Source organism: Equus asinus, chromosome 24 (assembly GCF_041296235.1).
Source record: "Equus asinus isolate D_3611 breed Donkey chromosome 24, EquAss-T2T_v2, whole genome shotgun sequence".
Lineage (NCBI taxonomy): Eukaryota > Metazoa > Chordata > Mammalia > Perissodactyla > Equidae > Equus > Equus asinus.
The window spans coordinates 36,534,051-36,606,139 of record NC_091813.1 but is presented as its reverse complement, the minus strand read 5'-3'; the positions used below and the strand labels follow the sequence as shown (position 1 = coordinate 36,606,139).

Below are 72,089 nucleotides of genomic sequence, written 5' to 3'. Positions count from 1 at the left end.
GTAGCCACACTTGCCCAAAGCCATCCAACCAGCAAGAGGTGAAGCCTGCCCTTTCCACCTCCCCATGCTTCCTCTAGAGTAATTTAAAAGGGAGGAGGTGAGAGAAGCAATGTCTCCTTTTCATCTTGGTCCTCTTGTGTCTCCTCTTGGAAGTCAAAGGGATTGACTCTGTCCCTAGCACTCCTCCAGTGCAGGCAGGAAGGCTGACCTGCATGGGTCATCCCCAGCATGGCCCCCAGCTTTCCTGCAAACAGCACTGGGACCCTTGTTAATTTGGGTGAACCAAGGTCTAAATGAGTTTTTAGATGCATTCATCTAAAGAGTTTTGATTCTGGGGTCTGAAATCAAATGAGTTTATAGTCTAGTTTGAATTGATCACCTCCTTGGGGAAACCATTATTTTTTCTCCCAAGCCTGGCTGAATTCCCGTCCTTTCATACAGCCCTACCAAATACCACCATATCCCAGTTACCAGGCAACTCCTAAAAGCCATTTGCATTGCATCTCATGAAGCCAAGTATCTCAGAACTGAAGGGACATCTAGATGCTCCAGGTACGAATCTTAAGATACTTTTTAAAAATCCAAATATATATAGGTAAGATATAACTCAAATAAAATAAATAGCACTTTTCCAGGCTCCTGAATTAAAATAAATCCTGCAGGACATCCTTTGTTGCTGTTATTGTTGAGGAAGATTTGCTCTGAGCCAACATCTGTCACCAATTATCCTCTTTTTTTGTATATGAGCAGCTGCCACAGCATGGCCACTGACGGATGAGTGGTGTAGGTCTGAGCCAGGGAATCAGGCCCAGGGCCACCAAAGCAGCGTGCAGGAAACTTAACCACTGGGCCACCAGGGCTGGCTCCAGGACATCTTAATCGGATATTACTGGTACCCAAACAGGTGACCATCTGAGTCATAGGTTCTTGTACTATTCTTTTATTCCTCTACTCTAGTCACATTTGAGCTTCCTTGGCCTTAATATTTTACAGTCCAACAAAAGAGAGCTACTTCCTCTCATTATAGCACATAAATTATACCCAAAAATGAGGGGAACATCCACAAAGTCACTGTCAAATAGCAGGCATAAATTCGGGGCAGTTTATTATTTCCAATAATGTCCCTCTACAGAAACAACAAGTGGGTAAATCCCCAAGATTTTGGTGTGTTTAAGGACAAGACAATTTAAACATTTCACTTGAGAGCAACTGAAATATTTAAAAGTTATAAAAAGCAACAAAATGTTTCTTTAATTATGAGGATATTGAAGACAGAGGCTAATTTTCTTGAATTTTAGTCCATTTTAAAGAATCCATAGCTACTCAGTCAAGACTAAATTGCCCAGACATCCAATGAAGCAATTTTTAAAATTATTGATATTGTTTAAATGCTGGATAGCGTTATCCTCAAAATTCTAACGTTGACTATTTTAGATGATAACGATGATGGTGGAGAACTAACTAGACTCTACATAATATTTACACGGAAAATAAAGCAAATTCAGTATGTGTGTTGACCACTGAAATCATTCCTACTTCTTTCATACTCTCTATGTAATGGAGAAGGAATTTTCAAGACTTCCTCTTAGTAGACTGGAAGGCCAGGGAGATAACATAAGAAAAAGAGAAGTCAATACTGTTTGGTCTCAGGAAGAAAGTTACACCCTCTTCCAAGTTAGAAAGAATTTGTGAACTAAGGATGGTTGTGATTTACTCAAAGCTCTAACCTACGGCTTTTCATTCTTGGCACCCAAGGCAGTAACCATGGAAGAAAGTTAAAATAAAGAGTATGTCCCTTTTTCATATTACCAACTAAATTCAAGAGTAAGAATATTGAGATCTGGCAAGCGGACATACATATTTTAAGAAAAGATATTGGTATAAACATGGTGATAGATGGAAGAGGCAAGAAGATCTCTTGCTCTCAGCATCATAAACTTATTCCTGCCAAAATACATTCCGAATCAGACTGTTCTTTCTACTTCGCTGGGTAGGATTGTTCCATCTGAGGAGATCAAGGAAGGTTGAGGCTGGATATAGACATGGAAAAGAACCAGTGCTTCAACTATTCAAAGGTCGTGGAAATTTTCTGCCCAACTTTTTACACCTAGGCAGTTAGACCTCCACATCAAAGAATAAAGAAATGTTGGGTGTTTATTTGAATAATTTGACAATAACTTCTGTAACCTAAATGTGAGATGTGGGTATTTTGCTTTGCTTCTCTCTCCTGCAAATTGGGGATTGAAATAGGAGGAAGAAAACTGCTAGGAGAGGATAAAGAAAGGGGGACCAATTTCCAGTAGGCGTTTTAAATTAATTTTTCTAACCACGTTTTCCTTCCTGTACTTCCTACTAATTTACCAACTAATGTTCAGCATTGCATGGTCTTTTAAAAACTCGTTAGAAGTTTGTAACCACGTTACAACTCTACCTCCTTTTTTAGAAAATCGATGCGAACAATCGGTTTTACACTCTTGAAATGCTAAATGTTACAATGAATGCTGGGATCTCAAAACGATTCCTCTTTCTGGAGCAATGCAATTAGACTGGTTTTCCAATGATTAAATGGGTCATCTCCGACAAGAAGTGATTGCTCAGTGCATAAGACTTTCTTCATTCCATCACAGTGATGCTCAGGTGCAGAAAGCTCCACACAAGGCGCCCTTTGACAAACACAGGAGAGAGAAAGGAAAGAAGAGTGAGACTACATCGGTTCCCCCTTTTGGTTCTTCGGGGCCTCTTACAAAATTGTCTGACCTCGGTCATCGGCAGAAACGCAGATGCAGAGCAAGCCCAGGCAGAGGGAGGAACGCCGGGGATGTTTGCAGATCCGGCCGAGGCCCACCGTTGCCGCCGAAGAGAGACACCCTGATCCCCGGCTGGGGACTGGGGAGGCACCACGCTGGGCCAGGGATGCCCGCAGCGGTGAGCCAAGATGCTCTGCCCGACAGCCGAACTCAGGCGCAGTCGAGCCTCTGCTGCTCCCTCCGGCGCCCCAGGGAGGAGGAGCGCGTCGGCCTCCTCCCCGGCTTGGAAAGGACGGGGTGCGAGTGTTGGACCCGCCGGCCCGGCAGGCTCTTTCCGTGCGGAGGCAGAGAGGAAAGGTTCGCCCGGACCTCCGCGGCGGCCCTGGGCCTCTTCCCTGGGGACGTCTCCCCTAACGCTTTCTTGGAGGTCAGCTTGCGTCGCCGTGGCCCTGGGACCACACGCTCCTGGAAAGCCGCTCACGGCGACTGCAACCCTCTCTGAAGTGCGCGTGGGAGCGCGCCTCGGGGTGGGGTCCCGGAGCTGCCCAGGGTGGCCGGGTGGAGCTGGGTGGTTCGTCTGCGGACCCGCCCGCTCCCCTGCCCCGGGCGCCGCTTTGCCGGAGGCAAAGCGCAGCGAGCCGGGTCTTGGGGTCCCGTGGCCCGCACAGCTCGGGAAAAGCAGGGGGCAAGGTGGACAGGGGTGCCGAAATCAGAGCTGGACAGGTGCCACCGTGACTGTTTCAGGCTGGCGTCCGACTCCCAAGCAGGAAGCCTTTTAAAATAATTTCATTAAATGTTTTTACTAATAAAGACGTAAATGGTAACAAAAGAGAATCAGGAGCTCACTTGCGTCTGTAAAAGCTTGAGTAACCGGCCTCTCGGTGTGAGCCCCCTGTATGAATTCACGCCTCATTCACGCATTCCGTAGACACGTAATGAGCACTTATTATTGGGACAGCTCTGCTCGTGCTTGACAAGCATCATTCTAGGCCCTCGCAGGCTCTTCCAAATGATCTTCCCCCACGTTGCCAGGAGCACGGCAAGGTAGCTGTTACATAGACTTGTCAAAAGGTCTGAAGAGCTTGGTGACTGTTAGAAAGAAAGGCTCGGTGGCGCTCAGGAAAAAAAATTGTTCAATTCACTTGCGTGGTCCCAGGCTCAGGTCTGGGGTCAGGCCCAGATTTTGATGGTTGGGAAAAAATGGACCAAGGTCAAGGACTTGGTGCACGGCAGTCACTGCCTCGAGGAAGATCTGGAAGACTCTAAAGATGATTTTTATCATGATTACTTCCTTTTTTTCCCAAAGGTTTGAATGTGTAAAATCAATTCTACTTAAAGAGTTACAACTACAGCTGAATAAAACTGTAGTCAACTTAAGTATTCATATCCTAAGGGAAAATACAGGAAATTGATGACTGTGATTGTAAAAGGTAGCGATTGCTTCCTGTGTACATAGTGGGCAATATGATTCTGTATATTATGAAACACAAACAAGACAGCATGCTTATTGAGAGAAAGGACTTTTTTTTCTCTTAGAAAATTTTGTAAGTGAAAATGCTGAAATTGTCAGTTGAACTATCTGGTGAAGTCTAACATTATCCTTAAATAAAACGCAAGAGACAGGAGGGTACAGATGCGATATTCCTCGTGGGAAATTAACTCTTCCCCTGCTAGTCCTCGCTCCCACCTCCACTGCCGTACTCGCCACACAACAACGGCAGGGCTGCCAGTGTTTGGGGATGTCAGGGAGAGGTAACAGGTCTTCAGGGCTCTTTGCTTAAGTAAAAGATGGTTAGTACGTTCCCCGTGCGTCCGAGGCCGGGCAGGCTGGCAAAGGCTGCGTCTGGGAGGGGAGGGAGGCTCACACGCCGGCTGCCTCTGCTGCTAACTTACTTCCCCAGCCAGCCCCAACGTGGCAGCCGCGCTCCCTTCTCCGGGTCTCTTGCAGCCGTTTGGGGTTTAAGAGACGAGAGGAATTTCCAGCTTTCTCTGGAATTCCGCCCGTGAGACTGGTCCCTGGGCATGACGGGTTTCTCTGGCTCCAACTAAACCTGAGGCTTGCGGAAGAAGCCCTACGGCGGCGATTCGACCCTGCTCTGATGGAGGTGAGGGCACCTAGTGGAGGACGCTCTAGCACGCGGGGAAAGAAACGCAGAGCCGTTCTGCGCCTCAAATGCCCTCGAGGCTGCTCTCCACGCATTTTGCCCGGAACTCGAACCCGAGTCCACGCCTCGTTAGCAGAGCGGAGTGGGTGGGGTCGTGGGGAAGAATTATAGGTTTTTTTGAGGCCCCGCTGCTGTTCTGGTCCACAGCCTGGGGACGAGGAGCGCATCGCTCCCTGGAGTCCTGCGGGCCTGAGCCGCAGCTGGGCCGACGCGGTCGACAGGTGTGTGCTGCTGAGCCCGGGGTACCGGGAGGCGTCTGGGAGCGAGAGCCCAACGCCCGGGGCGCCTCCGTCGGGAGGAATCATCTGGCGTTTAAGCTGCTCCCAGGTCTATTGCTGGCGCTGCAGATCGGTCCGCGCCGCGGGAGCCAGAGGAGCATGAACCAGGCCAGGAGAGACCCTACAGACGCGCACGCCACCCAGCGCCGCCTCGCGCTGGTCTTAGCCCCGAGTTCCCCCTGTTGGGCAGAGCAGAGTGCGTCAGTTTTAGTTCCCTAGTGTCCGCCTCCAAAGAAAGCTCAATGTAGTCGTTACCTCCCTATTCTCAGCTCCTAGAGCGGTACCCAGCTCACAGCAGCGCTCAGTAAAATAATGGTTCATTCATTGAAGTGTTTGTTGAGCGCCCAGTATGTGCCAGACACCCATACAGCCGTGAACAACAAAGACCAGGCAACTGGCCTCAGCAAGCTTACATTTCCAGTTGGTTGAATGAATGAAAAAAGAAGCAGGTATCAAGAGCAGTTGTAGAAAAGAAGATGCCACCTCTGGGCCACCTTCTCATTGGTCACCTCCGAAAGAACAGGAAGAGAAAGCAGGGCCGGGCAGATAGATCTAGAACCATTCCCTCCCACTTCCACAGGTCTCCAGGGAGAGAGCAATAAGGTCAAGGATGATGGGAGGGATCTCCTGCAGTGATCAGTTCTGTGTTCTGTGGGCATAAGGAAGTATCCCCTGCTTTCTCATGGTATTCCGTGCTGTGGTCTGAATGTTTGTGTCCTGCCAAATTCATGTGTTAAAACCTATTGCCCAGTGTGATGGTATTAGGAGGTGGGGCTTTCAGGAAGTGCCTAGGCCTTGAGGTTGGAGTCCTCCTGAATGAGATTAGTGCTTTTGTAGAAGAGACCCGGAAGAGATACCTTCCTCCCTGGCCTATGAGGGTACAGGGAAAAGACAAACCCTGTCTGTGAACCAGAAAATGGGTTCTCGCCAGACACCAAAACTACAGGAGGGGTGGGCCCGGTGGCCAAGTGGTTAAGTTCCTGGGCTCCGCTTTGGCAGCGCAGGGTTTCCCTGGTTCAGATCCTAGGCCTGGACATGGCACCACTCGTCAGGCTGCGCTGAGGCGGTGTCCCACATACCACAACTATGTACTGGGGGGATTTGGGGAGAAAAAGCAGGAAAAAAAGAGATTGGCAACAGTTGTTAGCTCAGGTGCCAATCTTTGAAAAAAAAAAAAACTACAGGAGATCTTGATCTTGGACTTCCCAGCCTCCACAACTGTGAGAAATAAATGTTTGTTATTAAGACACCCATTTTATGGTATTTTGTTACAGCAGCTCAAATGGACTGAGACATTGGGTATATTCTGTACACTAGAGAAAGACGTCTGTCTTTAAGGTCTAAACATAATCTTCCATTCTAGTGTCAAGGAAGAACATCCAAAGAAGACAAAGGCTGAATAAGTAAGGTGAAAAAAGCAGCATGAGGAGAAGGGAGCATGCAGACAGCCCAATGATTAAAAACAAACAAAAAGAATCATGGGGCTAACACTGTGTCCCATGTTCCTTTCTCATAAAGAAACATTGTGAGTTTTAGTCACATGAAGTCTTGACTGTTTTAACTTAGATGGAGGACTGCCAATTAAAGGAATTAGAATCATTAAATAAATACATTCTGACACCTTCACGGAGGATTAGAAGTCTTGGTAATAGTTCTAGCTACTCCACTTCCTCTTAAGCTACTTTAGCTTCTGGCTTTGAAAAGACCTGCTGGGCCTGTGTTCTGTGCCTAGGTCTTAATTTATAAATGTGACTGAGTGACAACACGGAGAGGTCAACACCACTGAAAGAAAAGTTTAATGTTACTCACAGTTCCCCCAAGAAACAAGAGGCACAGCTTGCTACACAGGGCCACAAGAGGGACACCAGGTTTTAGTCAAGAAGCAAAGGCAGGAGCAAGCAATACGTCTAGGCCAGAGTGTTTATTAGAGTTTCTGTGAGACGAGTAAATCTGGGAAGGGTGAACAGTGTAGGGTTGGTTAGTTTGAATAAATTCCTTGGATTTGGGGCCTTGGGAATGGTCCCTAGTTGCCTGGAACCTGGTCCTGGGATGATTGAGGCAGAGGAATACTGCCTCCTGGGGTGTGTGGGCGGATGGAGGAGTGTGGCTCTGGCTTGGCTGGTTTGCATGTCAAAGATATGCTGCAGGCTAGGCCCTTTGCAATCTCGAAGAATTGGCTAGCCCTGGAAGAGGCAGTCTCTCCCCTTCCAGCCAGAAAGAGTTTTTAAGATGTCAAAACATAATATACAGAAAATTAAAAATATGGTTAATACAGCCTGGGGTGAGAAAAATGGATATAAGTTTCCCGTGTTCTTTGAACAGAATGCCCCTGACAGTGTTAACTCTGGGCAGCCTACTTTCTTCTCTTCAGCTCCAGAAAATGACTTTGGAAAGGGATTAGTTTGGGTGGAGGGGTGATGGACTCAAATGAAAAAGTAAAAAAAAAAAGTTCAGAGAAGTAGGATACAATGAGGGAATCCTGAGTTGTTAGCCAGACGCAGGTGGGATGTTGAGCTAGGCTCACACCATAGTCAAGTCTGTGTAGTAGAGGTTGAGCTGGTTTTTCCAAAGGAGGGGTTTCCCGTTTCTGTATCCAATAGGCTTCTTTGAACTTAGAGTTTGAGACTGTAAAGGCTTTCAATGTTCAACAAATCACATTTTCCAAAGAACTTCTCCATAGATGGTCCCAACACTGGGAAGGAGGCTCAGCAGGTATTGTTATTCTGATTTTAAAACTGAGCCTCAGGTAAGGTAAGTTGTCCAAGGCCCCTGGTTAGTTAATAAAAGAGTCCCTGTTAGTTAGCATCTTGGTGTGATGCTTAGCTCTGTGCTCTGCCCACCATTGTTACAGTAGAGTTATATTTCAGCAAGGACATTTAAAAAATTTAATTAATAAGCATTTATGGAAGAACCACTAGTAACTAAGTACTCAATATTATGTAAGGGCCTGTGGGAGTGTGATATTTGCTGGTCCTTAATATGTTCAATGTTGACACATAGCTCGTTTGTTCCTTCTTGGCACTTCAGTATGAAACAGAAGTCATTCACACTCCAGGCACACAGACTGGTATTGCATCCTGGCCCCACCATACTACATATGTAGACCTGGGCTCATTACTTAACATTTCAGCATAAGTTTTCTCATCCATAAAAAGAGTATAATAATAATACCTACTTAAAAGGCTTGTTAATAGGAGTAAATAAAATATATACCTGTAACTATTATTAACTGTGATAACATTTCAGGTAGCTGATTTCAGGTAGCTGAATACAGAGAATATCAAGAATTGATTACCCAGTGGTGAAATAAGGAATTCTATATTCAAAAATATGAATTAAGAAGACTAACTCATATTGAAGTGTTTCTAATCATTATTAAATTTACAATTTGTTAGGAGACAGAGCATTAGGTCACCAAATTCAAGTGTTTTCTTTTACAACTTGACTGAACCATGGCTTTCAAATTACAGAAAACTTCTATTTATTTACTTTTTTGCTGAAGAAGATTTGCTCTGAGCTAACATCCACTGCCAATCTTCCTCTTTTTCTATGTGAGCCACGACAGCATGGCCACTGACAGAGTGGTGTAGGTCTGCACCCAGGAACCAAATCTGGGCTGCCAAAGTGGAGCACACCAAATTTAACCACTAGGGCACCAGGCTGGTCTAAAGAAAACTTGTAAATCAGTTTATCCAGAGCACTGCTCCTACTGGCCATAGATGCCTGATTCTCTTGCCTCCAGTGTTGCTACCACGCATCTCTTGTTAAATAAATGGTTCCCATAAGACCATCTAACGCTTTTCACTATGGTATGTATTCCTTGATTTTTTCCCCTCCTATCACATCAGAAAGAGAGAAAAAAAGAAAAGAAAAATACGATGTTTTTCTTTCTCCATTTTTCTCTATTCCTATTTACCCACTGTTTTAATAATTAACATAAAAATTATTTTCCAAGTTCAGTTCCAAAAATTTTTCTAAGTTATAGATTTAAAGTTATCATGCTACTTTTCCTTTTTAGTATTTTAAGTGTCTTTGAACAGAAAAGTTTTGGAGCTATTTCCTCAAAGAATATATAAAAAGTATAACATATGCTTCCTGATTTCAAATCACTTACGAATAAGTTTTATCCTAATTTCTGAGCATGACAAATAAAATCAGTGCAATTTAATGTGATGAAAGTGTCCAGTTGAGCATCCCAACAACTGGAACTAATTTCAGGGGCTTCCCAGAGGAAGTAGGATTTCAGAGAAAGTTGGTACCAGAATGGCCATTTCCTCCTACCCAGTTCTTACAGCCCCATCACATTTTTTTGTCCTACTCGTTCTCTCTCCTTCTATGTCAATTAGGATGCTTTTGTCTACGGGTATCAGAAATGGCAACTGAAAGCTGTTTAAACAATAAAGGGACTTATTATTTCCACCTAACAAGAAGTCCAGAGGCAGGTGCCCAAGAGCCGGTTAATTCAGTGGTTCCACCATATTGTCACCATGAACCACTTTTTTTCCTGTCCTTCAGTTCTGTCATCCTCAGCCTGATCTCCTTGTTCTCATAATTGTAACACACCTGCCGCACCACGTTAATCACATACAGCAGTTTCTCAACCTTGTCACTATTGGCATTTGGAGCTGGATAATTCATTGTTAGGGGGAGCTATGCTGTGTGCATTGTAGGATGTTTGGAAACGTCTCTGGCTTTGATGCGACAGATGCCCTTAGCACCTTCCCCACAGTTGTGACAAGCAAAAATGTCTCCAGACATTGCCAAATGTTCTGTGGAGGGCAAAATCACCCCCAGTTAACAACCCCTGACTTACGGACGCAACAATCAGCAGGAGCAGAAGAGAGACTGTTTTTCTTTCCTCCAAATGCTTCAGTTTAAGACCAAGGAGGACTTTGCCCAGAAGCTCTCAGTGGACTTTGCCTCTGTTGCTTGGCCAGAACTGTCACATGCCCATGCCTAAATCAACCACACACGAGGCAAATTTGAACCAGTACTGCCCCTAGACTCAGTTAAGTGAGACGCTACTCCAGCTCACGCCTCAGGGGCCCCATAAGTTGGAGTATATATATTTACAGTAAACTTTTTATTTCAAAACAATTTAAACTTACAGAGAAGTTGCAAAGATGGTAGAGAAAGTTCCTGTATATCCTTCACCCAGTTCTCCCTAGTATTAGTATCTTATATAGCTATGGTACGTTTGTCAAAATTAAGAGGTTAATATTGGTATACTACTATTAACTGAATTCCACACTTTATTTGGGCTTCATCAGTTTTTCCCACTAATGTCCTTTTCCTGTTCCAGGATCCCACCCAGGACACCACATTACATTTAGTCATCAAGACTCCTTAGCTCTCTCTGGTCTGTAACAGTTTCTCAGTCTTTCCCTGTTTTTGATAAGCTTGACCATTTTGAAGAGTACTGTTCAGGTGTTCTGTAGAATATCCCTCAATTTGGGTTTGTCTGATGTTTTTTCTCATGACTAGTTATGGGGTTATGGGCCTTTGGAGGAAGACCACATAGGTAAAATGTTCTTCTCATCACATCATGTCGGAAATCTATCAACTTGACTTATCGCTGTTATCATTGTTATTAAGCTTGATCACTTAGTTAAGGTAATGTTTGCCGGGTGTCTCCCCTATAAAGTTTCTATTTTTCCCTTCCCATAATCCCTTCTTTGGAAGCAAGCCACTAAGTTCAGCCCAAACTCAAAGGGAGAGGGATTACTTTCCATCTTATGGAGGGGAGGAATATTTACATGTATTATTTGGAATTCTTCAGTAAGGAAGATTTATCTCTTTTCACCCATTTATTTACTAAATCATATAGTTGCTTCAGTATGGATTCAGATATTTTATTATTTGGGTTATAACACTACATTATTTTGTTGTGTTGTTGTTCACATTGTTCCAGCTCAGGCCATTGGGGTCTCTTTCAGGTTGACTCCTGTGGCCTTTAGACATATTCCCATTCTTCTGTTTTTTGAGCACTTCCTTTCTTCCTTACTGGTAGCATGAGTCAGGATAATCTTGTATTTTCCCTGCCTCGTCTTAGAATTAGCCATTTCTCCAAAGATCCTGGGTTCCTTTTATTGGAGAATGATATTTGGAAACCAAGATTTGAGTGTGAGTGTGCTCATGGCAATTGGGGTGCTATTGCTTCTATTACTAATATATGTGTAGAAACATATCTATAATTATTTCTATATCTATCTGTGTATATATATTAACCCAGTTAATTCTGTAATCTCTGACTCTAACCTATTACCATAGAGTTCATTCTATCTTTCCTTCCTTGATTATTTGTACCTTCTTTCTCTAACAATGAGAAACTGGCTCCCATTATTTACTATCTATTCACTTATTTGCTCAACCTCAGCACAAATGTAAAGCAGTTTCAGAATTGTTAATCTATACTCCTCTAAGAAACAAATTTACAAACCAGAGTATAATTTTCATATACAGTTCTTTTTGTCTTTAGTCTTACAATTTCCAGTGGAGTGCATTTTTTAATCTGAATGTTTATACAGAAAGAGATTCCACAAAAAATCTTGCCCAAGATCCCACACTCTAGTAGTGGCCCTGTTCTATCCCACTAACCCCATTACCATTGTAATGTCCGTATCTTTCTCCTTGCTCATAAATAAAGCACACAGGGGCCGGCCCGGTGGCACAGTGGTTAAGTGCACATGTTTCACTTCTCAGCAGCCCGGGGTTTGCCACTTCGTATCCCGGGTGCGGACATGGCACCACTTGGCAAAAGCCATACTGTGGTAGGCGTCCCACATATAAAGTAGAGGAAGATGGGCATGGATGTTAGCTCAGGGCCAGTCTTCCTCAGCAAAAAGAGGAGGATTGACAGTAGTTAGCTCAGGGCTAATCGTCCTCAAAAACAAAACAAAACAAAACAAAACAAGCACACAGGCGTATAAATACATGTATATGTGTATTTGTTCTACAGAAGACATTTGGTCTAGGGGTAGACTTTGAGAAATAGAATGTTTTAGAAGTACCCCAAGTAACTTTAAAGTATAATCAAGGGTAAGGATCACCACTCCAAGCCAATCATAGTAATTCTAATCAGTGCTGCCACTACTACACAGAGCCCCAGAAAAATATTTTTTGTATCTGACTTCTATCTATATAAGAAAATAAGCAAAATAAAAGAAATAAGTAGATGATGAAGCAAAGTGGAAGTGAAGCTGAAAGTTCATCATGTAGAGAAAAGCTGAAGAGCATGCCAACTAAAGTTACAATGAGCTGATACTATGAAGTAGATACAGAATGGGGAGATAGTATGGGCCAATTGGGAACAGAGAAAACACACAGACAGAAGTGGGCCTCAATTCTGGACAGTTTTCTAATTAAAATTCTAGTGTCAATGCACGTTTCTTTTTACAGTGAAGCGTAAATTTGTGGAAGTAACTTTAGCAACCGAAAGAGTCTAATTAAAATACACATATGTGAAATAAGAATAAATAAAAAGAAGGAAGGGAATTTGCCAATGTTCCAAAGATAAAAGATGTAATGGAATAAGTTAGGAGAGCATAGCCAAATGGTGAGATCTGTTTTGAGTTTTGATTTGAAGAGAAAAGTATATTAAAGTCAGATTTCAATCATTTGGGAAGACCACTGAGACAGATGGACTTCCACAGGGTCTGGGGATCTGGCCTTTACTCCTGCAGACTCAGAAACCTGACCTGCCAGTTTACCAAGTCTAGATCATCTCTTACGTGCAGGCACACATAAATCAAGCACACAGAAACTAATATATTGAAAAACTAATATAAATTTACTGATTTATAAGGATAACAACAATTGCCAAATTGACCAGATACTTTTGTTCAATGCTCAGAGAACTATATTTCTACAGGAAAATCAGTGGAAAGCCAAATTATTATTGGAAGATTGCTTGGTAAGCGTATAATTAGATCAGTTAGAGTTAGTGCTATCAAGCTATAATACTCTGATGCATCTAATTCTATTCTAAGCACATGCCTGCTGTAGAGGCTAGATACTTAAGTCTGTGGACCAGAGCCACTGAAAAAGCTGAAAGCACTGTGGAACTCAGAATAATGCCTCCCCCTCAAAGATGTTCACATCCTCTTTACATGGCAAAGAGGAATTAAGGTTGCAGATGGAATGAAGGTTGCTAATCAGTTGAATTTAAAATAAAGAGAGTACCCTAGCTAATCCAGATGGGCCCAATGTAGTAATCACAAGGGTAGTTTAAATGTGGAAAAGGGAGGCAGAAGAGTCAGCGTCAGAGTGATGCTCTGTGAGAGTTAATTGGTTATTGCTGGCTTTGAAAATGAAAAGGAGCCATGAGCTAAGGAATGTGGGCAACCTCCAGAAGTTGGCAAAGGCCAAAAAAAACCCAGATTCTCCTCTAAGGCCTTTTGAGGGGCCAGCCCCATGGCCAAGTGGTTAAAATTCCGCATGCTCTGCTTTGGCGACCTTGGTTCACAGGTTCGGATCCCAGGCGAGGACCTACTCCACTCATCAGCCATGCTGTGGCAGCTTTCCACGTACAAAGTAGAGGAAGACTGGCACAGATGTTAGCTCAGGGCTAATTTTCCTCAAGCAAAAAAAAAAAAAAAAAAAGGAAGAGGATTGGCAATGGATGTTAGCTTAGGATGAATCCTTGTCGCCAAAAAAAATAAAATAAAGCCTTTAGAGCGGAACACAGTCCTGCGGACACCTTGATTTTAGCCCAGTGAGACCCACCAATTTAGGCCTTCTGATCTCTGGAACTGTAAGATAATGAGCTTGTGTTGTTTTAAGCCACTAGGTTTATGGCAATTTGTTATAGCAGCAATATGGAACTCATACAGACACCGTGACAAATTTGATCTTTCTGATCTCCTTTTATATAGTCCATAAATTTCCCTTCCTTAAATACCTTCTTTTTTTAAGTAAAATAATAGAATAACTTGGTGTCAACTTTTTGTTATAATCACAATCCAGACAGGATTCCCCAGCTGGATCACCTTGATTGAACTTATTTGGACATTTTATGTTCTGGGGAATCTTTCTGGAAATGGGCCATTTCTTGGTCCTGGGAGTCTTCCAACAATAAGAATACTGGGCTCCGGCTCTAAGATTTCTTACGGATACATTGTGTTCTCTCAAAGGCCATTCCAGACTAACTGAAACCAGAAAGTGAATTCCAGAATCCCGCAAACTGTTTGGGGATTCCAAACCCAGGAGTGTACAGGGCAGAACAAATGCCTCATGGCATAAGTAAACCAGCACATTGTAAATCAACGTATTGGATTATTGTTCCCTATGGAGGACAAATGCATTCAAGTGTCAAGGGCTAGTGTTAAGTGATAGTGTACATCTTTCTTTGTATCAAGATAGCACTATTTTCCTTATCTCTCAGAACAGACTTGTTTATAGTCCAGATTGTAGCATCTAAACTTTTTTTGGAGGGGGGGAAGATTAGCCCTGAGCTAACTGCTGCCAATCCTCCTGTTTTTGCTGAGGAAGACTGGCCCTGAGCTAACATTCATGTCCATCTTCCTCTACTTTATATGTGGGATGCCTGCCACAGCATGGCGAGCCAAGTCTGCACCTGGGATCCAAACCGGCAAATCCTGGGCCGCCAAAGTAGCACATGCACACTTAACCGCTGTGCCACCGGGCCAGCCCCTAAACTTGTTTTAAATAATAAAAGCAGAAAGCAAAAAAAAGTATAAGGTAAGAGTTACTGAGCTCTTACTGTGTACCAAGCAGTATTCTAATTTCATTTAAGGTTCATTTAAACCTCACCAGAACACTATAACTTAGGGAGTATGATTATTCTCCTTTTACAGATGAAGAAACTGAGGTTCAGAGTGGCTAAGGAGTTTGACCAACGTTACTGTTATAGACTGAACCTATGTACTTCCTCCAAATTCATATGTTGAAGCCCTAATCTCCATTGTGATGGAATGTGGAGGTGGGGCCTTTGGGAATTAATTAGTTTCAGATGAGGTCATGAAGGTGGGGCCCCCATACTGGGATAAGTGTCCTTATTCTCTCTCTCTTCCATGTGAGGACTCAGCTGGAAGGTGGCCATCTGCAAGCCAAGAAGATAGTTCTTATTAGGAGCAGCATCTGCTGGCACCTAGATGTTGGACTTCCCAGCCTCCAGAACTGTGAGAAATAAATGTCTATTGTTTAAGCCACCCAGGTTATGGTATTCTGTTACAGTAATCTGAGCTGATTAAGACAGTTATGTAAGTGAGCATAAGTGAGGCCATCTTGTTATGCTAAATGGCCCCAGCCCCTCCTCTATGTGACTACTGCTACTCTGCATACACTCTAAAAAAAATTCCCATGCTCTCCTGATTTATGGCCTCTGCTTATGTATGTACTCCCCGATAGATAAGTGAAAACTTTGTTCTATGAGTTTCTCTCCAGGAAGAGACGGACCACAAATGGGAAACACATCTACAAGGTATCCATCACGGGTGACAGAAGAATGGAACAATGTGATGCCTGGAGCCCGTCACTCCTGGAGACCAACATCCCTGGACTCCCTCCTTACTGCCCATTTTCCCGATATAACTGCCTCAAGATTCTGTAATTTTTGAAGAAGAGTTTGTGAGATATTAGTCATCCATCTTCCGATTAGCCAGTTAATCTAATTAAACTTCCTTTCTCGATCTCTAATTCGTTGTGATTACCTGGCTTACTTCTCGGCGAGCAGAGCAAGCTCATTCCTCGGTATCAGTTACACAACTGTAAGTGGTAGAGCTATTACTTGAACCCGATTAGTCTAGTTTAGAGACTGAGTTCTTAACTAGTATGTTTTACTGTAAGTTAGAGGTTTAGCCATCTTCAACAAGTACAGGTATCCACTGATTAAAATAAAGGGAGGCACAGTGAATGACTAGATAGAGGAGAAGACTTTTTTACAATAAAGACTATTGGCACCAAAGCAAATTACAATAACAATTTAATCAAAAGTGAGAAGATCTCCAATAATAGTGTTTGGGAGGAAAAACTTCAATTACAAACCTGGGATAATGTCTTTACAGTAGTTTAGTCATTATAGTTTTATTGAAACTACATAGTTGGGTGAAAAGTGCACTGGGAATCAGAACTGGATTCCAACTGCTCTTGCCACTAACTAGCTAAATAAGCTTGATAGAACCACTAAACTTTGCCCTCTAGTTTCTGAGAAATAGTATTCATGCAGCCGGAGAAAGCATTGTAAGAAAAAAGATCAATGCTTTCTTGTCACCGGAGAATCAACATTAGCATCAGGAATTTATTGAAAAATAGGTAAAGAAAAAATTAGAAGAGACAAGATTGACTGATTTCAGTAAATTTAAACTATGCGAGCAGTGAGGACTGAGAAATAATACGCCTAATATTATAAAGAAAAGTTCAAAAAACTATCATCAAAAAGAAGCAAATCTACATGGCTTATCATCTTTTGCATCCAGGTAAGCTGGGATATCTAGGCATTTTAACAGCTTTTTAAAATTACTCTGTTCCACCAGAGGTATCCTTAACCAAAGTTCATTCTGGTTCAAATCAATTCAATTCAACCTACATTAATAGGGTACCCTCAGAGATGATTTACCCTGAAACTAATGAAGCCTAAGCTCAGGCCCCTGACTTGCATGGCCACTGGAATCACTGGGAGCTGCTGGGTATTTGGAGTTCTGGGTGGGAAGCAGAAACCAGGTTGCAGACAGGAAGCATTTCTATGAAGCATTTCTGGTAAATTGCCTAAAAGAGCTCACAGAAAAAAGGGACCTAAATCTTCAAGGATCTAATAATTTTTTTGTGATTTCTTTTTGCATTCTAAATAATTCTCAATCCAATTTTGTGTCCATAATGTTACAGTCTTTTTCTTTAAGTACCCCTCCCACCTCAATTATATGGTTCAGGTTCAAATACCCTATCTGCTGTGCCTAACACATGTTGTGCCCTGAACTAATGGAGTTACAAAGATGAAGGGACTCACAGTTTTGTGGGAAGAAGAGTGCAGAATTAGGTATGAAACACAATGCCAGTCTCGTGGTAGAAACAAAGTGTAATAGGAGCACAAACAACAAAACATTTAATGACACTAATTTGTTATCTTCTGGATGGTGTCAGGCTGATAAAAAACCTCTGAGATGAAGAAATTCTGAACCTCTGTTAAGTAGCCTGTGGCCTCGTGTTTCTTAAGCTACTGTCTTTCAAACTTTTTTGACTGTGATCTGCAGAGTAGAGACAGTAGTATTTGTCAAGTATGCTACGTGCTTCCTACATTTCTCAGCCTCCCTCGCAGTTAAGTTAGAGGCATGTGCCTGTTCTGGTCAGTGGGTCCTGAGAGGAAGTGACTGTGTTCTTTCTGGTCCAAGTCTCTTAACACTGAGTAAGAGCCAACAAGAGTCCTCTGCACTCTCTCTAAAAAGATTTTAAGCCTGGAGGCAAAGAACGAAGACGGAGTAGTTGAAACATGGAAACATACTAGATCCTTGAAGATCTGGAGGACAGGCACCAAGGAGAGCAGTCTAATTCACATCAGACTTTATGGGACTTTTTGGGAGTGATATGTGACATAGAATACTTTTACGTTAAGATACCGAGATTCATTTCACATCTTGACCTAGTATATGTATGCATATACAACTAAATAAAATTTTTAAATAATACCCTTGCTATTCCTGACATACCTGATATTTTATTTCATTTAGGAAAATGCTTATCATACTCAGTTTCACCACACTCTAATTGGTCTCCACCCACAGTGTGAAAAATACGGTCTTAAGCTACTTCAGAACACTGATCTCCTATGAACAACTTTCAACTGAGTCCAATTACTTAGAAAAATAATTAGAAGTTTTACAATAAATGCAATGTCACAATGATAACAGAAAGAGGAAATACAGATTATTTCACGTCGTAAAATTAAACTATTGCATTTTGGCTGTATGTTCCTATTTAGTACATTTACGCGAACATATACGTGTGTGTATGTATACACACACATATACATGTAATAAAGAAAATGTTTCTAGCTGTTTTGCAAAACTGATGGTTCTCTGGCATTAAAAGAAAACCCTGCTGCTCTAAAAGTTTATGCTTCACTCCAAAAGAATCCCATTCAGAACGTATTCCGTTGGTGCCGGTAGGTTTTGGTAGGTCCTTGAGGCCAAAATAATCTTTATTTTTCTTTCCAATTGCAGGAGAAAGAACTGAAGTCAGAAAACCTTGTACTTTAATTCAATGCCATAGTACTGCTGTGGAGGCCTGAAAGATGGAATAACAAAACCACGAATAAAGCTGCTTCTCCCATTTCATCCCCACTCCACGAGACAGCCCTGCCCACAGGGGCCCGAAACGGGCGGCCTCTAGGCGGCCATCTGCGCGTAGCTCTCGCGAGAGCCTCCCGACCGCGGCGAGTTTTCGGGAGCACCAGTTTTCGTCTCCTAGCTCAGTGCGCCCACAAGCTGTCTCCGCCCCTCCGGCTTCCTTTCCTACCGCGGGAGGCGGGGAGGGCGCGGGGAGGGCGGAACTTTTCTCCGTAGGAACGGGTTTACGCAGTAGAGTGTTGCCGGCCGGCGTCAAGGAGAATACGGTGCCATCCTCTTCCTCTTACCGTCGCCGCGGCGGAGCGGAGCCGAGCAGATCAGATCGAGGAGCGCGGTTACCGGGCGGGCTGGGTCTATGGTCGCTCCGCGGGCCACTCCGCCGGCTGGTGCTTTTTTATCAGGGCAGGCTGTGTTCCATGGCAGGGAACTTTTGGCAGAGCTCCCATTAGTAAGTGTGATCTTCCGTCTTCTCGCCCGGGGCTGGCTCTTTGCGGGGCGGTGAGGACGGGGCCTGCGACTCCCCTTGGCCTGGATCCCGGCCCCTGTCCGAGCGCCGCGGGGTCTCTCGGGAGGCGGCGGCGGCCGGAAGCGGGATGCGCTTTTCTCTGGCAGTTTCCCTCTCAGCCCCCCTGGCCGAGTTTATGGGGGAAGGATCCGTGAGCGGGAAGGGTCAGGGCAGAGGGCTCCGTCTGCGAGGAAGGAAGGTTCGGGAGTTTAACTTCGGATTAGCTAGGCCTGGAGGGGGGTGGAGGGATGGGATGGGCACAGGTATGGGAAGGGTGCCACAGCTCCGGACTGTGAGGCTGGCTCTTCGGGACAGTTGTGGTTCTCTTTTGCCTGGGGTCTCGTCTGGATCGGCATCGTAGTCCTTTGTCATTCACCCTGTATGTTGAGTGGATTTGATGTTATTCCGAGGAGAGGAGGGAGTCAGGCTTGTTTCTGCTCACTGACCGCTGTTTGCCACTACCTTATGCCCAGATGGGGTTTTATGTTGGTAAGGTATAGGGCAGGTGCTCTCCGAGTGTATCCATTTTGTTAGTCTCTGCCTTATGTTTTATCTTAAAAGAGTATTTTCCGGTGACTTTGCCGATTTCTTGAACGTTTTTCATGAATAAGCTTTTTTGTCAGTGACCATGGAAGAGCTAGAGTGATATTAAAAACATTTTCCCCTAAATATATTTGTTTAAGCAAGCACTAGTTGAACTTTGCCTAGGCTTTCCACTGGACAGGTGAAAGATGAACAATCCGATGAAGATGATACTTTAGTGTAAATAATTTTCAGTGAGAGCATTAGTAGCTAACTTAAATTTTGGTTCTGTGAAGATGAATTTCTGTTCATCTTTTTTGTAGCCCGTTGCACGAAAAAAAAAAACCCAGTGGGCTTGGAAACCTATTTTTAGAAAAGCAGGTTTGCCTTTTACTATAAAGTGATTCTGTGGAGAGGAAATGCTATGGAAGCTTTCTGGTGATATTTTTGTTTTACACTGTGTTCACTCTGAAATATTTGCTCAGGCAAGATTAAAATACACTTTAGGTAGTGGATAAGAGATATGCTGATAAACTTTGAAAGAAGCTGAGAGAATTAACAGGTAGCTAGCTGTTCACTGTCAGAAGTTATAGCTGTTTTCAACTTTGTAAAAGAAAAATCCTGCCCGCCTTTTGATAAGCGTTCTCATTATGCTTTCATTTACTACAGGCTTAATGAAAAGGCTTATCAAAAGGGAGGCAGGATCCACTTTATAAAAACAATGGTTTTTTCACTTTTCTAGTATAAAGTTATTATAATACTAAATGTTTTTTTTGAAACTCGCCTTGCCACCCAATTCAAATAGTCCTGGAGGTAGGGACCACTTTGCCCCACTCAGATCCCTTGAGGATCATGGAATCCATGCTCTGTCAAAGGTAACAAGTATGAAAGACAAGACAATCAATTCTGGAAAAGCAAAACAAAAAGATTATGAAAGATATTGTTTTAAGTGATTTTGGTGAAAGGAGAAAATTGACATGAAACATGCTGTATTTCATGGCTTTAAGTTGCACATTTTAACATTTCTGAAGTCAGCGTGGCAATTTTTTTCTTAGTAGCACATGAAATGAATCCTACAATCAGTGTGATCTTATACTTGAAATGCAGTATTTGTGTCTTCTTGGTTTATGCTCCATACTACATGAAATTTATCTTTTTAAAAGCATAAAATGACTGTAGAGATGAAATTAATAATAATTCTGGAACAGAGTGAATCACAATATTTTCCAGATAAAGTTGAAGTAGAACACAACTCATTCTTTGACCATGATGGAGTAAAACTAGAAGGGCGTTGGTTGAGTGAATTAATGAACAGGTAACAAAAATAAAAACTACGAAACCAATTCTGGATGCTTTATTGTATCAAAGAGGTAACTGAAAATACAGTTATATAATATCTAGGAAATAACATAACGAGGTCAGTATATATCCATATCTATGGAATTGTAGCCAAAGCCAAATTTATAAGAAAATTAACATCTTAAATAAATGAGAAAGAATAAAAATAAATCAAATATTCTACTTGAATATTAAAAAGGAAACAGTGAAATAACCCTAAGAAAAACAGAAAGAGCGACAATAAAATAACACTGATATTAATGTATTAAAAGGAAAAAAATAGAAGTTATAAAGAGCTGATTCTTTGGAGGGGAAAAGCAGACAGTAGATGAAACTACTGCTAGTTGAATCAAGGTAAAAAAGAGTGATACAAAAATACAAAATTTGGAATGAGAAAAGTAAATAAACCCAGATGTACCTTTGGGTTATTTCCATGGTAATAAATTTGAAAGCCAGAACAAATTAAGAAAGTTACCATAGAGCTACTCCTTAAAAAATGCTCTAAGCCTATGTTATTTCATGGGTAAATTTTTTCCCACTTTCCAAGCGAATCTACTATTTACATTGTTACAGTTCACACAGAGGGAAAGAAAGCTTTCCAGTTCGCTTTACGAAGCCATGATAAAGCTGATAAAATCTAGCGCAGGTAGCACTAAAAACAGTCTTGCTTTTGAATATTGATGCAAACATCATAAAGTATTACCAAATGGAGTCCAGCATTATATTAAAAGTATAAAAAATGATGGTAGTTTTATTGCAGAAGTATAGTCAATATTGGGAAATCTATTAATAAACAATGAAGACACCAAAAAGACATCTAATAAAATTCAACATCTGTTGACTAAAGCTCTTACTAAAACAGAAATAGGATACTTCCTTGACATAATAAAAACAAATCAAAGCATCAACAAGAAGTATTTGCTGGTGAAACATTAGGAAAATTAGGGTGCCTCTTTAACATTGTTCTGACTATGCTGCTCAGTGCAATTGATAGGAGAATGAGACATAAAAAGAATGACAAAATTATCAATATGTGGAGATTAAATTAACTAGAAAATTCAGTTAATTGAAAAATTAGTAGAGGTAATAAAGGTTTAAAAAGGTGACCAGTTACAAAATGTAGAAATAGAAAGCTTTCTTTTAAATGATTGATAGAAAAATATAATTTACAATTGCAATAGGAAATAATACTCAAGAATAAACTTAAGAAATGTATGGAAACTAATGGAAGAAAATTTTAAATTCTGTAGTGGAAGATAGACTTTAATAAATGAAGTTTGAATTCTGGTATTGTAAAGGTAGTATTTCTTCCTATATTGATCTTTAAATTTTTTTTTTCTTTTTTGTTTGAGAAAGATTGTCCCTGAGCTAACATCTGTGCCAGTCTTCCTCTATTTTGTATGTGAGTCTCTGCCACAACATGGTTTGACTAGTGGTGTAGCTCCCCGCCCGAGATATGAACCTGCAAACCTGGGCTGCTGAAGTCGAGTTTGCTGGTCTTAACCACTACACCATGGGGCTGGCCCCTGATCTTTAAATTTAATGCAATCCCAACAAAATTTTGAATGGATTTCTTGTTTTGGGACTTGACGTAATGATTCTAAAGTTTAGGTCTTAGAATAATAATTGTAACAGAAGAGCCAGAAATTTTCTGAAGAATAGTAGCAAGTGGGTATTTTCCATACCAGATTTTAATTACTTAATTTTATATGTTTTAAAATGTCATGGCATAGGAATAAGAAAAAAAGTTAAATTATAAAGAAGATCCAAATATAATGATAGAATTATCCATCAGGAAATACTTGGGCAACATTTGGATAACCATTTGACAAAAAATTTAGCTGGATCCCTGCTTTACATCCTGTACCAAAATAAGTTCCAGATGGATCAAATTGAAAAAACAAAGCTTGAAGCGTAGGTATTAGAAAACAAGGGGATGGTTTTTTTTTTATCATTTTGTGTCAGGGAAGGCCTTCCCATGTGTGACAAGCATAAAATCAAAGTAAAATATGCGTAGATTTGAGTAAATAAGTGATTCAGATTTCTGTATTACAAATTAAATATTGAGAGATCATGCTAAACTTGGGAAATGTTTGCAGTATATTTGACAGAGAAATGATTTATAATCCATAGATACAAATTTTAGATCAGAAGAATCTCTTAATCATTAAAAGATGACCATCCCATTAGAAAAATGGTCATATTAGAATTATAGTGTACTAAAGAAGAACTGTATTTGGTCAATGAAGGCATGGAAAAATGTTTAACCTCAGAATTAAAAACACAATAGAAACACACACAGATACTACTTTGCCTTTAAGTTGTAAAGTATATAAAAGATTGGCAGTAACCCATAAAGTTAAATATTTTAAGATAGATTCATGTACTGTTAATAGGAATGGAAAGTGGTTTGACTTTTATGGAAGACAAACTGACAGTGTATATCAAAGTTATCAGCAAAACTGATCCATCAGTTCCACTTCTAGGAAATTATTCCAAATATGTTATTACTCAAATATACAAGAATGAATGCAAAAATATTCATTAAAGCATTACTTGTAATGGTGAAAAAATGATAACCTACATGCCTCTCAGTAGGGTTTAACAAATAAATAATGATCCATTCATAATGCTGTGCAGCAATTTAAAAAGATGCTGAATAAAAAGTTTGTTGACATAAAAAGACTTCCAGTACATACTGAGTGACAAAAGCATGGCGCAGAATAGTTTTTTGGGGTCATGTCAATTTCATATCTCTGGTTAAAAATAGACGAGACTAGGTAGGAGGAGGAGGCAGTGTTAGAAATTCTGAAACAGCTTTTAACATGATTGGAATTTATGAAGTAGGGAAATTAAATGCTCCAGTTATGAACAACTGGGAAAAGATATGCTTCATCAAATCTAAGGTACCATCAATTTGTGCCAAATAATTTCACTGTTATTTTATATATAACCAAGAAAGAGTAAACATACTGTCAACTAAATTGCTAAGGCAGGCCTCCCCCCACCCCGCCCCCATGGCAGAGTGCTTAAGTTCCCTTATTCTGCTTCGGTGGCCCAGAGTTTTGCTGGTTCGGATCCTGGGCACAGACATAGCACTGCTCGTCAGGCCATGCAAAGGTGGTGTCCCACATAGCACAACCAGAGGCACTCACAACTAGAATATACAACTATGTACTGGGGGACTTTGGAGAGAAGAAGGAAAAAAAGGATTGGCAACAATTGTTAAATTTTTTTAAAAAATTATTTTATTGAGGTCACATCGATCTAGGCTGTTCTGATAAGGTAATCTTTTCTTTGGGATCTGCTAAGAATTTTGTGACGCAAGGAAAGGAATAAAAATAGTAATACTAAAACCCCGAGGGTATATCAAAGCAAGCACAGAAAAACAATTACAGAAATAAGAAAGGCATTAAACCCATGATATTGATGCTTTAGAGTAGATTTAAGTGAAACTGTAGAAGTAAGTTCTGTAATTTTTGTTTTATATGTTTATAAATTAAGGTTTTGAAGTGTTGAAAGGGATCATTCAAATATATAAATGGAGTTAGTTTAAATTGTTTAAAACGATATGGTTAATAAATTTGTAGTCAATGTTTAAAGGCCCCAAGAAAAATTGGTTTTCAGTTTTGGGTATTAGATTCATGAGCTTCATAAATTGAACATTAAACAAATAAAAAAATTATTTTATTGAGGTCACATTGATTTATAACATTGTAAATTTCAGGTGTACATTATTATGTTTCAGCCTTTATATAGACTGCATCATGTTCACTACCAAAAGTCTAGTTTCCATCCATCACCATACACATGTGCCCCTTTCCCTGGCTGCCCCCCACCCCGCTGTTCCCCAGCCCCCTTTCCCTCTGGTAACCACCAATCAGTTCTCTGTAAGATGCATCATGATATTAGAGTCTTAGAATCAATGAAATATAGTATACACTAGTAAGTGAGAAAGGGAGAGACTGAGAAGGAAGAGAAAAGATTACAGCAGAATCTTTTTCAGCGCATATTTACATTTGTTAGTGAGATCAGTCTCTGTCAGAGTTTCATGAAATGTGAAAAATACTGTCTTTCAGGGTTACTTCTTGTAATTTTTACTTTTGAGGATGTTAATCTGTTCAATCTTAGGATGTTTTCTGTTACTTTGTTAGTTGATTTTCTATAGCATGTCTTAAAATCTTTGCTTCTTCTAGTTTGCAATGGATTTTGGATAAACAAGATCTGTTAAAGGAACGCCAAAAGGACTTAAAGTTTCTCTCAGAAGAAGAATATTGGAAATTACAAATATTTTTTACAAATGGTAAACCTTTTTTTTAATTGAAATGTTATGGTTGCTTACCTCTGAATTAAAAATTTTTTGTACTGATTTGTGATGAACTCTTTTAGTCCCTACTTAATATTTTCACTTAAACATGTATTCTTTTTACAACTTATATCATTTATCTTTCTGTTTTAGTGATCTAAATAAAATATTTGGTGAATCTTATGTCAGAGACACTCAAGGCAACTTTAAAGCGTTAATTATCTCCTCAAGCCTTTGTAATGCATTATTAAACCCAGTTTAAGATCGGTTAAAGCAAAGGCTTTGAGGAAAAATGATTCTTTGGGTTGACATCCTGCATTGGTCAGTCCTGTCTTACAGGTTTGCTTTGGAGGAAAGGGGATTTAGAGTCAGCAGATCCTTGCTGTCCCACATGGAGCTTTGTCACATGATCTTTCTAACCCTCGGTTCACTCTTCTGCAGTCCTGCTTCTCTCTTGCTTTGAGGATTCCTATGGATTTTTAAAATAAACTTTATAAAGCAATAATTATAACAAGTTTGATAGGTGTCTGATATTTTCTTTTTATTCTTACTCATTCTAAAGATAGTATGAAAAGCATTGAAAATACTTATAAGATACAGGGGAAATACCTATCATTCAGCCTCCTTAATGCAAGAATAATTTTTGCTATAGGGCAATTTCTCTTTGTTGTTGTTTATGTGAACCTATATATTTTTTAACAAATTTGCAAATTCTCTTACTGGACCACTGTGATCCAAGTAGAGCTTTACAGCATGTGTAAGTTTTTCTCTTTGTTAGAAATGAATATAGTCATGATTTAACCACATGGAAGTTATTGTTGAGTGTTAATATTATAATGATACCAGAAGATATATTTAAAAACTTTATTATTTTCCTTTTAGTTATCCAAGCATTAGGTGAACATCTTAAATTAAGACAACAAGTTATTGCCACTGCTACAGTCTATTTCAAGAGATTCTATGCCAGGTAGGGCTGTTTTATTTTGGGACTATGTTATACCTGTTTGAAATTCTTACCTGATGTTGATGAATTTTAGTATAAATGAATCATGTGTTTGCCATAGTTATCATGTTTTGTTCCATGTGTTTCTATATGAATGACATTTACCTTTGTTTTATCATATTTTAGATATTCTCTGAAAAGTATAGATCCTGTATTAATGGCTCCTACATGTGTGTTTTTGGCATCCAAAGTGGAGGTATGAAATAATTTTCTGTTCTTCATCAAAGTATAGTCAATGCACATTGGTTAATCTGCCCCAGTTTTGACATTACCTGTGTAAAAATAATAACAGATGATGATTTGTGCAAAATATTGAAATTTATACAAAATCAAATATATGCATATCTTTATTTTATATATTCATTTAGCAAACACTTATCTAGCACATATTGAGTACCAAGAGCTATTCTTAGTCCTTTTACAAGAAGAACTGACTTAATCCTCATAACAAACTATGGGATATACAGTAGGAACATTCTTTTTTTTTTTTGCTGGGAAAGATTTACCCTGAGCTAACATCTGTTGCTAATCTTCCTCTCTCTTTTTTTTTCCCTCCCCAAAGCCCCAGTACATAGTTGTGTATTCTAGTTGTAAGTCCTTCTAGTTCTTATATGTGAACCGCAGCCACAGCATGGCTACTGACAAACAAGTGGTATGATTCCATGCCTGGGAACCGAACCTTGGCCACCAAAGCAGAGCACGCCAAACTAAGCGCTAGGCTATCAGGGCTGGCTCAGTATTCACATTTTATAAAGGAGGAAACTAAGGCACAGAGAAATTAAGACACTTGCCTAAGATCATAGAGCTGGTAAGTGGCAGAGCCAGTATTTGAACCCCAGGTCTAACTTCTAATCCCATGTTCTCAACTGCTTTGCTCTGCTGCTTCTAAGACGTTTATTGTTTGGTACTAAGTAGTCTTCTATAAGTACCATGGCTTGTCTACTATAACCTGAGAATGTCGCTCTTCTCCTCCATATGGTTTCTATGTCCTGTTGTCGTCCCTCCCTGCCTCCTGATGATTGGCTTTCCTACCAAGCCGTAGGGAAAGCAAGGGGGAAGGCAGGGATTAGGGCTGGCTATGGCTACATAGGTTCTGAAAAGAACTATTTTGGGTAGTGAGGGAAGAAAAATTAGGTGAGGGAGAGAGAAGAGAGATGGGAACTTGCAGCTGAGACCAAATCTCTCCTAAGCTTATTTACCTTTTCAGTATTTTTGAGAGAGCTCAGTTAAAATTCAGACAATTATAGCAGATGCTGGCTGGTTTCCATAACTAATCAATGTAATCTTTAGTGTTATGAAACCTTTATGTTATGTTTCAATTTTTGGATGATGTCTTTAGAATAGTAATTATATTCTTGAATATTGAACGTATTCTTAACCTAGTAAGTTTACATTCCATTTGTTACATGTTTTGATACAGTTTTGTTTTAGCCGTTGTTTAGGATTATCCACGACATCTTTCCCAACTATTACCTAAAACGAGAGTTGACTGTAGTAGAATAATATTAAGAAAAGCTTTCTAGAGGTTTAAGGTTTTCTAATTTTAAGTGGTAGTTTAAGGAGGCAGATCCAGCTCTGTCGTTGTTTTTAAGTTCTTTAATGGAAGAGAAAGTGTTTATAAAGGGCCTATATATTGGAGTGGGTTTTCCCAAATATTATCATGTAATTTTATGTATCTTAAGCACAACCAGTATGGGAAACCAAAACAAAATCTTTGTAGTCTTCTACTCTTGATATTAACTTGGGCTTTTAATTTGTCTTGTTTGTTAAATGTCTTTTGTTATATGATTTACTGAGTAGAACCCTGTTTTGTAATTTACTGAGTGAAAGTTTTCACTTTAAGAATTTTGGATAGGGGCCGACCTGGTCTCGCATCGGTTAAGTTCGCATGTTCTGCTTTGGTGACCCAGGGTTCACTGGTTCGGATCCCTGGTGTGGACATGGCACCACTCAGCAAGCCATGTTGTGGTAGGCGTCCCACATATAAAGTAGAGGAAGATGGGCACGGATGTTAGCTCAGGGCCAGTCTTCCTCAGCAAAAAGAGGAGGATTAGCAGCAGATGTTAGCTCAGGGCTAATCTTTCTCAAAAAAAAAGAATTTTGGATAAAGAATTATTCCTGGGAAAAAAGTGTATTCTTTCATATTTAGTTATAGCATTATTTATTTTTATCTCTAACTATGACCAACTCTTTCTGTGTTTGTCCAGTTGTGTGGGAATTGTATAGAAATGGCATGTAAGATGTCTCAGGCGTTTAATTTTTAGTTTCAGTTATTATGGTTTGAGGTTTAAATATAAATATATATACACATATACTTGCCCCCCACAAACAGGATAGGGATGTAGGTTGAAGGTATTTGAATATACTAGATTTACTTTAGTTTCTTTTGTTGGATAAGGAACCAGTTCTTGATTTTTCTGTTTTAAAATGGCATGAAGGTTTTAGGAATTGTATGAGGTTAATCAAATTAAATGAGACAGTACATGCACATCACCTGATAAATTTTAGTTGTCTTTATAATGATGGTATATTAAGTTCGAAGAGGAAATGGGAACAGACATTGGAAGTCTTATACTGTATCATTTTGTCTCTCTGTTCTGAAAAGAATACTAATTTAAATGGTCTTTTGAGTTCTTTTGGTGATATTAAAGTTTATCTTCTTCAATGATTCAATTGTTTTATTACTAAATGGCATGGCGTACCTGTTTGTCAGTCCAGATTCAACTGAATAGGAAGCATACTTAATATTTATTCTTGCAAGTAAGTATAGAATCTAAAAATCTTCTTGGAAACTAATTTGAGTACAGAAAACTGGCACTGTTCCTTTAGGGCTTGGTTTCTAATTTGGTATCTTTTGATATTAAATTATAAAATTATTTAGACATTTGTCTTAAATTGTAGTAATTTTAGGGACAGGTAATGTATTTAGAGATTTCAGTACTTCATACCTCAAGTAGGTGGAGATGGACAGACTATAAACATGGGGGGAACATAGGAAATACTCTGTTTTGAATAGACCTCAGATCCCCTTAGGTTCGTTGGGGTAATACGTACCTGATCGCATCTACTTTTCTTTCTCTAGGAATTTGGAGTAGTCTCAAATACAAGATTGATTTCTGCTGCTACTTCTGTATGTAAGTGCAAAAAAGTATATCCTGCTTTAAGGTTGTACTTCTAAAGAAAGCTCCATAGGACATAGATGTTTTTCAGTTTTTGAGACCTCTGAGAGATTAGCTGGGTTTATTAAATCTCCTGAGGACACCTTTATGGCTAGTGTATTATGGCGAAAAATAAAGTTAAAATAAAAAATTTTTTTAAACCACTGAAAGTATTATCTCTAAGGCATGGTTTTTAATGTTGAAAATGGATAGTAACTGTTGATCCAAAAACAACTCAGAGACTCTTAATTTTATAATAAGGGTAAAGAAAAAAATTCATTTCCGTATTTTATTAGAATTTATTGCTTCCCAATGGCTAGACATTGTGTCATTCTTGAGGGTGGAGTAAGCTGTTTCTTTAGCAACTGTAATGTATGTCTGATGGGAATTATGTATTTTCCCTCAATACTGAAAAACACGGTGTAGAAAAAAATGCTGACTAGTTAGTAGAGCTGATTCTTAGCCCCAGTTCTGTCTTTAAGCAGCACTTTCATAACCTTGAGCAAGTTGCTTTACCTTTTGGCCTTAGTTCTTTATCTGAAAAATGGAGTTTAGCTGCCTGTGAGTCATGACATTAAAGGAAATAACATTGTAAAGTAACAGTTATAAAATACTGTACACAGGTATTAACATTATGCTGTGCTCCATCTTCATAGGTTAAGCAAAAAGCCATCAGCTAACAGAAGATAATTCAGATTAATTTTTTTACTTCTGTGATTTTACACAGAAGAGACGTTTTAAGTCTGTAAGCATGACTGATTTTCATATTTTGGGATCATTTCCCTTTCTGAGAAGAGTGTAATAATCTAATTCAATCTTTTCCATGTCATATCTTACTCTTTTAAGGATAGAAGAGTAGTAATCAGTTTTGCCATGGACTTTAATATACCAAATGTATCACATTAGTAAAGTATTGAATTGCCCTCTGAAAAATCGAATTCTTAAAAAATTGAAAAAAGACTGGAAGGAAATCTACCAGAACTTTAGCAGTGCTCATCTCTGAGTAGTAGGTTGTAGGTGCCCTGTTTTCTTCTTACATTAGTCTGTTTTCCAAATTTTTTAGAAGGTGTGTATTTTTAAATGTAAAATAGGGGGCCGGCTCTGTGGCCAAGTGGTTAAGTTCTCATGCTTTGCTTTGGAGGCCCAGGGTTTCACCAGTTCGGATCCTGGTCGCAGACAGGGCACCGCTCATCAGGCCGTGTTGAGGTGGCATCCCACATCCCACAACTAGAAGGACCCACAACTAAAAAAATATACAACTATATATTGGGGGGATTTGGAGAGAAAAAAGCAGAAAAAAAAAGTATTGGCAACAGTTGTTAGCTCAGCTACCAATCTTTAAAAAAAAAATGTAAAATAACCTATTACTAAGGTTTGTTTATTTATATCTTTCATGCAGAGGTTTAAAGTTATTTCATAAATTGTATAGTGTATTATATAGGCCCAGACAGCTTAGGTTTCAGATTTCAGCTCCAGTGCTTCCTATGTTGAGCAAAATATAACCTCTATGACTCAGTTTCCTCATCTGCAAGATGAGGCTATTAATAATATATGTCATAAGGCAGTTGTGAGGATCACATGAGTTAAAATTGATAAAGCTCTTACAACAGTGTTTGCTCAGTGTGTTAGTTTGCTAGGGCTGCTGTGACAAAATGCCAGAGACTGGGTCGTTTAAACAACAGAAATTAATTTTCTCAGTTTTGGAAGCTGGAAGTCCAAGATCAAGGTGTCAGCAAATTAGTTTCTCCTGAATCCTCTCTCCCTGGCTTGCAGATGGTTGCCTTCATGCTGTATCCTCACATGGCCCCTTCCCTGTACGTGGATACCCCTAGTGTCTCTTCCCCTTATAAGGACACCTGTCCTATAGAATTAGGGCCCTACCCTTATGACCTCGTTTAATCTTAATTACTTCTTTAAAGGCCCTGGTTCTAAATACAGTAACATTGTGGGTTAGGGCTTTAGCATATGAATTAGCCGGGGGGGGGGGTGTTGGGGGACACACACACGTTTCAGTCCATAATATTCTAAATTTTAGTGGCAGCTATCATCATCATCAACAACAGCATCATTATCACTGGAGAACACCATACTGGGTGCAGTGGTGGGTACAAAGATAAACACAGGAATTTAAAGACAAGAAAATAAGACATGCATATGCAAATATGAACACAAAAGAAAATAAGTTGTATCAGAGAGTTACAGAGAATGCAGTGAATATTTTGAGTGGGAAAAGATTATTTGTCAGGTGAGTCTAGAAAGGCTTAAATAGAATTTGGTGAAGAAAGATAGAATTTGAACCTGGGGAAGTGCAGAGGAAAGACAGTCTAGGAACATTGAATAGTTTGGTTAAAAATAGGGAAAGCGAAGGATTTACACTCAGTGAATGGTGGGTAAGGAAACAGTGGGAAGAAGCCCTCCCTGGCTGAAGCTGGATAATAGAGGGCCTTCAGTGAGGAATCTGCCATTCGTTCTGTTGACAGTGGTGGTACCTTTGAAAGCTTTATTTTTCAGCATGAGCACGATGCCAGAATTGTGCATTAGGAAGGTGAATCTGGCAGAATTATGGAAGATGAATTGGAGGAGAGTGAGTTGAAGTAGACAGAGAAATTCTGACATTTTTCACGTGTTACAACATGGATGAACCTTGAGGATGTTACGGTAAATGAAATAAGCCAGTCATGAAAAGATAAATACTATATGAGCCACTTATATGAGGTACCTAGTGTAATCAAATTAATAGAGATAGAAAGCAGAATGGTGGCTGCTAGGGGCTAGAGGGAGGGGGAAATGGGGTGTTACTGTTTAATTGGTATAGAGTTTCAGTTTTGCCAGATGAGAAGAGTTCTGGAGATGGACTGTGGTGATGGTTGCACAACAGTGTGAATGTACTTCAGACTACTGAACTGTATACTTAAAAATGGTTAAAGATGGCAAATTTTATGTAATGTGTATTTTTACCACGATTTAAAAACAACCAAAAAAAACACCCTCGGAAATGGTTTTATGTAAACTACAAACTGTAGTGAGTGCTGTCACCACAGGGTGCTGTGAGAAATCAAAGCTGAGTTCTTTTGAAGTTCTTGACTTAATCCAGGTGAGCACTAATGAAGGCTTAAAGTAATGTTTTGGCAGCCTGCAAGGAGAACAAATAAGCTATATTTGAATGATAGGATCAACAGGACCTTTGAAAAGAAAGGATTTAAGAAGAGTCACAAATGATTTTTGAAGTTTCATGCCTGGGCATTGAGGGGGTGAAGGTAGTACCAGAAGAGGAGAATAAGTGGGTTCTGAGAAGAATTAAATTTAATCTTTGTTTCTAATACCATTCTCTAGTCAAAGGAACTAGAGTTTCTTGGAGAAATGGCTGATGCTAGGACTGAGGCAGGAAATATACAAGGTGGACCTGGAGCCAATAAGGAAGTGCCAATAAGGAAGGAAGTGCTCACGTGGTGATGGGGATATGTCAGACGGACACGGGAGCCAACTGAAAGAGCTCTCAATGGCCAAAGTTGGAAGAGTTTTAGCAACGAAGTTAAAAAAGTATTGGATTATAACCCAAAGGATAAAATAAATATCCATGAGTCCATACTGATATAAATAAATGATGGAATAAATAAGTGAGAGAGAAGACACAAATCTCCATGCAGAAGAATTTAAAATAATTTATGTAGCTAACTTCACCCTTAAGTAGGGGAAGCATAAGTTGCCCTTAGGTGTAAGCTGTGCATAGTGACTTCCTTTTAATGTGTACATTATGAAAGGGGGGCGGGAATAACTTTACAGTGCAGAAACCTGATGAACACTACCTCAGCCAGGTAATTGAGGTCAATATCAACAGTGATAAGTCATGTTAATAGTATGTGTCTTTTGCTCATCATCGCTGATCATCAGGGAAATGCAAATCAAAACTACACTAAGATATCACCTTACACCCATTAGAATGACAAAAATATCTAAAACTAATAGTAGCAAATGTTGGAGAGGTTGTGGAGAAAAAGGAACCCTCATACACTGCTGGTGGGAATGCAAACTGCTGCAGCCACTATGGAAAACAGTATGGAGATTCCTCAAAAAATTAAAAATAGAACTACCATACGATCCTGCCATCCCACTACTGGGTATTTATCCAAAGAGCTTGAAGTCAGCAATCCCAAAAGTCCTATGCACCCCAATGTTCATTGCAGCATTATTTACAATAGCCAAGACATGGAAGCAACCTAAGTGCCCATCAACAGACGAATGGATAAAGAAGATGTGGTACATATATACAATGGAATACTACTCAGCTGCAAAACAGAACAAAATCATTCCATTTGCAATAACATGGATGGACCTTGAGGGAATTATGTTAAGTGAAATAAGCCAGCTAGAGAAGGATAATCTGTGTATGACTCCACTCATAGGAGGAATTTAAAAACATGGACTAAGAACAGTTTAGTGGATACCAGGGGAAAGGTGGGGTGGGGGGTGGGCACAAAGGGTGAAGTGGTGCACCTACAACACGAATGACAAACATTAATGTACAACTGAAATTTCACAAGATTGTAACCTATCATTAACTCAATAAAAAAAATAGTATGTATCTTTGATGTGATATAATGAAGTCATGCTTTACCTCTGTGGTCTTTCTTCCAAAAACCCAAAACCCCAGTCTCATCATTAGATAAATATCAGACAAATTCCAGTAGAAGGTTAACCTATAAAATACTTGACCCAGTACTGCTAAAAATGATCAAAGTCATTAAAAACAAGGAATGTCCGGAAAACTGTCACAGCTAAGTGGAATCTAAGGAGATATGACAAGTAAATGTAATGTGGTATCCTGGAAGAGCCTGAAACAGAAAGAGGACATTAGATTAAAAGCTAAGGAGATCTAAATAAACTATAGACTTTAGTTAATAATAATGTATCTGTATTGGTTCATTAAGTATAGCAAATGCACCATACTCACATAAGATGTTAATAACAGGGGAAACTGGGTAAGTGGGTATCTTAGTCTGCTTGAGTTCCTATAACAAAATACCGTAGACTGGGTATCTTAAGCAACAGACATTTATTTCTCACAGTTCTGGAGGTTGGGAAGTCCAAGATGAAAGTGCCTGCTTTGATCGGCCATGATTTGTTTCCCGGCTTGCAGACAGCCACCTCCTCACATTGAGTTCTCCCATGGCAGAGAGAGAGAGAGAGAGATCTCTGGTTTCTCTTCCTCTTATGTGGACACTAATCCCATCATGGGGGCTCCACCTTCATGACCTCATATAAACCTAATTAACTCCCAAAGACCCCACTTCCAAACACCATCACATGGGGTTCAACTGACAAATTTTGGAGGACACAACATTCAATCCATAACAAGGAGTATATGGGAACTCTGTGTTATCTTCTCAGTTTTTTGTAAATTTAAAACTGTTCTAAAAAATAAAGTCTACTTAAAAAAGGCAGAGGAATATAACTTGGTAGGGGCTTTGTTTTTGTTTTTAAGGGACATTTGAGCATATTAGTAAGTGATGGAACAGATTTATTGGAGGAGGAATGGTTAATGGTGCGAAAAAGAAAAAGACAGGAACTATCAATTGAATAGATGAAAGCAAATGCCCAGTGGTAGGGGTAGCAATAGAGAAGGATGCATTTTCCTCCAAGTCAGAAGAAAATAATTAGAAGATAGAAAATCAAAATACAGAGTGATTTTATCATGGAGTAGGAAGGAAGTTGACAGCATCAGGTAAATCTAATTTCAGTAGGTTAGGTGGCAAGGTCCAGGGGTTAGGGGTGTAGGTTTGTTTTATGTACAGATAACTGTTCCTTGTTGATTGGTTACCATTAAATCAGTAGCTGTTTTACTTGTACACTTTACATCTTGTGTACATCAAAAAGATTTGTAAAACTCAGAAATCTTAATAGGTAACATTTTCAAATTCACTAAAGGAGAGAGGAAAGGAAAGATTAAGCAGAAATTTCCTAATATCAAGTTTAAATGGTTTACGTTTCAAATCTTGGCAGATGTTACCTATCTAAATTAGCTGTTAGGATACTCAATTTACAAAAGAAAACTTCTTGAAAATACAGTACATAGAATAAATGAAATTCTTTTTAATCTTGGTGAGGTCACTTGGGCTTTGTACAATTGGAAGGGATTGCAGAACTGATCCTCTAGAACCTGTCAGTAGCCATTTGCTTGAATGAAATGTTGAATCATATGACCTGAATACAGTTTTCTCAAATAGTGCTTAAATGTATACAATCATACTATTTTTAGGAGATGGAGGATTGATATTTAAGTTTCTTCATTTGTACTTTTTTAGTGACTAAGAAGAGTAGTAACTGTATGTATGTGTTTGTGTGTGGGATGAAAAAAGTTGTAGAGACCTGTGCATGTATATTCATGGTTTTATTAAAACATCTTTTGATAAAGAAATAGCTATTTTTTTGTTGTTGCTGAGGAAGATTCACCCTGAGCTAAGGTCTCTACCAGTCTTCCTCTATTTTGTAGGTGGCTCGCCACCACAGCATGGCTGACTAATGGTGTAGGTCTGTGCTTGGGCTCCAAACCCACTAACCCAGGCTGCCAAAGCGGAGCACAGTGAACTTAGCCACTACGCCAGGGGCTGGCCCCCAAAATTACATATTTATTGAAAAAGTTTAGAAAGCACAGATTAGTAAAAATCCTTAAATCTCGGAGATAACCACTGTTAACATTTTTTGGTTGTATTAGCCTTCCGATATTTATATATATGTTTGTGAACACATATCCAACCTGTATGCCTTCTGAGTTAAATTACTGAAGAATGGAACAATGCCATTTTAGAGCTAGAAAAATTTTAGAGATGATAAAAGCCAGTGATTTTTCTCCAATCTTCTTATTTATTTTTTAAGTAGCAGAATCCTTTCTTAATATGTTAAATCTATAATTGAAGCTAATTGTAATATAGATGGGAGCCTGGGGCTTCCTGCCACTCATTCTTTCCCCTCGCCTGAAAACGAAAAAAGCTGGGTCCCTAAGCATCTCCCAAGTTTGTACTAAAAATGATTTAGCCCTACCTCTAATATTCCATACTGTGTTAAAGAAATTTTGGGTTAATTTACTTCCCGTTTTCTCAGTTTAAGGTGTTTTTTGTTTTCTGCAGTAAAAACTAGATTTTCATATGCCTTTCCAAAGGAATTTCCTTATAGGATGAACCATGTAAGTATATTGTATAAAATAAAACTGCTTGTCAAAGCCGTCTGTGAACTAGCTCCATTTTATGTTAGAATAGACTGAATACTCTCCTAGAAATGGCACTTTCAAATAGTACAAGAATATAGACTTTAGTTCTAAATTAAAGCGAACTTGCTTCTACCATTTAAAAAAATACTTCATAGCAGTGGTTATCACCACTGTGTGACCGTTAAATCACCTTGGGAACTTTTTAGTAATACTGATGTCAGGGCCTCTCCAGACCAGCTAAATCAGAATTTTCAGCCTTGAGGCTCAGGCATTGGTGGTTCCTAAAAGCTGCCGGATAATGCTAATGTGCAGCTGGGATTGAGAACTACTATAATGGAATAGTGTGAAAACCATGTTTGAAATTTAAATTGTAATTTTTTATTTAATTTTCAGTATTCTTTCCTTTTACTGATTTACTGATAACAAAAATAACATTTTAAATGGAGATAATTGCTTTTTTGCATTAGTTGAGTGGAAAATATGCTGGAAAATCTGAAGTTTATACAGGATATTTTAAATAAAATAATAAGAATGCTTATATGAGGCTGGCTTTTCCTTCTAAGGATTAAAATGCTTTATAATTGCATGTGTTGTGTAATACTAAAAAGTAATTTTTTATTGCATATGTTCATTCTAATATAAGCTACTATGTTTATTTTCTTGATTTTAAAAGCATTTTAGTAAAAATTTTTGATAATGTCTATATATGTTGGACTACATAGATTCATTTAATTTGGTTTCGTGTTGACATTTATAATCTTTTTTTAACAGATATTAGAATGTGAATTCTATCTTTTAGAACTAATGGTAAGTATATTTCTTCTTTGTGATTAATAGAGTACAACTTATTTTCAAATTTAGTGAAGTTAGGAATTAAAGAAATTATTTGTAGGGAGGTGCATCTTAGAGCCGTCCAGTGATACATGATGGTGAAGTCCTATTACCTAGTCGCATCATCACTTGTATCCTCCCAGAACCTGTAAAATAGTTTGTATGTCCTACGTAGGATGGGAACATTTTTCTGTTCTATAGTATCTATAATAAAAGGATTACAAGCAAACCAGTCAGGCCATTAAACCACTGTAAATTATTTGCACAATTTGTGTATGTGTGTGGTGTTATTTAAAGATAGATTATGTCTTTGGCAGAATTCTGCTCCTCCATTGGGAAATACGGATTTGTAGGCTAATAAGAGGTTTCAGTGTGTTGCAGATGTGACACTTTGAGTCTCTAAGGGAATGGATGCTGACTGACTGCCAACCGATTTATCAAGGTATATTCCAGAGAGAGCACTGCCTTCACTATTATAGTAGAGTTAGGGCTGCCATACTGCTTGCTTAAGAGAATAAGAGGGAAGCAAGCATGAGTTAGAGAAATACATTTTGAAATACACAATTATAAATCAGTTGGGTAATGATAAGGTTTTTGTGTTGTAATAAATCTGTTTTTATACATACACATTTTTTAAACTGTTTCTAGGATTGTTGCTTGATAGTGTATCATCCTTATAGACCTTTGCTCCAGTATGTGCAGGACATGGGCCAAGAAGACATGTTGCTTCCCCTTGCATGGTAATTAGAACAGAAGTTATTCATAGTGTAACATGTTATTAGCTAGGAAGGTTGACAACTAAATATGAAGTTTAGTATTTTTAAAGTAATAAAACTAGTGCCCCAAGATATTTTATGTTGAGCAAAATATCTGCTTGTTGAATTTTAATAACTATATTGGTATAAATGCTAAAATGATAAGGATCTTTAAATTATCTATTTGATGACTATTTCCATTAAAATTTGATTCTTATTAAAAATAGGCTGTTTACATAAAAATTAAGATGTTATCTTTAAACTCATCAGAATACTTTTTGGTGATATTCAACATACATATTAATAGTCATTGTATAATTTCCTATCTGATTTTCTAGTTTTTGAAAAGTTAGAAAAATGTTTGTTTTATAATTTATTGAGGTTTTAAAACAACATATATTTAGCTGTAATTTTATTCGTTAAAATATGCTTATTCATTGTCACGTTCATGTATCCATCTTTTTCCCTTGATGTTTTCTCCTTTATGTCTGTGCTTCAGTAATATAAAAAAGAAATGTGTACAAAGATGGGAAATCTGGCCCTCTCTGGGGGGAAGTGTACAACCCTATGAGATAGTTCTGCTTTCAGTAATAATATGATTTACATTTCTATAGGAGGATAGTGAATGATACCTACAGAACGGATCTTTGCCTACTGTATCCTCCTTTCATGATAGCTTTAGGTATGTAAGTGTGGTGTACCTTTATTAGTTAATTTGTTATGAACCTATTTAGGTCATCCTAAAAGAAATTTCACCCTATTGTACTTTATGTTTTTATGTTTCATGAAGTAATAGACTAATCCTTGCATGTGAACTTTCAATAATATGAACTGCAACTGTCACAAATCAGGATTATTGTCCCCCCAACCCCCTTTTTTGGTAAGTTTTTTTTTTTAAATTGTTTAAAATAATTTTAACCAATGTCTGAATAGAACATTTTTGTTCGTTTAGGGGGAAAAGTTCAGAAGTAAGCCTGCTAATGTTAGTTGTAACTTAACTGGGCCTGTCTTTCATTTCCTGAGCCCAGTTAGGTCCCCAGAGGTTGGATAAAGGAGCCTCTGTGGTCCTTAATGTCTTGTGGAACAAGTTAGCTACCATTCTGCTATCTGTGGAATGCAGTACTGTAATGGCTTAGAACACAGTCTTTGCAGTCAGTCCTGGGTTTAACCTTTGCTTCCTTTACAATTGTGGGAAAATTATTTAACCTTCTGAGTTTGTTTCCTTAATTGTGAAATTCGGGGGGTACTAATAACTCCATACAGAGTTGTTACAAGAATTAAACATCTTGTAGAGCACCAAATAATGCCTGTCGTATGTTAGGCACTTGTTAGTTTGTTCCCTTTCTTTCTTCTATTGATTTCTATGACTGTGTCCTCTTAATTTTTCCACAAATTCTTTTACCAGTCCACAGTTATTTTCATTGGTTTCTCTTTTTTTTTCAGTTATTGCTTCAATGTTAATGTTTCTCAGCCTTCTTACATCAGGGTGGTAAATAGGTTATACCTGTACTTTTGTAGTACTGGAGGCTCCCTAAAAGCACTGTATTTGGAAGGATTCTGAAGTGGCATCTGGGTTCAGTGAGAAAGAATGTTGGGCTCTGCATAGGTAGGAAGGAGGTAATAGCAGGCCGTGTGCCACATCTTTGCTGTCCCTGCTATCTTTGTTCTTCCTGGGTAGTCTCACTGAGGCCTGTGGCTTCTGCTATCTCTTCGGTACTGAAGCATTTAAATTTCTTTCTTTAACCAACATCTTGCTCCAGAGCAGTTCTTTATACCCATCTGCCTTTTAGATAGCTCCACTTGGCATCTCTCTGGCTCCTTAGACTCATGAGCCGGACTGAACTCATCACTTTGCCCCAAAATATGCTCCTTTTAATGTCTTTGCTAGCTTGGTGAATAGCATTAATTAATTACCTTTTTTGGAAACCCAGCAGTTAGGCTCTTTATCTCCCTCAATACCTACATCTAGTTGGTAACCAATACCTATTGTCCCTTCCTCTCAGTTGTCCCTTTAGTAGTCTCATAGCCATCTTCTCATTTCCATCCAGGTTACTGTAGCAGTCTTCTTTCTGGCTAATTGGCCTCCAGCATCCCTCTTTTCAGAGAGCCAGTCTTTCCTCCACACTTGAGCTAGGCTGGTGGTTCTCAACCAGGGATAATTTTGCTCCCCGGGAGATGTTTGGCAATGTCTTGTCACAACTGGAGTGGGGTGCCACTGGCACCTAGTGGGTAGAAGCCAGGGGTACTGCTAAGCATCCTACAGTGTACCAGGCAGTCTCTAAGAATTATCCAGCCCACAATGTCAGTAGTACCAAGGTTGAGAAACCCTGAGCTAGAAAGAACTTTTTAAAAAGCAGAATTTGTCCCCCAAATAAAGTCTTTCAGTGTTCCTCCCAATTTCTGGATAAAATCCACAGCTGCTCTTTACCATTTAAATACACACCATTCTCTGCTCCCACTCTCACCTTTTTTAAGACTTGGCTCAGATATCACCTCTTTAGTGACACCCTCCTCACCCCCAAACTCCCTACATCACCTCGATCTGGGTTTAGGATGTCTCCTTTGTTTCCAGTTTACTTTATGTATGCCCCTGTCATGGCATCTTCCACTGTGTTTTAATTAAGCTGTTATAATTTCAGTTCTTTGGCCTCTCAATCCCTCCTGGACCTACACCCTACTCTATAGCTTTGTTTGACCAGGGGCAACCAGTGTGTCAGTTCACATTTGAGTTGCTGTTTGCCTAGAATGTCATCCTTAGCAAAGTCATATGGGTAACCAGATCAGGGAATATAATTTAACAAGCTGGCATGAGATCAGGGGAGCCAGGCTGCTCAGTAGGAATTATATTAGGCAAAATTATAACATAGATTGTTGTCTTTGGGCTCTTTTATTATCTTTGTTAGTTTATAATGTATATAATTATAGTATATACAGTGCATTACTTTTTTTACGAAACTGTTTCATTACAACACTGAACTCTGTACTAGGCTGCCCAATTCTCACCTAACTTGATCATGTGCTAATAACTTTAAAAAGCAGAGGTATCACTGCTTTTTTTTTTTTTTTTAATATATACTATGGTACAACCATTTTTTTTTTTTTTTTTAAGATTTTTTTTTATTATTTCCTTTTTCTCCCCAAAGCCCCCCGGTACATAGTTGTATATTCTTCGTTGTGGGTTCTTCTAGTTGTGGCATGTGGGACGCTGCCTCAGCGTGGTCTGATGAGCAGTGCCATGTCCGCGCCCAGGATTCGAACCAACGAAACACTGGGCTGCCTGCAGCGGAGCGCGCGAACTTAACCACTCGGCCACGGGGCCAGCCCCGAGGTATCACTGCTTTTAACTGAAATATGAAAACATAGTATTGAAATTTATCCGTGTATTGATTGGCTGTTGTTGTTTTTGTGTGTTTTTTTGGGTTTTGGGGGGTTTTTTGGTCACACTGACTTCTGGGTACATTTTGATCTCTACTGTGTACTGCTGTTCAGGGTCATTTCTCTGCTCTAATTTCCTCATTAGATTTTTTCCTCTCTAACACACCCTGACTCTCAAGGCAACTGCACCATGACTAGCACACAGTGAGGAGCAGGAGATGTCAAGAACCTATTAATAAGTCCAGTAATTTTTTCTGTCTATATCAGATTAAATTGATGGGATGGTCAATGGAACTATGATATGCATCCATATAATTTTTTAAAAGATATTGGAAAATACCATGAAAATTTTAATTGATGATCGTATCTTTATTTCTGAGTTTGTACATTCTATGTTTTCAGTTAAACATGGGCCTTTGTCTCATTTTCTTTCCAGCTTGCCTACATGTAGCCTGTGTTGTACAGCAGAAAGATGCCAGACAGTGGTTTGCTGAGCTTTCTGTGGATATGGAGAAGGTATTCTTTAAAATTCTGTTAGTTGAATGTTAGTTGAACATTTTAAAGTTAATGTCATATTTACTTATCATGAGCCTAAAATCTTACTATGTCCATCAGGCTTAGAAGATTTTTGTTAAAAAAAAAAATTGAGGAACATGTTTGGTGAGAAGAGTTGATGTTGACTATTTAGGTTATTTTCTCTTTTGGGGTTAGGCTTAAACAGAATGGTAAATTTTTGGCTTGATTGGTTGTAAAGCAGCCCCTACTTCCCAGGATTATTTTAAAAGCTCCCTAGTGACTACTGAAATACTACTGTAAACTTCTGTAACACAGCCTATCCTGGCAAAGTGGTTTTTGCCCTTTTTTCTACCTTTTCTGCTGAAATGTTGATAGCATTAGAATCAGTCCAAGGTTAAGTCTACTCAGATGAGGAAGAAAGGGCTAATTTGGAAACTGGATATGACAGATTTGTAGCTGCCAGTGTTTGAGCACCTTAACTCGTGTAGAGAAGTTAACAGAGAATCAAAACAATGTCTTTTGTGTACTACCTCTCATTAAATTGTTTGAAACAATTGCTATCAGAGGAATTGGCTTTATAGTGGCATACTCCTTTGTAATTTAGATCTCTGTTCCTAGTACCTCCCTATTTTAGTAGTTTTGGTTACAATATAGGCGAACAGAAGGAAACCAACTGTAGAGATGGATAAGGACAGACAGGCTATACACATTAAAGGTTGGGAGGCTTGGAGGAAAAGCCAACATAGCAGGATGGTAAAAATACTGCTCTCACGTTCATCAGGATTGTCTAATCTAACCTGAAGGAGAGAGACTGTCTTTTCACTGTTTGCTGAGGGATGCCTAGTACATGATGTGTGTTCTTTATATTCTATATGTTGTTTGACATTGCCACTGAGAACTTTTCAAATATTTTCTTCTAGATTTTGGAAATAATCAGGGTTATTTTAAAACTATATGAGCAGTGGAAGAATTTTGATGAGAGAAAAGAGATGGCAACTATTCTTAGTAAGATGCCGAAACCAAAACCTCCTCCAAACAGGTACTTTGTAGACTTTAATTGATTGATTTCATTTAATTATATATTTCATACCCGTTACCATATTTTTCTGTAGATTATGTTTCTTAAAGTTTCTTCTAAAACTTCATGACATGTTAATTTTTTTTAATTTGTAACTTGAAAGATTGAGAATATCTCATTTAAAAAAATACATTAATCTGGTCACCTATTTAGTAACTCTTTCTAATGCAACAGCAGGTCCATTACAGGTATCCCTCAACATATGGCTATATCCTGTACATAAACTTAAACAACAGAACTAGACGAGTTCATCTGAAATTCAGGGATAAAGAGTTCTGGAGTAGTGCCATGTCAGTTTATCTTTTTTCATTACGGCTATTATCCTGTTTTATAAATTTCAGTAGCAGTTTTTAAAAACTTAGAAGATGATTGATCTGATATTATAAAAATAAATAAAGAATTTTGACTTTTGAGTGACCTGAAGATCCATGGCATACAGTAACCTAATTTTGCTAAATAGGAATCATTTGTGCTAAACAGGTGTTTTTTGTTGTTATGTTTTTTGTTTTTCTTTTTTTAATAAGATCTATTTAGTTCAGTGGTTCTCGGTTCTCACTGTACATCAGATCTTTTGGGGTAAGGAGAAAAAGTCAGAAGGGAAATAAATGCTACCCATCTTAATCATTTATCAAGAAAAATAATTGTTATATAGTATTAAGATAGATTTGTAGATCTGATAAGTTAATGTTACCGTTTGGAAAAAATTAATACTTATTCAAGGAGCTGTTTAAGGCAGTCATTCAAACAGCTGCCTTTGGATGCATTTTTTGCAGAAATTCCCTGAGTGATTCTTCACTAGTGGCAGGGCCTGAAGCTGCAAGATGATGATGGACAAGATAAGGCAATAATCCTGTTGCCACAGTTACTGGTATTTTCAGTTTTAGTTATTTTAAATATTCAGCATTTTCCAGAAAATTACCATATTTCTTTCTGGCTTATAAAGGTTTGCTGTATTTACATATGATTTTATTATGCATTTGAACAGTAATTTTTTTTTTGGAAGAACACTTCTTGACTTTCATAATTAGAAGCAATAAGGTTTTATATGTAAGATTTAATTTCATAGGAAATTTGCTCAGAAGAAGCTCTAATCTCTATGTTGAGTGATACCTGTAATGACAATGAAATCCCATACCCCAATTTAAATTTTTTGAGTGTATATGAACACTAACTTCCAGAATGCTTGTCATGTGTGAGGGCATTAAGTTACACGAGAATAAAAACATAAAAACAAATGTTAGTCTTCTGGATTTTAATTTTTCCACATCTGTGCCTTAGAATCAGGAATGTCTTTGTTTTATACAGTTGTACCACAGAATAACTAACTTTAAAGATTAGTAGGCTTATCAGGGTGTGAAAATGAGTCTTTTAATTAGTGTAAAATCTCTTTCTTCCCCACTTGAACAGTGAAGGAGAGCAGGGTCCAAATGGAAGTCAGAACTCTAGCTACAGCCAATCTTAAAACATTCCGAAGAATTCCATAGTGGACCAGTTGGAAATAAACCATTGGACAGATTTCAGTAATGCCTTCAATGGAACACAAATGAAAGTGAATAGCTTGTTTCTGTCAAGCATATTGGGAAGTGATTTTATTTTTGCAAAAGAAGTTTTTCTTTACCTAATTTGATTCTAATACATAATTGATTAAATTCTGTTTATAAAAGTTTGGAAAGGTTCTAAAGGGACCTATGGACAGACGTACATAAACATTTGAAAATTAATAGCTTTTGATTAGTATGATTTTTCTTAATTTGGAACATAAATTGTAGCTTTTTATTAAGCCAGGAAACATAAAGCATAATTTGTTTAAAATTCTCTTTGGTCAATCAAGGACCAAAAAAGGGCATAAAAAATCAAATATATGAGGGTTTTTTTTTTTCCCTCCTTAAGTTAAACTTTAAAGCTGTATTTAAGGAATCAAATCTTACAAAATCCTGGAAGATTTTGGTAATGATGTTGATAATTTCAGGGAAATTAATCAAGTACCTGTTGATTTAAAAATGTATTTTATTCAATAGCTTTGGTATCTTGCCATGGAAGATACTAGCCCAGCCTAGCAGAAAAGTGCAATATGTATAGCATACTTTGACATTTTAAAAATTATATTAATTCCATAACATTTTGATGTGCTGGGCAAACTTTTAAGAAAAAATCTTACATGAAGTTATTTGCATTTAGTTCACAGTTAATCAGACATTTTGAAAGCAAATTGGATAAAACACCATAATATGGTTGAAATCTGGTAACATTTTAATGTTTTTACTCTACTGTGAAAAGTTTTTTATATGACATACACACCCTAGTTTATTTTTGTGTCTTAGTGTGCATTTACAAATTTACTACAGGTATCCTGAGCCAGGAACACAATCAGGTTTCAGGCCAGTTTGATACTGGCTATTCTTAATTCTCATATGAGTGTAGGACTTAAGACTAAATGTTATGTCAGTGGGACTGTGCTGTCTGTGGAACTTAATAATCATTTTCTTCAGACTCGAAGGAGAGTGATAAATAAAATTTGGAGTCATAGGATATTGATGTACAATTTAAGGATTAAGACTTTTTATAAATCAATTGTGAACAATGGATTATTAAATTAAATGTTGACTTCCTAGTATAAAATTGCAAGAATAAAAGTAAGTTCTCCAGCTCTATTGACTAGTGTCTTGAATTTATCTTTTTGAATCTGCCTTATCTTGTTTTCTGAGAGTCCTCCTTCCTTTAGATAAGTATTAAAGCCTCCTACAGTTTGTCACATGGGTAATTTCACATGGTTTATGAACAGACTTTAGAGTTCTGTTCCCTGTGGAGAGTATCAGATAAGCTGGAAAGGGTGATTATAAAGTCAGCACCAATGACAAATATAGGTGGGCAGGAGAAGAAGTGAGAAAAAAGCTCTCCTCAGGTCTGAAGGAATTAAGGTCGGGCTTGCTTCGGAAGGGCAGAGTGATTATGTATCAGTCATTAACTTAACGCTCATTTTTCCTTTAAGCTTATTTTTTTTAAATTCTATTTTAAAAATTAATCCATATACCTTGTAGTTTTGTTTTCAACCTCTTATTGTAAAAAATGTAAAGCAGCATATACAAGGATAGATAATAAAGGGTAAAGAACCCCATGTACTGTCACTCAGCTTCAGCATTCATGGCCAATTTCATTTAAACTCCCATCTACTTTCCCCAACATGCATATTATTTTGAAGGAAATTCAAGGTACATCATTTCATCCATAATTATTTCAGTATGTATTCCTAAAAGATAATTGCTTTTTAAAAAAAAACTGTAAAAATATTATTTACATAAAAAGAATTAAAATAATTTCATAATATCAAATATTCAGCATTCAAATTTTATGTCATAAATAGCATAAAAAATTGTTAAATAATTGTAGTCAGCATCTAAATAAGGACCACACATTGTAATTCATTGATAAATCCTTTAATCATGGATTCCTCCTTTATTTCATTTTTAAATTCCTCTTTTGGGTTTGCTTGTCCAGTAAGAGTTTCTCATATGGATTTTGCTGACTGTTTACTTGAGATGCCATTTAACCTGTTCCTTTCTCCTCTGTATTTTCTATAAATGGTCATTCAATCTAAAGGGTTTGTCAGGTTCATGTTCAATTTTTTTTTATAGACTACTATAAACAGTGTCTTCCATCAGGAGGCATATAATGGCTGATTGTCTCTTTCTGTGATTTAGCAGCCATTGACGATATGTATTATTTTTAAAAATCAAATATTACCATAGGCATACTGTCCAGTGATAGCCACTAGCCACATGTAGCTATTGAACACTCCAAATGTGGCTAGTCTGAATTTAGATATGCTATAAATGTACAAATACACGTTGGATTTCAGATACTTCTTACAAAACAAAAGAATGTAAAATATCTAATTCGTTTATAATTACATTTTTTAAATGATTTTTTAGATACATAAGAATTAAAAAACTGTTAAAGTTAATTTCACCTCTTTTGCCTTTTTAAATGTAAGAAAATTAAAAACTGTATAATGGCATGCATTATAATTCCATTGGACAGTGCTGTTGTAAGGCATAAGGAAAATGTGAGACCCGTGTTCTGTTCTCCCTACCTCTCATTTCTGCTCCTTAGAGCAACTTTTAGTCATTTCTCTGCTTTGTGTTACTTCCACATTTCCAAGTAACAAGCTTATAATTCTAGCTTTTATGGAGCACTTACTATGTGACATGTAAGTTCTAGGCTCTCCATATTATGAAGGCATTTAATTCTCAGAACAATCATTTTAGAGATGAGGAAACCCAAGAACAGAAAGTTAAGTAACTTACGCAATCATAGGTCAAGTAATTAGCAAGAGCTTCGATTCGATTCTAATTCTTAAAACCTTGGCAGCTGGGCTCATTCTCTTAAACATTTCACCAATCTACCTCCTCTGCTTACCCTCCAGTTTGTTTTTTCTTTACTGTTTCTTTTGAACTTTTTTCAATTGTAAATATTATCTATCAACCTCCTACTATGATAGTTTTGTGGTTAAGATTTGGTACTCTCACCGCTGAAGCCTGAGTTCCCAGTCAGGGAACCACACTACTCATCTGTCATTTGCCATACTCTGTGTTGCTGTGACATGAAAGCTATGTTGCCAGTATTTCAAATACCAGCAGGGTCACCCATGGTGGACAGGTTTGCACAGAGCTTCCAGACTAAGACAGACAAGGAAGAAGAACCTGGCCACCCACTTCTGAAAAAACTGCCCATGAAAACCCATGAAAGCAATGGAGCATTTGTCTGATCTAGCATTTGCCAGAAGATGATGGGATGGTGAAAAAAAGACCAGGCAGGGTTCCGCTCTCTTTGTTGTACACAGGGTGGCTAGGAGTCAGAATCCACTCAGTGACACTAACAAACTTCCTACTATGGAAGATGGAGATTTCACTTTCTCACAAATCTACCCCTATTCTCCCATGACCTCCCAACCTGGTTGGACTACTACTCTTATCATCCTCATGACTGTATAACTTTTGTTGAATTCATATTCAATATATATTAAGTATGCATAGATAGTGTTGTGTTCTGTAGAATACTATGGTTACATTTCCTTTCTGAATATTTTTGTCTTTCAGAACGTAGTAATTACCTTGGTTGTAATTTGCTCAATTTACTTTGAGTTTTTATTAATCTATCAGCAGAATCATTTGTATTTATTCATTTATTCCACAAATCACTCACAGGGAGACATTATTCCTTGAGTCCATCATCTTTTTGTTTAGGCATCAGGATATGGAGGATATACTTCTTTTTCTTTGCTTATTTATGCCTTTGTTTTAATGGAGTATATCCTCTAGTAGCTTCTTGTGAAAAGGTGTATTGGAGGTTCCTTTTTCTTTTAAGTAGCACCTTGTTCTTGTTTGAGTGCAATGTGTTTTCATCATTCTAAGGATATTAATTTAGGTTTTTTGGTTGTTTTAAAGTTTTCTTTGCTTCCTGCATTAACACTATCTCCTTGATGTTCCTTTTTTCTGTTTGGTTTGGTCATAGTCTTTCAAGTTAGAATCTTGCTTTAATTGCTTCAGGATCCTTCATATTTCAGAGGCACAGAGAAAGTTAATTGGAAGGTCTCTGTGCTTGGGTAGGACTCTTCAGTGGTGGACTTCATTAGGGGAAGTAAGCAACAAAACTTCATTAGGCATCCCTCCTACCCCCAATCCTATTCTGAAGCTTTTTCTTTGGGATAGGTCAGTTTTTCTAGAGAGAAATCTTCCAGCTTTCTGTCTAAGGTGGTGTGAACTGGGCTGTCAGAGTTCTTGGAGACAAGTGAGGTCAGGGGGCGGGTATCTTGTTCAGAGTTTCACTTTATCTTTCTGTTTTAAGTAAGAGATCTCACTGCCATTCCTGCCCCCAGATAGTTTAGCTGGAAGTTTCACTTGCCTTCTTTACCCATTAATGTTAAATGAGTGCAAATAGCAACCCAAAATATCAACTGCCTATAGGCAAGTAATTATATGGTACTGATTCACACAGTAATAAAAACAGCATAATATAAATGTTTGACATGCATTATTGGATTTAATCTTCAAAACCGTACTATGAGGCAGAACTATTATTATCCCCAGGTGGATGCTCTTCAGCTAGATTCTACCGTAATAATAATTTATTAAAATTTCTCTCCTTTTTCCTTTTCCCTCCTTAGCCTTGCTCCTGGAGAAACTTGTAGCATTGAAAAGAGGTGGTGACAACATTACATTTTTGCATTAATAAATTGCTGTCCTTTTAGACACTGAAAAATAATTTTTACTGGATGGTGGGAGAAACATTCAATTTCCATTTATTTTTAATAATACGAGTTTCTCACAGGTTAGCTGCTGATCCTACCTCTGTCCAGTATTTTTTATGGAATATACTTACTGGCTAGCAAAAGGGTACATTATCACAGAGTCCAAGGGATCTCACTGAGATCATAAGGCAGGTAAGAAGGACCATGTAAATAAGGAAACCTGGGACACTCGGATTAATCCAGAATTCAGGCTCTCCTCTGTTGCCACTTTTTCTAGGACATCTTCTATTCCATTATGAAAATAATCTATAGTACATACAGTATTTAGAAATGTAATCTGGCTATTCTACATTTCTAAAACTTGATCTACCCTTGAATTATCAGAGTAAAAGTGATACTCTCCCATGATTGAAATAAAGCAGCCACTTGTTAAGTGATGTAGTAAATCGTATGCTATATTTTTACATTTTGAGGCATCTGTTACAGACCTTAGTAATGGTTTTACTCTTAAGAGTTTTATTGTAAAAGTCAATGCAATTTAAGATAGATAATTTGTTAAATTTTAGAATAACAAAATCATCTTTATAAGTTTGATCTAATATAGAAAATATTCTAATTAATTTACTAACCCTTTGCTGCTTCAAAAAGATGTAAATGAAGTTATATTTGGGTAAATAGGATACATTATTTATCATAAGGTTGTTTCTTTAAAAAAGTATCAGGAATCCAAAGGTATTATAATTGTAGAATCTGGTTTAAGTGTCTGCCAGTGGGGATATTAAGTTCTTATCCCATATATGCAAAAGGTAAAAATAATAAGTATTTGTTTATCCACCAAACATGCTAAATAAAAATGTTAATATTATTGTAAAGCCTCCAGTATTCTCGCCCCACAAAGGAAACCATTCTGAATTTGGTATTTATTATTCTCATAATTTATTTATAGTGTAATGTACATAAATATGTACTCTTATACTATATATGTACATATATAAATAAACTGAATTATTTTGCGTGTCGTACCATATATGTTTCTGTAATTTTTTTCTCTAGACATTGTGAGTTATCCATGTTAATATGTGCACCTCAGTTTTTTTGTTTTTATTAATCCTTCTCATCAGCTGTGTCTAATCTGCTCTTAAACCCATCTACCGTCTACTAGGTTAATTTCAGTTATTGTTTTTGTTTGTTTGTTTTTTGGTTTTGGTGAGGAAGATTGGCCCTGAGCTAAATCTGTGCCAGTCTTTGTGGGACGCTGCCACAGCATGGCCTGATGAGCAGTGTATAGGTCTGTGCCTGGGATCCAAACCTGTGAACCCTGGGCCAATGAAGCAGATCGTGCACACCCAACCACCATGCCACCAGGCCAGCCTCTGGTTATTGTATTTTTAAATTTTAGAAATTCTATTTGATACGTTTTGGTAGTTTCTATTCCTCTAATAAATTTTTCCACTTTGTCATCTAAGTTATTGAATATATAAATCAAAATTATTTTAAAGTATGTCTGAAAACTCCAATATGTAGATCTGTGGATCTGCTTCTATTGTGTTTTCTTTATTCTCTTATTTTTCAGTAATGAGGTCCCATTTACTGCTATTTCTAGTGATTTTTTATAGAATTCTGAACATTGTATATGAAAAACTGTAGGGATAATTTGTGGCTGTGGCTCAGAGTTCTGCAAACCATGCCCCATGGGCCAAATCCTGCCTACCACTGTTTTTGCCTGGCCTTTGAGCTATGAATGTTTGCTATATTTTTAAATGGTTGAAAAATAAAAGGATATTTTGCAACACATGAAACTTACATAAAATTTAAACCTAAGTGGCCATAAATGGTTTTATTGGAACGCAGCCACCATTCATTTGTTCACGTGTTGTCTCTGGCTGCGTTTGTGCAACAGTAGTAGAGTTGAGTAGTTGCAACAGAGACCTTATGGCCCACAAACCTCAAGTATTTACTATTGCCAACCCCTGCTCTAGCTAGATAATGGGATCTTTCTCCAAGAAATGATGTACTTCTGGTAGGCCCTCAGAGTGTCAGAAAGATCACCTTAATTCATTCAGACATTTAGTTGATTCAAAGCTGGTCTTATATGTTTATAAGGGTTGGTCAATTTCTGGTTCACCTCTACTCAGAGTATAGCTTTTCAGGGGGTCCAACTAAAAGCCTGGTGTGTTTACCCAGGCTCCTTACCCAGGCTGCTGTTCCTTGATGGGCCTAGTACTTCGGTGTGGGCCCACTCTCTACAGTTTCCATCTCTGTGAGATTGTAGCTCCTCAAATCCTCACTGCCTTAGTATATTTGCCCTGGTAATCCTTGTTTATATAAATATATAAACAAAATCTGCTTAAAGGGACGACAGAATTACTCAGGCAGCAAGGATTTGAAGAGCCATGGTCTCAGGGAGGAGGAAAGCTTCAGAGGATGAACCAACATTGAAAAATGTGTGTGTGTGTAATATGTGTGTATATTTTCCAGCGTTTCTAGTTCTTGTAGGGAGTTTGCTCTGCTAGAAACTAGACTGACATTATCAGAAATGGGAGTTCAAGACGATCCCATCACGTCCCTATGCCAAATTCTCCAGTGGCTTAATATATCACTTAGGACAAATCAAGTCCTTGTAGTTACTTGCTAGGCCTTATATGATCTGAACAACTAACGTAAGTGACACTAAAATCAGATGGGTCTGAAGAGGCAGACGGAAGAAAGCACAGATTTGTTTTACCATCAGTGCACTAACAAGTGTAGGACTTAACATTACAAGGAAATATATTCATGCTAGTGGGAGTCATTTACATTTAACTTTTTTTCTATTTTAATTGTTCTTTAATTGAGATAAATTATAGAAAAATGTATATTTTTGTGTTCAATGAATTTTGATAAATGTATATACCTATGTACTAATACCTCAGTCAACATATAGAGCATTTCCATCACCCTAGAAATTTACTTCTTGCCTTTCCCAGTTAATTTCCTTCCCTCCACAGAAGCAACCACTGTTCTGATTTCTACCCCCATACATCATATTAGTTTTTAAAATTGCAAATTATATCACTCCCCTTCTGGTCACAACACTACCATAAGTCTTTGGATGCTGTTAATGTATTTTCATTGTTCATATTTCACCTACTTTTCTGGATCCCAGATTCTTGGTGTTTTAAGGTCAAGTCTGTTAATCTACTGGTAGCTCTTCGATGAATAGAAGCTGTCCTAATACAAATGGTCACACGTTATGATTAGGTAATACAAGCAACCTGGTCTTTTGGAATACTATTGAACTATACTAAACTATTTAAAAATTAGAATACCAGCCCTTATATTTCCATGGCAAGTCACATACATTATTTCAATCCTCAATAGCCTTTGGAAGTAGGCAGGGAGAAATCTACAGTTGAGAAAAAGATTCAACAAGTAATCGACTTATACACAATCCCCTTCCCAGTAGCCAATGCTAGGTGCCAGGGCTGGATTTTTATTCTTTTGCTCATTCCACTATAATAGGCTGCATGTACACAAGGAAGGAGCCAGCTTGTATTCCAAAATTCAATTTATTTCTTTCTTCTCTGAACATTCATAGGTTGCCCATTCCTTCCATCCTCCAGCATAGTGTTGAGCACTGAAAACATAAATCAAATAGTTAGTACTATAGATATTTTCTCCTGCTTTAAAACACAAGGTTGATAGGAACTTCAGAGATAAGAACTGGAGAGGTTTAGAGATGCAATGGCTATTCACCATACTGTTTAGACTTTAAGCCTATTTAAAAGATTGTGTTACATTTGAGTAGGATGAAAAGGTAGAGGCTCTTAGTCTCGCTATCCTGCCATTACTAACATAGTAATTAGAAGACATTTTTCAGTAGACTAATAAAAATGTAATACAATAGTCCCCCCGATCCACAGTTTTGCTTTCTGTGGTTTCAGCTACCTGTAGTCAACTGTGATCCAAAAATATTAAATGGAAAATTGCAGAAATAATTCATAAATTTTAAACTGTGAGCCATTCTGAATAGGGTGATGAAATCTTGCGCTGTCCCACCCAGGTCATCAGTGATCCCTTTGTCCAGCGTGTCCACGCTGTAAACGCTACCTGCCTGTTAGAAACTTAGTAGCCGTCTAGGTTATCAAATCGACTGTCATGATATCACAGTGCTTGTGTTCAAGTAACCCTTTTTTAAATTTTAATATAATAATGTAACCCTTTATTTTAATAATGGCCCCAAGCACAAGAGTAGAGATGCTGGCAATTCGGATAGGCCAAAGAGAAGCCATAAAGTACTTCCTTTAAGTGAAAAGGTGAAAGTTCTTGACTTAATAGAGAAATAAAAAGTCATATGCTGAGGCTGCTAAGATCTGCAGTAAGAATGAATCTTCTATCTGTGAAACTGTGAAGAAGGAAAGAGAAATTCATGCTAGTTTTGCTGTTGCACCTCAAACCACAAAAGTTAATGGCCACAGTGTGTGATAAGTGCTTAGTTGAGATGGAAAAGGCACTAAATTTGTGCGTGGAAGACAGGAACAGAAGATGGGTTCCAACTGACAGTAATGTGTTGTGCCAGGAAGCACTGAGCCCATACAAAGACTTCAGCAAGGGGTCCCCTGAAACGAGTAACACCAAGCTGCTTATTGCAAGTAAGGGATGGATACACAGATTCAGGAATAGTTTTGCACTGAAAGATGCCACATTCACATATCTTTTATTACAGTATATTGTTATAACTGTTCAATTTTCCTATTAGTTATTGTTAATCACTTACTGTACCTAATTTATAAATTAAATTTTATCATAGGTATGTATGCATAGGAAATAAACAGTATATATAGGGCTCAGTACCATCCAGTTTTAGACATACACTGGGGGTCTCGGAACATATCCCCTGCGGATAAGGGGGGACTGCAGTACCTATGAAACATTGCGATACACATTCTTGAAGCCATTTTTATCCTTCATCTACGCACCTGCTAAAGCCCAGAGATATTGCTGTGTCCAGAGCCTTCTTGCTTCTCACTCCAGCTACACACGAAAACACTAGCCTGTCCGATCTGGACGGCTTTGCTTCGTTGTACTTCTCGTGGAAGGCTTTTGGGTTCATCTGGAGAGCTTCACTTACCTCAGCCACTGAAAGAAATGTTAAGAATTTCAATTAAACTTTATACAGTAAATTTTATTGAATAGATTTTTTTTAATGAATCAGTTTAAGACATGTGTCACTTACATGGTATATTGACAGACCCGGGGATTTTTCCATACTCAAGAATTTCCCATTTCTCTCTAACATCAATTAACATAATGCTTTTGGAATTCAACCGGTTTTTAAGTTCCTCATAAGTGACATCTTCAGAAACAGCAGTACAAAAATTGTGGCAGCTTCCTTTTATTGACTTGACACCTGGAAAGAATAAAATAATTTAGGCATCTTCAAAATGCCAAATGGGCAGGCCGGCAGCACCGGGCAAGGAATGCAGCACCAATTTTATATAAAATCTAAGTTGCAGATGCCCAGTTCAGTCTGCTCCGTGCTTTTTTTCCTCTACCCATCTTTTCCACCTCATTTGCTAGTCAGAGGTGTTCTCACCCCTTGCTGTGTGTCTGTGTTCTCATAACATCGTTCTCCTTACTGGCACCAGAACACTTCAAAATGACATCGCTATCAATATCTGGAAAAGGTGGGTCAAAGGAAATTTTCCCCTGGTTCCAGCCAGCTAACTATAATTGACCTTTTTTTTTGACTTTGTGCCGGTGTCATATTCTACTCTCTCCAAGCCCCTTAATTGGAGGAAGCTTGTAAGTATACATTCAGCATTTGGTAACAGAATTGTGCAAATAATTTGTAAATCTTACCCTACTCCGAGTTACAATATAAAGAAAATTTTAATTTCATTTCCCCTTGCAAGAGAAGATAATAAGCCATGTTAGATGTAAGGACCTTACATCTGAAACTACCCTTGTAAGTCTTTTTTCTTTTGAGGAAGATGAGCCCTGAGCTAACATCTGCCACCAATCCTCCTCTTTTTGCTGAGGAAGACAGGCCCTAAGCTAACATCCGTGCCCATCTTCCTCTGCTTTATATGTGGAATGCCCACCACAGCACTGCTTGACAAGCGGTGCGTACAGGCACATGTGCGCACCTGGGATCCGAACCGGCGGACCCAGGGCCACCCAAGTGGAACGGCCGCACTTAACCGCTGAGCCACCAGGCTGGCCCCCGCCCTTATAAGTCCTTAATGGCACTGTTTCTATCTCTATTAAATAATTGAAAACATAATATGGTACTGGATAATAACTCATAAAATAAAATAAATCCACGAGTCCATACTGATGTAAGGATATAATCGAGTAAATAAATAAGTGGGAAGAAGGCATTATTTCAATTGATAAATGTAGAAGAAATGATGGAAACAAAATTATCATTAAGGAAACACCCCAGTAATAACTGTTGCAGGCAAGGACTATTGGTAGCTGCTAGATTTAGTGGGTGAAAATATGATGAGACACGGAATAGTATCTCCCCACCAGATACTTACTAATTACTAACTATCCAATGGAGTGGCAAGTGCTGCCAGCTTGAACCACTTGGAAAAAGACGGAAAACTGACTTTAGATGAGAAGCCTTTACTAAACATCCATTAAAGTTCTACCTGTTGTGAATCCAAAAAATAAAAAAATAACCAATCATTTAAGATCACTTCAGTAGTAATAAGATATGTTGACAACATGTACCCTCTAATATGATGCACTGAGCACAACAGTACTTCCCTAGCATTCTTGCCAAAAAGCATACCCTGAATCTAATCAGAAGAAATGCTCACTCAATCTCTAAAATAACCAGCACTCTTAAAAGTGTCAAGGTCATGAAAGACAGACTGTGGAACTGTCACAGATTGAAGCAGACTAAAGAGACACAACAAGTGAATACAATGTAGGATCCTGGATTGGATGTAGGACTATAAAAGCCATCAGTGGGAAAACTGGTGAAATTTAAATAAGGTCTGTGGATTAGTTACTAGTGTTATATCAATATTAATTTCCTGGTTTCAATAATTATACCATGTAAGATGTTGACATTAGGGGAAGTTGGGTAAGTAAGAATAAAGGGAACAACATTTGCTTTTGCAACTTTCCTGTAGGTCTAAAATTATATTTTAAAAATTGAAAAAAACCTGAAAAGATTTTAAAAATAAAAGCAAAAACAAGTTATTAATGTTCGTATTTCACAACAAAATGACCACTATGATAATGCTTCAAAATTTGTTTAAAATATTAAATATATTATAAAGTGAAATTGGTTTAAACCGTGTAAAACTGGTATAGGAAAAGATTTATGGGACCACAATATACCATCCATGAGAATTCAGTATGTGGTAACAGTGATATTTCAGATTAATGGGGAAATTATATTTTACTCAATAAATATGTAGGGCAACAGCTTGCCATCAGGAAGAAACTTTAAGCAGATTATTACCTCATTCCTTACATGTAAATAAATTTAAATTTAAACCTAAAAGTTAATAACTTAAAATAATAGAAAACAAGAGCAGATTATTTAAATTTGGGGATGAGAAGGCCATTCTAAACACAATACAAAAACTCAGAAGTCATAAAGATTTGACCTCATTAAAAATACTAAATTTATATATGGGAAAACCACAGTGAACAATCAGAAAACAAGTGGCAGGCAGGAAGAAGATATTTGTAAAATAGAAACAACAAAAGATGAGTATCAATAAAATAGAGCTCATACAAATAAATAGGAAAAGGACAAAAATCTCAATAGAATAATGGTCAAAACAAGAACAGGGAATCGACATTAGAAATACAAAAGGCCAATAAAATGTGAAAAGACGTCCAATGCCCAATCTCACCACTTATTAAGGAAATGCAAGATTTAAACAAAACTTTAGAATTTTGTCAGATTTGTAAATATTAAAAGGATTGATAATATTGGTGATGATATGAGAACATTGGTACTCACACATTGTTAGGAGTGCGTAATGTTAAAACCTTTTGAAAGGGAAATTTAGCAGTAGTAACTTTTTAAGTATGCATATCTTTTTTACCTCACAATTTTAGGAATTATCCTACTAGTATTAGCATGAATACATACAAATGTATACATGTATAAATACATTATTTGGCAGCAGTCTCTATAATATTGAAAAATGGAAATTAGCTGGAAGCTTATCAGTAAGGGAATGGTTGTATTACAAGTGGTACATTTATACAACGGAATATTATTTAATGTAGGTTGTCCAAAATATAGTATTAAATTAAAAAAAATTATTGGAGAACACTGTGTATAAGCCAGACATTCCCAAACTTTCTTGGTTCACGATGCCTTTAATATCTTAGTAAATTTTTTGCAGTGCCCATAGGCCAAAATAAATGCCTAGCGGTTCCATTTATTAAGCAGTTAAGAAAAGCCAAAAGTAAGTTCGAAAAACCATATCTTCTTGTAAAAACCATACACTTTAATATTTTCATTTGTCTTTCTCACTGATAGCAAAAATGAACACGTACCTATAATAGTTTAAAAATACAGGTTTCCCAGCCACTCCACTCTAAGGTATGTACCCCCAAAAAATTGAAAACAGGGACTCAACCAGATTCATGTACACCGATGCTCATAGCAGCATTATTCACAATAGCCAAAAGGTGGTAACAACCTGAGTGTTCATCAAGAGAGGAATGGATACACAAAATGTGGCATATACATACAATGGGATATTATTCAGTCATACAAAGGGATGAAGTTCAGACATACTACAACATGAAATTACAACACTGAAAACATTATGCTAAGTGAAATAATCCAGACACAAATGGACAAATATATTATGATTCCACTTATGTGAAATGTCTAGAATAGATACATTCACAGAAACAGAAAGTAGGGTAGAGGTTACCAGTGGTTGGAGGGAGGCGGGATCGGGAGTTATTGCTTAATGAGTACAGAGCTTCTGTTGGGGTGATGAGAATTTTTGAAATAGATAGTGGTGATGGTTGCACAACATTGTGAATATAATTAATGCCAGTGAATTATACACTCAAAACTGGTTAAAATGGTGAATTTTATGTTATACATATTTTACCACAATAAATAAATTTAAAAAATAATACAGGCTTCCTCTTCCTCTTCAGATTTTGACAAGTTGGTGCATTTTTGTCTACAACATTAGATCTTAAAACATCTGGAATCAAATTATTTCTCATTCAACTAGCTGTTTAGTGAATTCCCAGAAAATAAAAGGCCAGCAGCTGAATTTCACACTTGTTGCTGTTCCACATTGTTAGCAATAGGGACGCTACGGTAACTTGAAAAATTAGGTTAAACTCAAGATTGTGGCACTTAGCCATTGGGAAACACAATCACAGCGTGTAAGCTGTGTAACTGAATCAAAGATAGTTAAGGTTTTCTTGCATAGTGGACTCATATCAAACTGACTTTTAACCTTCTCTAATTCAGTTATACTCCTCTTGGGGTAGGGAGAGAACACGGTGTGTGATCCATCAGTGAAGACTAGATTTCTAGCCTTTCCCCTGAGCAAAAACCTGAAGCAAGTATGTTCCCTTAATGAGTCAGCTCTCCCAAGCCTCTTAGTGTATGAGCCTCTACTCCTCGCTAATTTTTCATTTAAAGCAATAGTGCATTTTTTTGTACAACATGGCCTCCATGCACTTGTAAATCAGCCACTTCTCAATCAAAGAAACCCTGATCTGTTCCCACACTGAAGACAAACTGGCTGTTTTTATTGAGAGGTGATGTGTGGTTCTCTGGGGCAATTTTCATGAGTCATGCAGACTATGTCTGATTTTCGGCTTTTTGAACCTAATCTTTGAATAAACTCCAATTTTGCTCTTTCCAACTGGTGAATCTAGCCTCACCTGGGTACTCCCTTCAGGCTACATTACAGGGTAGAGTCCAAGCTCCTTAGTATGTAAATAATGCCCTTCATCCCACCTTACCCGGTAACTTACCAAACCTTCTCCTCCGCCACATTCCTCCGCTGCCCCAATTACTCTACCCTCCAGCCTGATCAAAAGTATACATGTGCTCAAACTACATTTTTATGGTTGAAACAGCAGAAATTTCAGAGTCAGATAAACCAGGTTCAAATCCTGGCTGCCCACTTAGTGCTGCAACCCTGGGCAGATCACTCGAACTCTCTGGGACTTAAGTTTCTTATTCGTAAAATGGGAATAATGTTATTTAACCTTTAAAGTTGCTGTGAGGTTTAAATAATCCATACAGTACAAAGAATAAATATTTATTTCTGCCTTTCCTTCATGATTTATGCACACCATTCCTTCTAGAAGGAATATCTTTCTCTCTCCTTTCTACCTGGCACATTCTTACTCTCCTTTAAGACCCAGTTAAATGTAACTTGTCACCCCTTTGATTCAACAATTCCACTTCCAGGTATCTATTCTAGTAAAATACTTGTACATACACACAAAGAGGCATGTACCATGATAATTATGGAAGAACTTTTTATAGGAGCAAAAAATCGGAAACCAAAATATCCATCAATAGGGAACTGTCTAAATAAACTGTAGATACCCATATTATGGAATGTATGCACTGGTTAAAAGAGTTAAAAATGCTGCCATGGAAAGCCTCTGAATACCTAAGGGAGAAAAAATTACAGTAAAGTGTGCACAGTAGGTCACATTATATACATATGATTTATAATATAAATTTATATTATATATATAACATACAGATTATATATGTAGTATTTTTATGTCTACATTTCTTTCTGTATACTCATGGAAAATTGTTTAGAAGGATGTGTACCAAACCACATCTAGGGAGGAGAGCGGCATGGGGAGGGTGTATAAAGAGGGACTTACACTGTGCTTCATTGTTTGTTTTAATATAATGAGAATATAATCATGTATTACTGGTAGACCTTTTTAAATGAAAAAGGCACCTTTTCTCTAACATTTTCTGCAACTCAGGTAGAGCCAGTTCTTTCCACTGCAGTCTCACTCGGCTGGGCTGTCTGTGGTGATTATTTCCTTTGTGTCTGTCTCCCCCCAAAATGGTTGAGCGAACTGCAGCGGCTGTATCCTCACAGGAGGCCTGGCAGATTAGATGCTCAAGAAATGACTGTAGTATAAAGGAAAAACCAATTTGCATTGGTTAAGATGTGCATAGAAAAGCACATCTTAAACTACAGAGTATGTACCAACAGTTAAAACGGAATAAAAACTGGAAGAAGTGGTGCAGAGTGTTACGCCCGGGCCCATGTCCACGCACCCAAAAATAAAAGTTGTTGCTAAAGGAGAGGCAGCAGGTAAAGCAAAGAGAAGGAAGTGAGACCTGCTCTGAGTTCTAGATCTAATGCTTCCACTAACCACCTTCACTTCTCTGGCTTCTGATTCCGTCTGTAAAGTCAGGGGCGGTACTTTTCTGGCTCTAACGTTGTAATTCTACGTGACTGCTCCGTCAAGCTATGAGCCATGCTCTCTCGTCGGTCACATGTGTAACTCACAAGCCTGGGCTACTCATTGTGGCTCTCCCAGGCCGGAACTGGCCATCTGGCTCGTTTTTCCGAGTCCCGAATTGACCTTCATGGCTCAGTCAAGCATCAATACCCTTATACAAGCCTTCCCACGCGAGCTCCCATGAGCAATGTTTACCCCTCTCCCTGCGTCCCCGAGGGCAGCCCCAGACCCCAGTAGTTTGGGATCTGCAGGAACAAGAACTGCAAATAGGTGTTACAACCCCAGGTACCAAGAGTAATGGATCTGACTTTTAAGTGGAAGCCTAAAGAATCGAGCAACCCCAATGCCATCCCTTCCCCGGTGCTCCAGGTTAGGTGCTCTTCCTTTCCCCAGGGACCACCGAGCTCACCCCAGAGCGCAGAGTCGGCGGACCCGAGGATCGCCCAGCGCGCACTCCAGAGCAGCAGCCGCAGCGGCACCATCGCCAGCCAGCTCGCGCCCGTCGGCCACTGACCACTTCCTCCTCCGGCCCGTCTTCCTCCTCCTCCGGCCGCCGGGCCAGCCGAGCCGGGCTCTTGAGCGCCCTCCAGCCAGGCGCCGGCCGGACCGGGTAGTGCCACAAGGCGGAATCGCTGACCAAAACGAGCTCTGCTTCATAGCAAAATCATTTGGAAAGAAACTAAGGGCTGGGCTTGCCTTTTTGGTTTTATTATTTTTTCATGGAGAGACAAAGTTTAAAAGTGGAAAGTAGAATATATACCAAATACAATATTTAAAGATTTAAAGTAAATACATTTCTCTAATTTACTTTATAAGAGGATTCTCAGATTGGATTAAGGCAAACTACATGGACATTTTTCTGACTTGCTCTTAACTTCAATAGCTGGTTCAGTTGATGTCAGCATTAAGATAATCTCGTGCTTTCATCTTTTCTCCTCAACTTGATATTTGCGTATACGATGATAGCTTTGTCAGGGTTAGGTCCAACTATTTTATAAAATATGTTGGATTCCAATTGCTACTGTAACAAATTACCACAAATTTAGTGGTTTAAAACAGTACAAGTTTATTATGTACAGTTCTGTAGGTCAGAAGTCTCACTTGGCTAGAATTAAGGTGTCAGCAAGCCTGTGTTCCTTTTGAAGGCTCTATGGGAGAATTTCTTTACTTATCTTTTGCGTCTACTAGAGGCTGCCTGCATTCCTTGGCTAGCGGCCGTTTTCCCCATCTTCAAAGCGAGCAGTTTAGTATCTTGAAAGCTTTCTCCAACTCTGACTTCTGCTTCTGTTGTCATATCTCCTTCTCTTCCTCTGACCCTTCCATCTTCCTGTTATAAGGACTTTTGTGGCTACATTGGGACCGCTCGGATAATTCAGGATAATCTCTCTATCTTAAGAACCTTAATTTAATCATATCTGCAAAGTCCTTTTGCCATGTAAGGTATCATATTCCCAGGGTCTGAGAATTAGAACATCTTTTTTGGAGGGCATTATTCAGCCTACCACGTAAAGTTTCTTATTATCTTGTTTTTAATTTATTCTTGACTTAGTTCCCAAGTATAATGAAAGCTGTATTCAACCACATATTGATTCACAGTGAAAAATTAAAAATTAATTTCTAAATGGCATTATTAAAGTATGTGTCCAAGGAATAATTTCATTAAGCAGTTTTCCATAATTTAATAAAATCACTTCAGATTTCCATATCAATGACATTACTTAGAACTGTTTTTCCAAATCATTTGGAGCTTAACCACATCTCTGTGTAATTTATTTTGTATATTAACTTTGAACTAAGATGTCATTATATATTGTAGATTCCTGTAGTCTCCGTGGCATCCCCAAACTGTTCAGAATATGCCTCATGACCCACAGGTAGTATGGACACTCATATGCAGACAACGTACTTGGCCTCAATGAATCACATTTAATCTGATTTACACTTTTGCAAGAGCGTGTGTTACTAAACAATTCTTTTTCCAATGTTCATGACTAAGTGCTTGAGAAATATGTTTCTGTGGGATTTTTCCTTTTTCTGAAAAGACGACTGTGTCCTCCCATACCTAGCACAATGCCGAACTTGGTTAATTTGAGAGTCCTTAGAGCAAAAAAAGACCTTGTCGAAAGAGAGTCTTCATCACTGCTCCTTGGACAAGCGTCCAAGTTCTTCCTTCAGAGAGAGTCAGCAAGGCTTACAGTGGGACCAAAGGGAGAGAAATAGTTTAACTCCTCTGGGGAAGTTCTACTAGTGCTGAGTTGATAGGAATCATTAATTCTCAAACAACTCATTTTATTTTTTGCCATAATGCCAGTGAAAGGCAATTGGAAAGAGGAGACCTATCCCATTTCTTTCTAAATCCACTTTAAGCCCCCAGATATTAGAGAAATCAAATGAAGAATTAGGAAATATATTGCCTTTCATGCAACTTTTTTTCAAAAGACTTTCTATCAAAATTTAAAATGAACATCTGTTGACTTAGCATCTCCACTGGTAATAGTCCATCTGCTGAAAATATTTGCACAGGTACGCAGAGATAAATGCCACACAAACAGGGCACTGATTGGGAAAAAAGGATACATCCATTCACGCCAGTCCTAAACAACTAGTGAAGAGAATGAGGCTAAGGTGGAGATATGTCCAAGGCGTACGAAGCAAAAAAAATCAAGCTATAGAATAGAATGTAGACTGTAATCTAATCTGTGTTCCCTTTTAGCAAAACGTAATCATATGAGAATATGGTACAAATTCATATTGCATATGCAAAGAAAAAAGACATGCAAACTTGAGCAAATCTAAATAACTTGCATACTAAGTTGTATTGCAGTAAAAGGGTTTTTTTTAAATGTATCACATATTGGAATCCAATTTATGGTAAAAAAAAGGAGAGGATTGAATTAGAATATGGAAATTTAGGTTCTCTTCCTCATAAAAAGAAATTTAGGAACCATGCAAACTACCATACAATGCTGAAATTTTTCTTGAAAATGACAAAATTCCGGAGCTATCTTCATTTCCAGCAGATGTACCCTTAGCATGAACAAAATCTCCAGAGATGGCAATCTCCATTCCAAAACTTGGCTTGAGTTAGGGAAAACTGTCTAGCACTAAGTTTTTATTTCTGATATTCTTCAAATTTTTTATCTTTTCACTTAATTGAAAGTAAAATTTACTATTTGATGGATTCTTCAAAGGAAGGAAATAATTTTTAAATGGTACCCAGTATGTATATTTTTAATATTATTTAATGTTTAATGTTTAATGTTATTGCAAAAACATTTGACAAAATATCATTGAAAATACAAATTTGCTTACGATCAGCTGTGTATATATTTCAAATAATGCTAAATATCTTAATTTTACCATCATGGTTCTGCCAGGAAATGTATGGAATACTTTGCTAAGCTATAGGCTATATATATATATATCTCTTTTAAATTTTTATCCTGTATTTTTTAAGATACACTGTTTATTGTAAAAGTAATTGATATCTTTTGACTCGTAATCCAGGGGTCTATCCATAAGGTCACACCTGTCCCCTGGCTGAAGAGTTGTGAAACATCGCACCACTTGCAGCGCTTATCCGTGATTAGTGTTGCTTGAGATCTCATCAAACAAAATATTCTCAAATCAACTGCTTTCACTGAACATTTGCAACGCGAAGACCACTTTAACAGATAATTGAGCTTCGAAGAGGTATAGGTGTAGGTCAAGAAATTTCCTATCTAGTAAGGAAGTGAGAACGACAAGTAAGACAACAGTATTGAAAAAATGAAAGGTAATACATGATGAACGCCAGATGTGACTTTATTGTACGGAAGAGTGTGGGGAAAGGGAGGAAAGTGGGAAGCTGTCCCGCCAGGCGCCCAGCAACAAGTGGGGCTTAATCTCGACTCTGGGAAGACCTGAGCGGCGCACTCCAGGCCACTCCTCGGGTCCAATTTGGAGTCCATTGCTATCATTCTAACACGAGCAGGGGCCTATCCAGATCTGCCAAAGTAGATAACGCAGGCGCGCCGCGGGCCGGCCCTGCCCCGTCCACGCCCCACTCCCAGGAGCGCGGCCCCGCGGGGGGTGGTCCTGAACCCGCCAGGACTTGGGGGCGGGCCACGAGGCCTCGCCCATGCCGCCCCGGGACGGCCGCGCAGGCGCAGTCGCTTCTGGTTGTAGACTCGGCGGCCCGGCCCGGCCCGGCGGGGTGAGTCGGGGGTTCGCTGCTGGGGTCGCCGCAGAGTCTCCTGCTTCGTTACCGCGAGCCTGGCCCCTTGTGGCGTGACGGACCAGGGAGAGAGGCTCCCTACGCCCCCTCGCCTTCCCGATCCCTGGGGGCGCCGGGCGCTCACCGAGGGCCGCGTGAGCGCGACCGGGGCGGCCCGGTGCCTGAGCGGCGGCGGGAGGAGCCGGGGTTGTCGCGGCGGGAAAGGGGACGCCGGGGAGGGGCCCGGGTCCGCCTCATCGTGACCGAGGCGCGGCGGCCCGACACCCTCTGGTGCTGTCTCCTTGCAACTCGTTTTCTCTTCCGAACCTTTGGATGTTTTTGTCAGTGACGGAAGGAAGCGTGTCTAACCACGGGGTTCTGGCAGCATCGCGTACTGTTAGGTGCTCTGGAGGTCCCAATCCCCATCCACCACTCACTGGCTCCGGGACCTCTGCAAGTCACTTAACCTCTGTGTGTCTCAGTTTCTTCAAGGGTAAAGTGGGGAAAATAATAGTAACCTGTCTCATAAGACGGTTTGAGGATTAAGTGAGTTGGTGTCTTTAAAGTGCTTAGAACCGAGCGTCAGGCACAGCAAAAGTATCTAAGTGCTGTTCATCTTTTTGAGCCCGGCATTTACAAGGAGAGTTGTGTCCCTCTCCTACCTCCGCCGAAAATAATTGCTCAGGAGTCCAAGAGTAGGAGAAAAATACTTTTTCTTTTTTGAGAATATGGGCTTTTGTTTGTACAGTATGTTTAAAAAAAATTAAACATTTCCAAGCAACTTAGTTGCACATCCTGCGTTAGAGAAAAGACATGGTAGAGTAATGCTGAAGTTGAAAATGGAAAAGTTTTGTTTGGGAAACCACGTGAGAAAAATGACCAGGACTTATTTGTGCTGAAAAGGGTTCACATGGGGTCTGAGACTGCTATCCTTAGAAAGGTCAGTTTGCAAGGTTAACCTTTGTTTGGCATCTGGGAACAATATTGTTTATACCAAAGTTACCAGCCCACATCAAAATCCTGGGCCTGGGAGTCTAATGGGCTTCCCTGGGCAGAAAGGTCGCACAGACATTGCTGGATTTTCCTTATTGGGGGAAGAGTGTGCTCTATGTGACCCCTCCTGGGAGGGAGAGAATATAAGGAAGCCTGGGTATGGGTTCCTCCATGGTTTGCCTGTTTCTTTTTCCATTATGGTCAGGCTCTATGTCCATACTACATTGCTGTGATAAACGTTAGCCACGGAGTAGAACTGTCTCCTGAGTCCTGATGAATCTTCAAATGTAAACTGGTCTTGGAACCCCCTAGACACAATATTGATGATAGAAAGTATTTGAAGCTCTAATAATTGGACTGTTATTTTGTCCTTTTTGGCCTTAAAGGGAAATTGAAAAAGAAAACTGTCCAGATAAGTGATTGCTAGGTGGTGGGTTACTGTCCAAAATGATTCTCTGTGTTTAGACTTACTGCATGTCAGCAGAGTCCCTGGAAATTGACTCCACATTGCTGAGTTAGGTTGGAGTCATTGTTTTTGAAAAAAGGCACAAGTCTTTTACAAATTGCAGGTCAAATACCTGGTTCTGTTTGTTATTCTGCCAGCACTATCTATGTGTTAATGCTCATCTTTATCAAGAATTTCTGTGCAGTCAGGGAGAAAATATGAACAGTTTTTCATGGGCCGTTTTTCCTGGATTCTATTAGTTATGTCTGTCTCTTTTCAGAACATCAAGTTAAAATAGTTTGAGGTAATTTTGTAAGTTCGCATGGAAAGATCAGATTTGCCATCTAAGTATGTCTCTCTTCTCTCAATGAAGTAGAAGGCTAGCTTATATTTGGAGGAGTAGGGAGATGGGGGCGTGGGAGGTTTGGGAGAGTGAAAAAGGTTTCCTGTGGCTGTGTGAGGAGTAGGTCAGCTGACCGGGAGGTAAGAAGATAGTGGGGTGTCTTGATCCATTTGAGATTGTGATTATAAATTTAGTGGACCCAATCTGCTCTCTTACGAGACTTTCTCCAGCCTATTTGGAAGTGGATATCCATGGTTAATTGGGTGCATCTTGGATTGGGGTTCTGGTAGAGGCATGATACGGCAGCGTTAAGGCTGTGCACACATACTCTCTTCTTTCTGGGTACATGATAAGGTTGCAGTCTTTGTACACCAATCCCCCATGTCTACTCGAAGTTAAATCTGGCCATATGACCTGCTTTGGCTAGTGCAAATACGAGCAGACATGACAGGTGTCACTTCTAAGTGAAGCTTGAAGAACTAGCACTCCATGTGCCACTTCCCCTTCTCCCTGCCCTGCAGTAGTGATCCTGGAAGCACTTGTGGAGATGCAGCCACTTGTCAGCCTGGGCACTAAAGGAAAACAGGAGTGGCTGATCAAGCAAGTAGGAAGAACTCAAAGTTGTGATCAGAGCATAGAATACTTGAATTAGTGATTTTGCAAGGTGGAACTGTAGGGGTAAGTGGGTGAGGAAGTTTGGAGGGAGAGGGCAGTGAGAAATAAAATGGTCAAGGAACTCGAGACCTTGTGCATCTCTGTAACCCCGAAGGCCTCAACTGCAGTTTAGTTCATTACTGATGACCCTTGAACTTAAAGAAATGGCCCTTAAGATGGCAAACTCAGAAGCTCCCTTATGTGGAACATGGTATGACTAAATCAAGATTCAGAATTTATTATTGAATTGAAAGATTCTTCCACCTTGATCAATAAAAGCAAATAAACAAATAACCATGAAAATTACAGTGTACTTTAGCCATGGAACAGGATGATATTAGATAGGATTTAGGCTAAGCTACTGTAAAAGATGGGAAGAAAGGGTAAAGATTAAAAGATACTAAAGTGACGTAACCAATATAAAGTAAAAACCTTGATTGAATCCATCCTGATTCAAAATCAAGTATAGAAGGCACTTTTGGGTCAGCTGAAGAAATTAGAATGTGATGGGATATGAGATGATGTTAGGGAGTTATTGTTACTTTTCTTAGATGTGATTACACAGGAGAATGTCCTTATTCTTAAAAGATATGTGCTCTCTGCAACTTACTTTCAAATAGTTCAGCAAAAACAAACATACTCATATACATGTATATAAATGTCTATGTACACATTGATATTTAGATAGAACAAATACAGCAAAATGTTCTAGATGTGGAATCTAGGTAGTACATAGGTATTCATTATACGTTCTTTAACCTTTGTGGAAGTTTAAAATTTTCATAATAAAAAAGTGGGAAAAAACCTGCAAAGAAACGCAATAGCTTAAAAAGATAGAAATTTATTTCTCTTTCAGTAGTGCAGGGCGAGGTCATATAGCACGGGTTGGGTGGCTCTGCTGTGCTTGGCACATGGCTTCCATCCCTGGTCCATTGTGACTTTTCGAGATCCTACTATTTCCTAGCTAGGGGAGCACGTGAACCAGAAGCAGCACTTACTCCCTTAGGCAAACTTTAGTTTTTTCGTTCATCTAGACATCAGATATCTAAGGAGTAGTTGGTAAAAGTCAAATGTAATGTGCCATTTGTATATTAGTTTAATAAAGATTTCTTTGGTTTCAGCTAATGTTCTTCTCTTCTTCCTCCATTGATTTACTAGACCAATTAAAATTGAAGTCATTTCAATGTTAATATGTATTAAAATTTTAATTTTGAGGCTTAAAGTGTATTCATTTTTTTCCCCCAACCTTTTCAGTAAATAACAGATGCGGGTGAAGGAGCCATCCAAAGCTTTACCTGAGAAAGCCAAAAGAAGTAAAAGGCCTACGCTACCTCATGATGAAGACTCTTCAGATGACATTGCTGGTAAATTGTGATGTCTGTCATCCCAACAGCGTTGCAGAAAAGAAATGACAATATATGTTTTTAATTAATAAATCTTATGCTCTTTATTTTTCACCATTTTCTGCATGAACTTGAAAATCAGCTTGTCTAGTTCCAAAAAAATCCTAGTGGTATTTTTAGTGAGACTTTGTTTAGTTTATAAAGTAACTTAGAATTGGCATCCTCGTTGTTCTGTTTCTCATGACCTGTTAAAACCAAGCCTGCTGGCCACTGAGATTGGCAGATGACCCTGGGGAGCTGCCGGCTTCAGGGCTTGCTTTTCTCTTTAGCCTCTTGCCTTCCATTTTGGCCTCTGAGAATTTTCCTTATTTTCTTACCAGTTCAACTCGCCATTTAAAAAGATATTTTCAATATATTATTTCCATTTTTAAGTGTTTTTAACTTGGATATTTTCAGGATAGCTAGATTGCTGTATTGAAGGAAGTGTGAATTATACCTTTAAATATTTGTTCTATTTTGTTATATGGTTTTTTCAGGGATTCTGATTATTCTTATCTTAACTCTCCTTTGCCTGTCTTCCATAGTTATCATTTTTTCTCAAGTCCTCTAAAACTCCTATTTCCTTTTCATTTTGCTTGCTGTTTTCATTTTTATCCTTTACTGTCTTTTCAGCAGTGTCGGTTTCATCTTACGCTCTTTTCGCTTTGCCTTCATTTTTGTGGTTTTATTATTTTTTTCTTCCACTTCTTTGCTGAACTCTGCCGGTCACCTCCTACTGTTTTGCCACTTAATGCTTCTGTTTTGTGCTTTTATTTCATGGCAGTGACTGCTGTGCCATTTGTTTTTCCTTTTCCCTCCTTCCTTTTGCTTATATTAACAGCATAGAATTTGCGGCTTTGATTACTCCTTCTTTTTTTTTTTTTTTTAAAGACTTTATTGTTTCCTTTTTCTCCCCAAAGCCCCCCGGTACATAGTTGTATATTTTTTGTTGTGGGTCCTTCTAGTTGTGGCATGTGGGATGCTGCCTCAGCGTAGTTTGCTGAGCAGCGCCATGTCCACACCCAGGATTCGAACCAACGAAACACTGGGCCGCCTGCAGCGGAGCGTGCAAACTTAACCACTCGGCCACCAGGCCAGCCCCTGATTACTCCTTCTTTGATGTCGGGTTGCTTTTCTTGGGCCAGTTAGTTGAAGAATATTTGTGGAAGCAGGAGGACCAGAGCACTCTTGAGCCCTAAGTGGAGTTTTGAGTTTGAGCTCATTTAGCCCTTACTTATTTCCAACCAACAGGATTATACAGCTCTGGGGTTTTTCAGAATCCAAAGTCTCTCTTCTCCTCAAGTGTGACAGAGACGAGACTGTTTCCTGCAAACATGGCTTGCTTTTTTGTTTCTCCCTCAGTGAATGAGAAATTCCCTTCTTTTACTTCTTCTCAAAACAAAATTGGATGGAGGGGAGCTCCTGCCACTGTAGCCGATTGAGCACAGAGACTGAGTTTTTGTTCCATGACTGCGAAGCACATGTTGTTCCCTGTGGCATCTATAGCTGCATGTTCTCTCTGTCTCCTTCTGTGGGCTCCCCTGTTTGATCTCCGCTGCTTTGAGGTGGGAGCCCTTCCACTTCGTTTGTGACTTGGGGCTTTGGCTGTTTCCTGGTTTCTCTGAAAATGAACTTTGTATTTTTGTTTCCTGTTCTTGTTGCTCTTAGATAATTTCTGGGAGGAGAAAAGGGGAAGTGTTGATTTTATGTCCCTATTTGTAAACTTTAAGACCTCCATGTAAATTTTTTGTTAGTATTTAAATGGAAAACATGGAGATTTTTATTGTTTTTGATTTGTTAATGTGAAGCAACTATGGACTTGAGTACATTTTTATACTTTTCTTCAGGACTCTCTACAGGATGTATTTGTCAGATGAAATTTAGACAGTTACATGCTTAAACAAGTTACAGAAAACTGCCAAAATTTACTTATTAACAGAGAAGGAAATTTTTTTACATTCCCCCCCCCCCAAAAAAAAAACCATCGTGAATACTGCTTAAACTCTGGTTAGCTCTTGTAGGTAAACTTCAAACTTTTAATTTACTTATACTTATAAAAAGTCTACGTGGTTGAGACATTTAAAAGCTAGTAGATTTCATTTAGGGGCCTGGGACCTTTTTATCTTGAGTTCACTTATCTCTGAATTTATTAACAGTTTCAGTTTTATAAGTCTGAATTATAGAATCAGAGAATGGTTAAGTTGTACCCTGGCCAGATCCTACCCCAGAAACGGTAGAAGGTGTGTGGAATGATTTTCCCCTCAGAATTTTAAAATATAAAAACTCCAACAAAGCAGTGACATTTGGTAAGCCATTTCTCGGTCCTGTACCTGCGTAGTCATTTATCAGTCTTCCCCTGAACAGCCCTTTCTTTAATGGCTTGCATCCTTGCTTTTCAAATGTAGGACTTCAGAATGAGTCCTTTTATGACTGTTCTTTTAACTTATTCATGGTGTAAAATTAGAAGTTTTAATCTTCCATCAGACTTACATATTATTTTTGTTGAAATTATATTTTACTATAAATAACTTGTCAGGATCATAGTCTTAGTCTTCAGGATGAAATGAAACTAATGCTTAGCCTCTCCCTAGTTAACTAGTAGATGAAAAGGAGTGCTTTGCATTTGGAAAGGGAGGTGGAGAAGGTTGAAATGTAAACACTCCTGTTTCCCTCTTCAGGTTACTCAGTCTCTTTGTTTGTCGTTTGATTTTGGCAGGTAGTTACAGGTTTGGTGTTTGGGATATTTGAGGTGGAGAAATTGAAGTGTTCAGGTATTTGGGAGAAATGGAAGTGTCATTGTGCCCTCGGAAGAAGAATATGGTTATTTGAAGAATCAAAAACAATTTGCTCATTTTGGCCATTTGTCTCCACACAATGGGAATCTGTTATAAAAAATAATTAAAGACCATGCAAAATGGTTGGTATTTGGGAATATTCATTAAGGAGAGTTCTGAGAATTCTTGTTCCTGTAAATTATGCTATTTTTTGTTCTTCTCTCTCCTTCCTCCCGACAATGATGAAAACAGCATCATAGCAGAGCCAGTCGATATGAAAAGATTTTACGTGTGTATCTTAATGGAAATACATTCAAAATGCTTGACACATAGGAGTAGCTGCTCAGTAAATAATATCCTTTATTTTATTTACTAAACTTTTTATTTTTGAACTAATTTTAGATTCACAGGAAAGTACAAATTATATACAAGGAGGTCTCATTCACCCTTCACCCAACCTCTCCTGATTTAACGTCTTGTATTTCTGTAGTACAATATCAAACCCAAGAAACTGACATTAGTACCATCC

At 38.5% G+C, this 72,089-nt stretch overlaps 3 protein-coding genes across 8 annotated transcripts in view; 2 read left to right on the top strand and 1 right to left on the bottom strand.

The window, feature by feature from the left end:
• Window positions 1-18,568: 18,568 nt before the first annotated feature.
• CCNC (cyclin C) lies at window positions 18,569-45,734 on the top strand. 2 transcript variants are annotated; one of them, XM_014841090.3, is made up of 12 exons: window positions 18,569-18,936; window positions 25,050-25,156; window positions 26,042-26,126; window positions 26,289-26,358; window positions 29,245-29,296; window positions 36,445-36,500; window positions 37,296-37,331; window positions 38,004-38,095; window positions 38,725-38,792; window positions 41,922-42,001; window positions 42,922-43,040; window positions 44,487-45,734. In XM_014841090.3, the coding sequence occupies exons 1-12, from the start codon at window positions 18,905-18,907 to the stop codon at window positions 44,539-44,541; spliced, it is 852 nt and encodes a 283-aa protein (XP_014696576.1). In that variant the 5' UTR covers window positions 18,569-18,904; the 3' UTR covers window positions 44,542-45,734. The 2 variants fall into 2 exon arrangements, with proteins under 2 accessions (XP_014696576.1, XP_014696578.1); XM_014841092.3 differs by having other exon boundaries at window positions 18,646-18,936; window positions 43,853-45,734.
• Window positions 45,735-52,855: 7,121 nt separating this feature from the next.
• On the bottom strand, window positions 52,856-61,362 carry LOC106831094 (thiosulfate sulfurtransferase like domain containing 3). The gene is made up of 4 exons (XM_014841093.3): window positions 61,184-61,362; window positions 54,542-54,715; window positions 54,285-54,444; window positions 52,856-52,942 (listed from the first exon to the last, which is right to left on the bottom strand). Exons 1-4 carry the CDS (start codon window positions 61,254-61,256, stop codon window positions 52,870-52,872), a joined length of 480 nt encoding a protein of 159 aa, XP_014696579.1. The 5' UTR covers window positions 61,257-61,362; the 3' UTR covers window positions 52,856-52,869.
• Window positions 61,363-64,889: 3,527 nt separating this feature from the next.
• Window positions 64,890-72,089, top strand: part of USP45 (ubiquitin specific peptidase 45) — a 65,823-nt gene continuing 58,623 nt past the window's right edge. For all 5 annotated transcript variants that reach the window (XM_044757371.2, XM_044757370.2, XM_044757372.2 and 2 more), the window contains exons 1-2: window positions 64,890-64,969; window positions 68,659-68,768. In XM_044757371.2, the coding sequence (XP_044613306.1) occupies window positions 68,669-68,768 (100 nt within the window). In that variant the 5' untranslated portion in view covers window positions 64,890-64,969; window positions 68,659-68,668. The remainder of the gene's footprint in view (window positions 64,970-68,658; window positions 68,769-72,089) is intronic.

Coding starts and splice junctions, on each gene's coding strand:
- CCNC (XM_014841090.3), top strand. CDS start 18,905: ATGGCAGGGAACTTTTGGCAGAGCTCCCATTA. Junction 26,359..29,244: donor TTTTGGCATCCAAAGTGGAG/GTATGAAATAAT, acceptor TTCTTTCTCTAG/GAATTTGGAGTAGTCTCAAA. Junction 43,041..44,486: donor CCAAAACCTCCTCCAAACAG/GTACTTTGTAGA, acceptor CCACTTGAACAG/TGAAGGAGAGCAGGGTCCAA.
- LOC106831094 (XM_014841093.3), bottom strand. CDS start 61,256: ATGGTGCCGCTGCGGCTGCTGCTCTGGAGTGCGCGCTGGGCGATCCTC. Junction 54,445..54,541: donor CGGGTCTGTCAATATACCAT/GTAAGTGACACA, acceptor CATTTCTTTCAG/TGGCTGAGGTAAGTGAAGCT. Junction 52,943..54,284: donor ATATCTCTGGGCTTTAGCAG/GTGCGTAGATGA, acceptor TTATGTTTTCAG/TGCTCAACACTATGCTGGAG.